The 54,181-nt window shown below is 47.9% G+C and overlaps 2 protein-coding genes across 4 annotated transcripts; both read right to left on the minus strand.

The window, feature by feature from the left end:
* Nucleotides 1-16,411: 16,411 nt before the first annotated feature.
* On the minus strand, nt 16,412-20,696 carry LOC140077176 (ficolin-1-like). Of its 2 annotated transcripts, none has more exons than XM_072124126.1 (8): nt 20,510-20,696; nt 20,262-20,375; nt 19,974-20,027; nt 19,759-19,797; nt 18,399-18,526; nt 17,899-18,028; nt 16,909-17,043; nt 16,412-16,796 (listed from the first exon to the last, which is right to left on the minus strand). In XM_072124126.1, the coding sequence occupies exons 1-8, from the start codon at nt 20,649-20,651 to the stop codon at nt 16,549-16,551; spliced, it is 990 nt and encodes a 329-aa protein (XP_071980227.1). In that variant the 5' UTR covers nt 20,652-20,696; the 3' UTR covers nt 16,412-16,548. The 2 variants fall into 2 exon arrangements, with proteins under 2 accessions (XP_071980227.1, XP_071980228.1); XM_072124127.1 differs by having other exon boundaries at nt 20,251-20,375.
* A 2,728-nt stretch (nt 20,697-23,424) lies between these two features.
* LOC140077175 (ficolin-2-like) lies at nt 23,425-29,796 on the minus strand. 2 transcript variants are annotated; one of them, XM_072124124.1, is made up of 8 exons: nt 29,671-29,796; nt 29,450-29,563; nt 29,102-29,155; nt 27,607-27,645; nt 27,400-27,527; nt 27,132-27,261; nt 25,717-25,851; nt 23,425-25,535 (listed from the first exon to the last, which is right to left on the minus strand). In XM_072124124.1, exons 1-8 carry the CDS (start codon nt 29,738-29,740, stop codon nt 25,288-25,290), a joined length of 918 nt encoding a protein of 305 aa, XP_071980225.1. In that variant the 5' UTR covers nt 29,741-29,796; the 3' UTR covers nt 23,425-25,287. The 2 variants fall into 2 exon arrangements, with proteins under 2 accessions (XP_071980225.1, XP_071980226.1); XM_072124125.1 differs by lacking the exon at nt 29,102-29,155.
* Between the last annotated feature and the right edge of the window lie 24,385 nt (nt 29,797-54,181).

Raw genomic sequence — 54,181 nt, forward strand, 5'->3', positions numbered from 1 at the left:
AGCCTGCTGCCGCTGCCTCTGCATGCCGTCCCCTATAGTGTCAGGGTCAATTATTGGATGTTTTAGATGCTATCTAGCTTCATTCTGTCACTCTGTCATGGCCATGCTGTTGCCCATAATTTTGGCATAATGGTGCGATTAGGCAGCCTCAGAGGCATCCATGCATGCTGCCCCTGCTGTTTCCTGTCCATTTCCGTGGTGTTTCCATCCTTTTCTGAGGTTCCCAGGTGTTTGGCCAAGCTTCCCTGTGCAGAGCCTTGGTCCCCTTGAAAAATGCTCGAGTCTCCCATTGACTTCAATGGGGTTCGTTATTCGAGACGAGCACTCGAGCATCGGGAAAAGTTCGTCTCGAATAACGAGTACCCGAGCATTTTAGTGTTCGCTCATCTCTAATCACTATATATATATAATGATGGAGGAGCTCTCTGTAGCTGACAGCAGGTGGCGCTGTGCTCTTCCTGTGCCTGTGTGGCTCCTCTATGTGTTCACTCTGTGGTGGTCTCCATCTTGATGATGATGATGTTACTGATAATGGAGGCTGCTTGATCCTGAATGAAGTCTCCTGTTTTCTCTCACAATATCTGTCACCCTGCAGTATAGGCAGGATATTCAGTGTAGAAGTGATGGCATCACACACAACTAAGAATAATATAATAGACTAGAAAGAAAAATATAAGGATCTTGAACACCAGGGGGTCCAACAATGTGGAGGTGTCATCGCTAGGGGGACATAAGTAGATGTAATGGGGGTATTAAGCAGATCCAAGCCCTGAAATAATCACAAATACTGGCTTGTAGCTTGCACTTCTGATTATTTTCCCCAATCCGCCACCAGTGGGGTGTGATGGGGAGACACGGCGGGCTGGTTATTCCCGCTCATGTGCACTTGCTGCAGAGCCTGGCGTAGCGATAAACTGCGCAGGACCATACACATGAGTATGATAAATAACCCCCAATATGTAGGTCAACATCTGTAAAGAGTTTGTATGTTCGCTCTGTGTTTGCCTGGGTTTCCTTCGGGTCCTCCGGTTTCCTCCCACACTCCAAAACATACTGTTAGGATGTTTAGATTGTGAGCCCCATTAGGGGACACGGAACAATTTGTCATGCTTTGTGCAGCGCTGCGTAATCTATAGGCGCTATATAAATAAAGAATTATTATTATTATTACAATGTGTATTATATGAGCCTGCATTTTACATGACCTGAAACACCTGCAGGACTAAAGGAACCTGTAATGACCGTTTCTCGCCTATGGGACCCTGATAATAAAGGAAGTACAAGAGGGGGAAACAAAAATACTATATTGATTTTACCACCCCCTGTCTATAACCTACAGATCCTGGACTGTTATGTTAAATCTACTGTGTGCACATTGAACCTCTGCTTATTGCTGATGGAGGGGAATGAATAGGGGGTTGTACAGGCAGCCCCCGGGTTACGTACAAGATAGGGTCCATAGGTTTGTTCTTAAGTTGAATTTGTATGTAAGACGAAACTGTATATTTTAGAATTGTAGTTCTGGACAATTTTTTTTTTTGCCCCAGTGACAATTGGAGTTTCAAAATTTTTTGCTGTAATGGGACCAAGGATTATCAATAAAGCTTCATTACAGACACCTTACAGCTGATCATTGCAGTCTGGGGCTATAGTAATATATCCAGAGAGCTTCAGCAGGGGTCACAGTGGGCAGAAGGGTCCGTCTGTAACTATGGGTTGTCTGTAAGTCGGGTGTCCTTAAGTAGGGGACTGCCTGTATTGCTGTCTATTTACTATAAAGGTAATAGGAATTAGTAAATTTTATGTAGGGGTAGAGGGGGCTGAATACATATGTGTGCCAAACTTGATTTTTTTATTTTTATTTTACCATAGTGTACAAAGCAAGTTTCATTTTCTTTAGAATGCACATGTACTAGATACTTTTGGCAGTTTTATTAAAACGTTTGCACCAGTTTTCTATAGTAAATTGCACCGAAAAGACAGTGCTTGCATGTGCATTTATCAAGTATCTGCACCAGTTTTGTGGTGGGACTGTACTCTGTACACTGCGCCACACAATTCTGCACCTAAAGGGGCGATCAGGTGGCGTGCGCCACATTTATTACAGCGACTTGACAGAAATGTGGCTCATCCCATTAAACTGAGCCCCCCCCCCCCAAAAAAAAAAATACAGGGTGCGCCAGATTATTGAAGGCGAGTATTCACTAATCTGGCGCACTCTGCATATTAGTGAGGCAAACTGCACATATTGCAGTTGGCATCATTATTGCTAAATCTGGCTCTTTGTGTTGCTCTGACATAAAATATCAATAAAATACAATGATAATAATAATAGTTTTTTATATAGCGCCATCATATTCCGTAGCGCTTTACAAATCATAGAGTCATATACAAATATACATTACCGAGTACAAACAGTCATATGGAAGAATAGGCCCTGATCACAAGAGCTTACAGTCTATGAGGATGAGGGGGTGACACAAGAGCTTACAGTCTATGAGGATGAGGGGGTGACACAAGAGCTTACAGTCTATGAGGATGAGGTGACACAAGAGCTTACAGTCTATGAGGATGAGGGGTGACACAAGAGCTTACAGTCTATGAGGATGAGGGGGTGACACAAGAGCTTACATTCTATGAGGATGAGAGGGTGACACAAGAGCTTACAGTCTATGAGGATGAGGGGGTGACACAAGAGCTTACAGTCTATGAGGATGAGGGGTGACACAAGAGCTTACAGTCTATGGGGATGAGGGGGTGACAAGAGCTTACACTATGAGGATGAGGGCGTGACACAAGAGCTTACAGTCTATGAGGATGAGGGGGGTGACACAAGAGCTTACAGTCTATGAGGATGGGGGGTGATACAAGAGCTTACAGTCTGAGGATGAGGAGGTGACACAAGAGCTTACAGTCTATGAGGATGAGGGGGGTGACACAAGAGCTTACAGTCTATGAGGATGGGGGGTGATACAAGAGCTTACAGTCTGAGGATGAGGAGGTGACACAAGAGCTTACAGTCTATGAGGATGAGGGGGGGCACAAGAGCTTACAGTCTATGAGAATGAGGGGGTGACACAAGAGCTTACAGTCTATGAGGATGAGGGGGTGACACAAGAGCTTACAGTCTATGAGGATGAGGGGGTGACACAAGATCTTACAGTCTATGAGGATGAGGGGGTGACACAAGAGCTTACAGTCTATGAGGATGAGGGGGTGACACAAGAGCTTACAGTCTATGAGGATGAGGGGGAACACAAGAGCTTACAGTCTATGAGGATGAGGGGGTGACACAAGAGCTTACAGTCTATGAGGATGAGGGGGTGACACAAGAGCTTACAGTCTATGAGGATGAGGGGGTGACACAAGAGCTTACAGTCTATGAGGATGAGGGGGTGACACAAGAGCTTACAGTCTATGAGGATGAGGGGGTGACACAAGAGCTTACAGTCTATGAGGATGAGGGGGTGACACAAGAGCTTACAGTCTATGAGGATGAGGGGGTGACACAAGAGCTTACAGTCTATGAGGATGAGGGGGTGACACAAGAGCTTACAGTCTATGAGGATGAGGGAGTGACACAAGAGCTTACAGTCTATGAGGATGAGGGGGTGACACAAGAGCTTACAGTCTATGAGGATGAGGGAGTGACACAAGAACTTACAGTCTATGAGGATGAGGGGGTGACACAAGAGCTTACAGTCTATGAGGATGAGGAGGTGACACAAGAGCTTACAGTCTATGAGGATGAGGGAGTGACACAAGAGCTTACAGTCTATGAGGATGAGGGGGTGACACAAGAGCTTACAGTCTATGAGGATGAGGGGGAACACAAGAGCTTACAGTCTATGAGGATGAGGGGGTGACACAAGAACTTTCAGTCTATGAGGATGAGGGGGTGACACAAGAGCTTACAGTCTATGAGGATGAGGGGGTGACACAAGAGCTTACAGTCTATGAGGATGAGGGGGTGACACAAGAAGCATAAGAGCTTGTATAACGGTCCAGCCATTCTTTATAAGGGAACATTATAAAATAATTAAATTTAAAAAAATGTTGCTGCTTGGACCAGCCATCAGCCGCATCTTATATACATATCCAAGGTGAAAGTGACTGCAGAGAAGCCTGGAGCTTGGTATATATCTGCTGTTTGCTGGATAACCGACGCAAGGAGGACATAGGATGGATTATTAAAGAGAGAGTTGACATTTAATGCAGTAAGCTGGTGTAAAAGGCTTGCCTAAAGGGATGGGTTTTAAGAGCACGTTTGAAAATTTGGAGGTTGGGTCTGATGGTCCAGAGAAGGGCATTCCAGAGAATTGGTGCAGCTGGGGAGAAGTCCTGGAGACATGCATGAGAGGGTTGAATTGAGGTAGAGATAGGGAGGTGCAGCATTATGCAGAGCTTTGTGGATGAGGGTTACCAGTGCAGTCATACAAACTAGAGGCATCCGTGTAGCGTTTGGTCTGAAAGACAAGCTTGGCTGCTGCATTGAGTATAGCTTGTAGAGGAGAGAGTTAAGTGAGTAGAAGACTGATTAGTAGGGAGATAAGAAGTCTAGTTGAGAATGAATCTGAGCAACAATTAGCATTTTAGAGGTTTCAATTGTCAAAAATGGTTGGATTCTGGAGATGTTTCTGAGATGCATCCGGCAAGAGCGAGCAAGAGATTGAATATATGGTGAAAAGGAGAGGTCAGAGTCCAGCACAACCCCAAGACAGCGGGCCTGCTGCCTCGGTGCTATAGTGATCCCACAGACCGAGATGGAGAGGTCAGGGTTGGGTTGGTTAGTAGATGGTGGAATTATAAGTCCAGTCTTAGAAAGATTAAGTTTCAAGAAGAGAGAGGACATGATGTTAGAGACAGCAGAGAGACATTCACTAGTGGATTAAGGCAGGGGTGATGTTACGTGCAGAAGTATATAGCTGGGTGTCATCAGCATAGAGATGATACTGGAAACCAAATCTGCTGATGGTTTGTCCAATTGGGGCAGTATAGAGGGAGAAGAGAAGAGGACCCAGGACTGAGCCCTGAAGAACCCCGACACTGAGAGAAGAGGACCTAGGACTGAGCCCTGAGGAACCCCGACACTGAGAGAAGAGGACCTAGGACTGAGCCCTGAGGAACCCCGACACTGAGAGAAGAGGACCTAGGACTGAGCCCTGAAGAACCCCGACACTGAGAGAAGAGGACCTAGGACTGAGCCCTGAGGAACCCCGACACTGAGAGAAGAGGTCCTAGGACTGAGCCCTGAGGAACCCCGACACTGAGAGAAGAGGACCTAGGACTGAGCCCTGAGGAACCCCGACACTGAGAGAAGAGGTCCTAGGACTGAGCCCTGAGGAACCCCGACACTGAGAGAAGAGGACCTAGGACTGAGCCCTGAGGAACCCCGACACTGAGAGAAGAGGACCTAGGACTGAGCCCTGAAGAACCCCGACACTGAGAGAAGAGGACCTAGGACTGAGCCCTGAAGAACCCCGACACTGAGAGAAGAGGACCTAGGACTGAGCCCTGAGGAACCCGACACTGAGAGAAGAGGTCCTAGGACTGAGCCCTGAGAAACCCCGACACTGAGAGAAGAGGACCTAGGACTGAGCCCTGAGGAACCCCGACACTGAGAGAAGAGGACCTAGGACTGAGCCCTGAGGAACCCCGACACTGAGAGAAGAGGACCTAGGACTGAGCCCTGAGGAACCCCGACACTGAGAGAAGAGGACCTAGGACTGAGCCCTGAGGAACCCCGACACTGAGAGAAGAGGACCTAGGACTGAGCCCTGAGGAACCCCGACACTGAGAGAAGAGGACCTAGGACTGAGCCCTGAGGAACCCCGACACTGAGAGAAGAGGTCCTAGGACTGAGCCCTGAGGAACCCCGACACTGAGAGAAGAGGACCTAGGACTGAGCCCAGAGGAACCCCGACACTGAGAGAAGATGAGAAGAGAAAGATCCAGAAAAGGAGACACTGAAAGGAAAACGAAGAGAGTAATAATTAGAATACAGTGTGATTTAGGCCAATGCAGTTTCAGTGGAGAACATAGTAAAAAAAACAGATTGTAGGGGGTGAAGGAGGGAGTCACCTGTGAGATAGCGGTATAGTCTGGAATAAACCAGGCGTTCCAGGAGTTTGGAGATGAAAGGGAGATAAAAACCGGTCAGTAGTTAATAGCACTGGATGGGGTCCAGGGAAGTTTCTTTAGTAATGGGGTAACAACCGCATGCTTGAAAGAAGAGGGGACGACACCAGAAGAGAGAGGTTGAAGATTTTGGTGAGGTGACTGTTTGGGAGAGAGACTGTAGCAGATGTGGGGGGATGGGGTCACTGATACAGGCAGTGGGACGAGCAGTCAAAGCTCACACTGGCTCAAAGAAAGAGCGCGAACAAGGTACCAGAGGGAAGGGGATTACTGGGGTGAGCGGATCGAGAAATTATTTCATAGCAAATGTAATAAATTTTATCTTTAAAATAAGAGGCCAGATCTTCAGCCTCAAGGTCTGTGAGAGGTGGCTGCAACTGTGGTGTTAGCAGAGTATATGGGTGAAATATACATTCAGCAATCAGAGGTATAGACCTGTAGAAGAGAATAAGAGATCATAATATATCCATTCCATGTATAACTGCAGCATACTTGTCAGAATATTATACTCAGCAGAATATTATGCTAAGCAAACATTCAAAGAATGTAAGTTTTTATGTTTAATAATAAGGAAATTTTCAAGGGAAATGAATATACTAAATCGACTACTTCATCAGTTAATATTTGCGGTGTAGTACTGCAATTTAAAAGATTGGGCTCCAATTAAATATTACATTAAAACATATTGGGCCATATCTATTAATCTGGATTTTCCCCTCACCTATGACAGCGCTTTCATGGACAACAGGAAATCTGATGACCAGTAAGATGTTTAGATGACTTTATCGAGAGGATAAATCTGGGTAACATAAGCATGTGGTGATCCAGCCTCCTCCACTCATGCCATTTTCTCATCACATAGTGGAGATATAATGAACTTGAGGAAATCAACAGATTTTGTGTGTCTTAAAAGAAACGTACACTCACCGGCCACTTTATTAGGTACACCATTCTAGTAACGGGTTGGACCCCCTTTTGCCTTCAGAACTGCCTCAATTCTTCGTGGCATAGATTCAACAAAGTGCTGGAAGCTCCTCAGAGATTTTGGTCCATATTGACATGATGGCATCACACAGTTGCCGCAGATTTGTCGGCTGCACATCCATGATGCGAATCTCCCGTTCCACCACATCCCAAAGCACTTTTTATAGATTGTTTTATATTTTTCAAAATGGCAAAAAAGTGCCATTTTCGACTTTGGGGCGCTATTTTCCGTTATGGGGTAAAACGCATTGAAAAACCGTTATCATATTTTGATAGATCGGGCATTTTCGGACGCGTCGATACCTGATGTGTTTATGATTTTTACTGTTTATTTATATTTATGTCAGTTCTAGGGAAAGGGGGGTGATTTGAAATTTTAGGTTTTTTTATTATAATTTTTTTTTTAACTTTTTTTTATTTTTATTTATACTATTTTTCAGACTCCCTAGGGTACTTTAACCCTAGGTTGTCTGATCGATCCTACCATATACTGCCATACTACAGTATGGCAGTATATGGGTATTTTCCTCCTCATTCATTACAATGTGCTATCAGCACATTGTAATGAAGGGGTTAAAACGAAATAGCCTCGGGTCTTCGGAGCTGTTTGTCTTGGGTCCTAGCATATTCGGAGGATGTGCAGTCTTCATGCATGTTGTTAAATGCAAAACCGAAATCTGTGATTCTAATATGGCCCGACTCGGCCACCAGGATTATATAGGGCTTGAGGTCTCTGTGGATGACGCCTTTGGAGTTGAGGAATTGGATGCCACACACGAGCTCAGCGGCATAGAATGTTGCACTGGGGATGGAGGAGATGGTAGAAGTCCCCGGGTAGAATTTTCAGGGGACTTTTCTGCCAGGAGCTCACGACCCTCCAACGGCTGAATCAGGCTTTTTGGGCCACAAAGGGAAAAAAAAGCACTGCTTAACCCCCACCTAACTAAAATAATACAAGTACACAATATATTTTATTGGAATGGTGATGGTCAAAGCTTAATTTAAAAATCAGAAACATTCAATCGGAAAATATGAAAATTGTATTAGCATCAAATCAATAATAACAATTAAAAACATCTTGGGGGCATAGTCCTTGGCAACATCCCTAGGTGGCATAAATTAAGCAACCCTAGGACATCACTATATAATTGTCATAACTTCTAATAATTTTTCAATGTTACAAAACTTGCAGATCACAACTCTAATCCCCTCGCTGCAACCTTCCAGCTGAGTGGAGCAAACCAGGTGTGACCAATCATATGTTTGCTTCCCAGGGTCCTCCCCTTAAAGAAGCCAATATGAAATCTTAGAGCGTCTTGCCACTTATTCCTCCATCTCTCCAAAACCCCATTTCGTAACCCTTCCCAGCCCCGCCTGTCATGACTGCACTCCTCTCCAGCCTGCAGCGGGCACCGTGCTAACATGGCCTGGACTTTCTCTAGTAAGAGTCCTTTCTTGGCCTTTGCTGCCTATATTGTGGCCAGTTTAAATGGTCTGGCACAGTGTTGAGATTTGGATGGCTATAAGGAAAATAAATTGATGAGTAGGATGATCAGAAGGTGACACAGAGGAGGGAGGAACATCTGTCTGTTTACTTACTACAGGGATGAGCGGTTTGGTCATCTAAAAGTGTTCTACAAAGACCCAATCAATATGTTGGAGGAATTGGTGGTTTCTGATGTTCCCATAGACTCCTAAGCGCTTGGTGGGATCTTGATGGAGGAGCTGAAAGAGGGAAATGTAATTATAAATATCTGAGTACAATAACCTTTATAAAATGGCAGTGATATAATTTATAAAATAACTGCGATATACTGACCTCTATGATGATGTCTTTGGCGCCGGAGGACGATGCGTCATAAAGTGCAGGATGATATTTGCACTTGCTGGTAAGCATTTCATGTGAGATGACACCAAATGAATACCAGTCCACTCCGGCGCCATACTCCTCGCCAGCCTCCATCTGCCAAAAAAGAGAGAACAGTTACTTATACCATGGGACTAAGGTTGTGGAGACGGAGGCCTGAGCAGCTAATCATTACTTCAACTGTTTCAGTAAAAATCCGGAAAATTGTCTTTTTCTCACACCAGGAGCCACTTTGCCTTGGGTCCTAGTATATTCAGAGGATGTGTGGTCTTCATGCATGTTGTTAATTGCAAGACCGAAATCTGTGATCCTAATATGGCCCGACTCAGCCACCGGGATGTTCTCGGGCTTGCGGTCTCTGTGGATGACGCCTTTGCTGTTGAGGATGCCACACACAAGCTCAGCGGCATAGAATCTTGCACTGGGGATGGTAAGCCGCCATGTAGCCACAAGGAGATGGTAGAAGTCCCCGGGTAGAAATTTCTGGGGACTCTTCTGCCTGGAGCTCAGGAGGACAGCTTGTTTTAGTGACATTAGAGTTGATGTCACTGCCACTTACTCCGGTGACAGCAGAGAACCCTATGAATATGGCCTGGTATTTCTCTAGTAAGGATCCTTTCTTGGACTTTGCTGCCTTCATTGTGGGCAGTTTGAATGGTCTGGCGCAGTGTTGGGATTTTGATGGCTATAAGGAAAATAGCTTCAAGTGTAGAATGATCAAATGTTGACAAAGAGGTGGGAAGAACATCTGTCTATTTAATTACTATGGGGATGTGTGGTCATCTAAAGGGGTTCCACAAAGACCCAATCAATATTTAAGAAGAATTGGTGGTTTCTGATGTTCCCATAGACTCCTAAGCGCTTTTTTTCGGGATCTTCCTAGAGGAGCTGAAAGAAATAAAAATTTCATTATAAATGAGTGACTACAATAATCTCTAAAATTCGACTTGATATCATTGTATAAAATGCAGTTGTGTGTTGATATCTTTGGCGCTGGAGGACTCCGGTGACAGCGGAGAACCCTCTGAATATGTCCAGATATTTCACTGGTAAGGGTCCTTTCTTGGACTTTGCTGCCTTCATTGTGGCCAGTTTGAATGGTCTGGCACAGTGTTGAGATTTTGATGGCTATAAGGAAAATAAATTGATGAGTAGGATGATCAGAAGGTGACACAGTTGAGGTTAGAACGTCTGTCCATTTACTTACTATAGGGATGTGTGTTGTGCTCATCTAAAGGGGTTCCACAGAGACCCAATCCATATATTGGAAGAATTGGTGATTTCTGATGTTCCCGTAGACTCCTAAGCGCTTGGTGGGATCTTCCTGGAGGAGCTGAAAGAGGGAAATGTCATAAATAAGGGACTACAATAACCGATAAAAATTGTCTTGTCATACTGACCCGTATCATGATGTCTTTGGCGCCGGAGGACGATGCGTCATATGGTGCAGGATGATCTTTGCACTTGCTGGTAAACATTTCATTTAAGATGACACCAAATGAATACCAGTCCTCTGCAGCAGGATACACCTTACCAGTCTCCATCTGCCAAAAAGGAGAGAACAGTTACTACATGGATTATACCATGGGACTAACGCTGTGGAGACAGAGGCCTGAGCAGCTAATCATTACTACAATTGCATCAGTAAAAATACTGAAAATTGTCTTTTTCTCACACCGGGAGCCACTTTGCCTTGGGTCCCAGCATATTTGGAGGATGTGCAGTCTTCATGCATGTTGTCAATTGCAAGACCGAAATCTGTGATCTTTATATGGCCCGACTCAGCCACCAGGATAATATAGGGCTTGAGGTCTCTGTGGATGACGCCTTTGGAGTTGAGGAATTGGATGCCACACACGAGCTCAGCGGCATAGAATGTTGCCATGGGGACGTGAAGCCGCCCCGTCACCTGGAGGAGATGGTAGAAGTCAATAATAAATCTTAGAGCGTCTTGCCACTAATTCCTCCATCTCTCCAAAACCCCATTTCTTAACCCTTCCCAGCCTGCCTGTCATGACTGCACTCCTCTCCAACCTGCAGCGGGCACCGTGCTAACATGGCCTGGACTTTCTCTAGTAAGGATCCTTTCTTGGACTTTGCTGCATTCATTGTGGCCAGGTTGAATGGTCTGGCACAGTGTTGAGATTGGGATGGCTATACAGAAGGTGACACAGAGGAGAGTAGAAAATCTGTCCATTTACTTACTACAGGGATGAGTTGTTTGGTCATCTTAAGGGGTTCCTCAGAGACCCAATCCATATATTGGAAGAATTGGTGGTTTCTGATGTTCCCGTAGACTCCTAAGCGCTTGGTGTGATTTTCCTGGAGGAGCTGAAAGTGGGAAATGTAATTATAAATAAGTGACTACAATAACCTCTAAAAATGGCTGTGATATCATTGTATAAAATACAGTCGTGTCTTATAACCACAACATACTGACCTTTCTGATGATCTCATTGGCACCAGAGGATGATGCGTCATAAAGTGCAGGATGATATTTGCACTTGCTGGTAAGCATTTAAATTAAGATGACACCAAATGAATACCAGTCCACTCCGGCGCCATACTCCTCGCCAGCCTCCATCTGCCAAAAAAGAGAGAACAGTTACTACACAGATTATACCATGGGACCAACATTGTGGAGACTGGAAAAAACAGCATTAATACAACTGCATCAGTAAAAATGTGGAAAACTCTCACCTCAGGAGCCACATAGCCTGCGATCTCAGGATATTCGGTGGCATTGGATGCCACACACAAGCTCAGCGGCATAGAATGTTGCGCTGGGGATGGTAAGCCGCCCCGTCACCTGGAGGAGATGGTGGAAGTCCCCGCAGCTCATTTATCTTGGTCTGGAATGCAAAGTCACTGTGGACAAGGAAGGAGTACAGTGATGTGTGATCCTATATTCTGAGAAAGTCTGGTCTTGGGGTTGCTTGGGGTATGATCAGTGATGAATGTAGGGGGTCTGTTCTTGGTCTGTAATTGTTTATGGAATTTGACGGAGGAGGTGTTATGCATTACCTCAGATCTATATAACTAGGTGGTTCATATATACATTTCAATCCCCCGGTTGTGTCCCTTTTAGTTATATGTTTCCCAATGATAAAATCTGTATTATACATACCTCCCAACCGCCCCGGTTTCAGCGTGACAGTCCCGTTTTTTGGGCTATGTCACGCTGCCACGGGCGGCGGAGAGGATGTCCCGGGCCTTTCCACTTTTCCCGCTTTCTCCCGCCTCCTCCAGACCCCGTAGTTTAGAGCTGCAGAGCAGCCGAGGCATGCGGTCCGGGAGGAGGCGGGACCAGCCCCTGCTACCTCCTCACATGATGTCTGCACCAATCATGTGAGGAGCGAGCTCCGCCCCGGCTGGCCACGCCCCCTCCGTGAGTCATTCAGACTCCAGCCCGGGAGAAGCTGAATGACTGCAGGTAAGAGACTGAGGGGACAGGGGGGGCTGGAGGCTACAGGAGGAGGACAGGGGGGCTGGAGGCTACAGGAGGAGGACAGGGGGGTGCTGGAGGCTACAGGAGGAGGACAGGGGGGGCTGGAGGCTACAGGAGGAGGACAGGGGGGACTGGAGGCTACAGGAGGAGGACAGGGGGGACTGGAGGCTACAGGAGGAGGACAGGGGGGACTGGAGGCTACAGGAGGAGGACAGGGGGGGCTGAAGGCTACAGGGGGGGCTGGAGCACAGGAGGCTGGAGGACAGGAGGAGGAGGCTGGAGGACAGGTGGAGGATGCTGGAGCACAGGAGGCTGGAGCACAGGAGGAGGAGGCTGGAGGACAGTAGGAGGCTGGAGGACAGGTGGAGGATGCTGGAGCACAGGAGGATAGGAGGAGGAGGCTGGAGGACAGTAGGAGGCTGGAGGACAGTAGGAGGAGGCTGGAGGACAGGAGGAGGAGGCTGGAGGACAGTAGCAGGAGCCTGGGGACAGAGTGAGGTCGGACGACAGGAGGATCCTGAAGGGGACCGTGGGACTGAAGGACCGGTGGAAGCTGAGGACAGGAGGCTACATTATGAAGAGGATAGAGAACAGGGTTCACACCATGTGAGGAGGGTGGGGGTACAGATAATATTATGTGTAAGTTTGGGGAGATAAATAAAAGTGGAAAACCAAATGTAAAGGGAGGATAATATTAAAGAGGAGTTTTATATGATGCAGATTTGCATTAGGGGTATTATACGGGTGCATGGGGGGGGGGGGGGGTTGTGGCCAAAGTAAGGGGCATTGTACTATGTGGGTACCGTCAAGGTCGATATCATACTATGCTTGTGGGTGGGACAATGGGCGTGGTTTAGAAAAAGTATGATTATAGACTGATAATATTCTCAGTTTCCCCTTCCTCATGTATTGTACAATGTATACATCCACAAATGAGGTTGTGCGGAGCCAGCGCTATACATTAAAAATGACAAATTAATTTTATTTGTGGCTGTGGCCACCTAGGATTCCTTGGGAAAATGTATAGAATGTATTTCATCTTCTTAGATCTGGAGTTATCATGTGATATGAGATACTAGAGCTATTACCACCAGAGCCAGATCTCTTACATAAACATCTGCTATCTGAAGAAAGCAAAAACCACAGGAGACCCTTGAGATAAGACGAGGTCTGCATTTTATTGGCACCAGGAACTGGGCCTGGTGTTTTATGGCTTTCAGATCTCTAAGAGTTTGCTTTGTCTAAGCCACAGTCTAAGTGCTCTGTAGATAGTAGTAGATAGTCTATACAACTGAAATTGTGCAATATAGACAATAATTAATAGGTGCAATGGTAAACGCCACAGGGACCCCATGTTATGTGGTATCAGTACAAAGAGAGGACCATTTTTATTCGGTTTCTTAGGGCAAAATCGCCAGATGTTGGATTGGGCATCCTAATGTAACGATGAATGAAATGACAATAATCACGAATCACAAATATCAATGTATCAAACCATCAGGAAGGGTTGATACAGACCGGAGCGACCTGTTCAGAACACAAGGAGTACTAAGGTAAATGGTCATAGTGCTAAGGAGAGGGGGCTAGGCTGCCCTGGTGGCAGTCCTGAATGGTTTCCATCCTATGCACACTGATATGACCTATAGACTGTGAAATTGCAGCCAAGTACGCTTTTTGATCAAAGGGAATCTGTCAGTAGTAACGCAGTTCAGCCATTGTACTGAAAATGGAGCTGTTCTTCTGGATACACCGTGGGCCAGTTTGAAAACTACATGCAGTTTGCCTCATTGTTTTGCACCAGATTATTGAAGACTGGCGCATAATCTTTAATAACCTGGCTCAAACTTGCATGTGCCGATAGTGCTTGGACTGATTGCACCTGTTTTTATTTGGTGCACTCCGTTTAACGGGTGTGCGTCACATTTCTGTCGAGTTGCTGTAATAAATGTGGCTCACGGTCCGAATTGGCACCAGAACGTCCCTTTAGGTGCACAATTTTCTGGTGCAGCTGATACAGTGCAGACTGACGCAGACACTTCATAAATACATGTGCAAGCACTTTCCATGTTCTTCTGGCACAGCCAATTTAATAAATGTGGCCCGTTATCTGTCTGGTGGTAGAGGTAACTGGAAATTGCAACAGGGTAGGAAGCTGTAATACATGACATTAGAAGCTGCACTTTTGGAACAGATATATTTATTGATGGTGTAAAGGTCAGGATGTTGGATCGTCTTGATCCCTGATGTCTGCTTGTAATGTTGCAGGGGGGACAACAGACACACGTGTTGAGTTGAACAATAAACTGGTACAGAAAATGTCCATATAATGCAGATAATAACGTGTCAGATAATGGGGTAACTTTAGTCTCTCTTTCTGCAGCTGCACACCTGCGGGATGGGAGACTGCCTCTCTGTCCACGTTGTCCTAAGACCTCACCTCACAACCTGGGTTCTGGGCCCAGTACATTCCTTTTTGAATAGGAGCTATTTCTTGGCCAGGAGCACACAACCTCTCCTGCCTCTTACCAGCTCCTCTGACCTCTCACACTGAGTCACTTCCTCTTCCTGCCCCTTCCAGAATCTCCTCCTCTGTACTCTGGTGCCATCTGCTGGACAAAGATCCAGACTGCAGGCTCTGGTTACACCTCCTCCCCAGGGTTTAAAGGGGTGTTCCCACGAAGCCAAGTTTCTTATATGTACTCATGATAACAAAATAACACATTCTCTAATTCCCTGTTATTAACAAAAATACAGCATCTCACAGTCCTACCTGTCTCTATCAGTCCTGGTGTATACAATTTCAGTTGCCCCTAGACACGACCCAGTAACTTCTGACTTAGGGTCGGGCCGCCATCTTGGAGGAGATTATGAAGATGATATTTCTGTGTCTCTGCTGTATGGCTGTAGCACCACCCCATGCAAGGAGCTCAGACACTCACTGATCACATCCTGTAAGCACATGGTCATAGCTCCCAACCATCCCGGATTGGCCAGGACAGTCCAGTTTTTTTACCTCTGCCCCGCGGTCACGGGCAGCTGTTAGATAGTCCCTGATATTCCCTCCAGGTCCTGCACTGGCTGGGGTTGTCCCGGCTCTGTGTCCCGCCAAGTAAATACTTTCAAAGTCTGAACCTGCGATACTGAATGGCTTCTACAGACATCAGGCAAGGAATCCTTTTGAGAGACCCATTGGGTTAGCGGAGAGCAGGGACCACGTCATCAGGTTCAGATCACCATCTGTCCATATATGGTGTCTATCTCCTAAGGCTTCCCCAGACACAAGGTTCAATTAAATACATTTTTGCCTAGCCCGGGATTCGAACCCAGACCCTCTGCGGTCTAACTGCCATAGAGACTCCATACACTAAACTATGAGCTTAGTGATTATCTCTCTGAGGATTTTTGGTAACTAAGAGCTGTTACCTGCTACTGTTACACTGTGACACAGACTTAATGCACTGATATATAGAGAGGGATCATCTCAGAGATTATGATTGTTATTATTGAGACAATTATTATTATTATAAATTTTATTATTATGGAGACGATTATTAATAATAGTAGTAAAAATAATAATAATCGTCTCCATAATAATAATAAAAATAAAAATAATTGTCTCAATAATAGTAAAAATAATAATAATTACAATAATAATCTCTGAGAAGATCCCTCTCTATGTATCAGTGCATTAAGTCTGTGTCTCCTCTATTAGAATTGCCACATAGGATGGAGTCTCTGCTCCAAATGATGAACATGCTCAGTCCAATGATTGGGCATTTAAGCCGAGTCACTTTAATAACTGAGTTGGCACTGAGCCCTCTCTATAGACCACTTCACGACTGTCTAATGTACATTTATACTTATATATTTATACTACTTTTAGTGCCTTAGTCCTCAGCTGCTTGAAGTACCTGCCCATGCAATTCTCAGTCTATAACTGGATCCAACAAATCACACCAGAGCCCGGACCACATCCAAATTTTTTATGTTTTTAAGATTTAATTGTAACCCTGTCCATAAGATTAAACCATTCATCATTTACAATCTCATTATATAGCTTGCTATCCATCAAAAAGTTGGCAACATTTTGTGACCGTCTCTCTGTCTTTTTCTAAACAGGCCTAATCTTCATCTCCACGTGCTGGAATGAGTAGTGTTGCCCTCTTGCAGAGCTCCAGTTGATGCCATCTGCATATGATGTGTGGGCACCTAGGTGGTATAGTCCATTAAGGTTTGATGAGTGACAACTGGTATACCACCAGCCGCCCTTGTACAGTAGGGAACAGTTGCCCTCATAAGTGTCATTATCGTCATCTTTTGTAGTAAACTTATAAGTGCTTAGACCTCCCATGGAATCCCCTGCAAAATGACAAAGACAAATCACGATGAATACATGTAGCATACAGAGAAGAAGGGGGCACCAACATGGTTTAGCCCAAAGACAAGACATTTTGGCCAAATTGCCCCTCACCTGCTGTTCCTTCCTTAAAGGCTCCAATTGATAATTCATATTTTTGAGTTTCACCAAACACTTTGAAGCTTGTATACTTGGCGAACAACTTTTTGCCTTCAAAGTCTTGTAGATCAACACGTAGCTCCCACGTTCCTTTGGAATGGACATTAGAAGTAAATATTGCATAACTGCCCGATGAGTGTTACTTTAGGCCAACATCTTATCCCATGATCCCATGTGCATGACCCACTTAAGCTATAAATAGTCATCCGCTGGGGGTCATCATTGATTAGAGTTAAGTGGGATTTTTTCAGGCACATTAAAGCAACTTTGGAAGGTCCATCTAGAGTACTAATTAAAAATTAACCCAAAAAATCAGGCTGAGGGGAACCTTATTTGGACCTGCATTTAAAGTCAATCATTTGCCACAGTGGTTTCCTTACAAATATCCTATATGAACTTATGGATGTGAAATACCTTGTATCTACAATTAAGAAGACATAGTATGGCTGGTTAGATGGAGGATGGATCTCAGACGTTTCTGGCCCTAAAAAATTAGATTAAAGAGGACCCATCACCAGTTTTGGGACCCTAAACCAACTATAAGTCCGTATTGATCTGTGGTTTAGGATCTCAAAATGGCCTTTTTTAGCTCTTAAGGTAGCAACAACATAAAAACAACTCCGCCTTCATTGCGCATGCACTGTACCCACGGCACATGCGCAGAGAAGCAGGGATGTGCTACAACGGCTTCATTGCTGCACCGTACAGGTGTCGAGAGCACCGGAGCAGCTAAGTATTAATGTTTGTTTTTTTTACTGCCTCCAACTTGGAACTCATACAGGGCGAACCATAGGTCCATAAGGACCGACTGGTGGCTTAGTGACCCGAATCGACCTAACAGGCTTCCTTTAAAGGGTCTCCCCTTCCTCTATACACAGATGTCCATAGTAAAGTATCTACAATACTGGAACTATCAATGAGCAGAATGGTCAATAAGGAGATTACCTGTTGAAGTTATTTGATGAATATTATCATTCCCCAACCAAAATTCATTCAGCCGACTTCCAAATCCTTTCTTATATTCATCCCAAGTGCGGAAGAAGTCCACTGACCCGTCCCAACGTCTCTGTATGACCTAAGGTATGAGTAGAGGAGATTGTGGAAATAGACCTACCGTATTCTAAATAATATAGTCTTCAAAAAGGCTTCCACATTCTACTAGTCACACAATTGTGTCCCAATTGATCTATAAGTTTTGAAAGAATCCTCTTATAGTGACTATAAGCAACATATTCTATAACATATTTCCATGTTGTAGATTTGTATACAGGAAGATTGGCGTTTAGGCGCACACAGCTATTCAGCTCACAGGATTTTCGTGATATAGAACCATTTTATTAATGTCTCAGTAACACAAAGCGTTTCACGTTTTCATATAAGACACCTTTTTCAAGAGAGAGAGACTGGCCTTTAGCATTAGACTCAGTCATGAAGTAGATACTTACAATCCACCCCCCTCCATCAGTGTCCATATCACACAGGACCTTAAGGGGCTGGTGGCCATCCGGGTATATGGTGTACCAGTCACTGAGCACTGCCCCCTGATTCTGTACTTCTTTGCAGTTCCTGGCAGCTGAGGGACAAAAAAGATTGAATATAATAATTCTCATTTTAGTTATACAATATTCAAATTCTGTTTAGTGAATGTCAAATCAAAAATTAATCATTAAAGGAAACCTACCCACTACGGAACAAATATAAAGATGCCCCTCTCCCCTCTATCTTTTCTTATCTTTAATGAGGGTAATATGCTAATTTTCTAAAGAGGCTACCGGAGTTGAGGCTAAGCCGCGTGGCTGCTCCACGCCCCAGTAGGAGCTTTGCGCACTCATCCGTGAAGCTGGAGTTCTGCGCATGCGCTGAACACAGGCCAGTGGTTGCGGGATCTTGGCTCCAAAGCCAGAGCTAGTGTGCATGCGCAGAACTCCGGCTTCACGGACGAGTGCGCGCAGCTCCTTGTAGCTGCACTCTGAAGATGTCTGGGTAGGATTATCAAAGAGGCTACTGGGGCGTGGAGTAGCCCTGCCATGTAGCCTCAGCTCCGGCTACTCCACGCCCCAGGAGCGTCTTTATAAAATTAGCATATTACCCTGATTAAAGATTAGAAAAGATAGAGTGGTGTAAAGGAATAGCCCTAAAAAGGGCCATCCTTACATTCATTAGGTGCACCTACCACCGGATCTACCTTAATAGGTACATCCATAGTGGTAGGATTTCTTTAAAGAACATAATCTATAAGGCACAGAGAAAGTGGACATACTGGGGGTCATTTACTAAGGGCCCGATTCGCGTTTTCCCGACGTGTTACCCGAATATTTCCGATTAGCGACGATTTCCCCTGAATTGCCCTGGGATTTTGGCGCACGTGATCGGATTGTGGCGCATCGGCGCTGGCATGCATGCGACGGAAATCGGGGGGGGGGGGGGGGGGGTTTCGTGGCCGAACGAAAACCCGACGGATTTGGAAAAACCGCCGCATTTAAAAAACCAAAATGTGTCGCAGAGCTTGCACTTACCTTCACTCAGCCCGGCTCAGTGTAATCCACTGCGTTCCGATGCTCTTCAGCGCAGCAGCCACCTGGTGGACGGTGGAGGAACTGCCTTAGTGAATCCCGGCCTGACCCGAATCCACCGCAGAGAACGCATCGCGAACGGACCGGGTAAGTAAATATGCCCTTCTATTTTGTTTGATGATACTGGTGTAATACTTACTTTCTCCTCTGGAGGTTCTGTAGGGAAACTGAACACTTAGTGATAGATCCCTCACAGATTACAGTTGATCACTGTAGGTTGCTAGTGGCTTACCATATAGCGGCTCAGCAGCAGCGCTTTCTCCTTTCTCCCCTATATGAAAAATAAATTAGATTTCAATTAAGAACAGTGGAAAACTGCTACATTAATAGCAGCCATATAAACGGCTATGGGGGAGCCATAATTTTATATATTTTATGTATATTTTTCTGCTCTTTTCTCCACCTATTTTTCCTTTCCCCATGGTTCTTTCTGAGTGTCTTACTAACCTTTCTGGCCTGGAGGTCCCATCTTTCCTGGTATCCCTACAGATCCCCTTTCTCCTGTAAAAAACTAGCATTAGATTTCTATACATAGGTTATAGGTGCAGTCAGAGAAAAGATTTCCTGGCACCACCATATCGGAATACAGGGTCTTGTATTCCACAGCATCAAAAGATACCATAAAAGACCATAAAAGAGTCTATTACCAATATCCTATAGACATTTATCATTGGATATGTAATAATTTATAGAGACTATCTTATACAACAAAGAAGTTACTCACACTGTACCAACCTTTTTCTCCTGATGTCCCAACTTCTCCTTTTTGCCCTGGAGACCCAGGATGACCAGGACAACCTCGAAGAATTGATAATTTATCTGATTCTCCTATCCCTAAAACTTTCACTTCTGTCAATAAAAATAGGTATAACACAAATGTATGATAGGCATGGAAGTAAGTAAGTAATAAAAAATCTTCTCCCATAGCATACTGTACAAAAACTGTGCTAAAACTATTACAAAATAGGAGTTGTAGTACTCACCTGGACATGACTGATCACCACTGCAGAGCCTAGATACCAATCCAAGTAAGAGCAGCACTGACACTTCCATAGTGGTCTCAGGATATTTAGGTCTGTTCTCCAGACCCCACAAATGTTCTCTATACACAACTGCAGACCTCATCTTTTATATACTGGTACGTTTCATGTGACGCCCCCTACTGCTGGCCCTGAGGGAGCTGGACTTTCCCAACAACAGGCTTGTGAAATATTTCCCAACATACTGAAATCTAATACACAGGCCTCATACTGAAATATAATACACAGGCCTCATACTGAAATATAGTACACGGGTCTCATACTGAAATATAATACACAGGCCTCATACTGAAATCTAATACACAGGCCTCATACTGAAATATAATACACAGGCCTCATACTGAAATCTAATACACAGGCCTCATACTGAAATATAATACACAGGCCTCATACTGAAATATAATACACGGGTCTCATACTGAAATATAATACACAGGCCTCATACTGAAATATAATACACAGGCCTCATACTGAAATATAATACACAGGCCTCATACTGAAATATAATACACAGGCCTCATACTGAAATCTAATACACGGGTCTCATACTGAAATCTAATACACAGGCCTCATACTGAAATATAATACACGGGTCTCATACTGAAATATAATACACAGGCCTCATACTGAAATATAATACACAGGCCTCATACTGAAATCTAATACACAGGCCTCATACTGAAATATAATACACAGGCCTCATACTGAAATCTAATACACAGGCCTCATACTGAAATATAATACACAGGCCTCATACTGAAATATAATACACGGGTCTCATACTGAAATCTAATACACAGGCCTCATACTGAAATCTAATACACAGGCCTCATACTGAAATATAATACACGGGTCTCATACTGAAATCTAATACACAGGCCTCATACTGAAATATAATACACGGGTCTCATACTGAAATCTAATACACAGGCCTCATACTGAAATCTAATACACAGGCCTCATACTGAAATATAATACACGGGTCTCATACTGAAATATAATACACGGGTCTCATACTGAAATCTAATACACAGGCCTCATACTGAAATATAATACACGGGTCTCATACTGAAATCTAATACACAGGCCTCATACTGAAATATAATACACGGGTCTCATACTGAAATCTAATACACAGGCCTCATACTGAAATCTAATACACAGGCCTCATACTGAAATATAATACACGGGTCTCATACTGAAATATAATACACGGGTCTCATACTGAAATATAATACACGGGTCTCATACTGAAATATAATACACGGGTCTCATACTGAAATATAATACACGGGTCTCATACTGAAATCTAATACACCGGCCTCATACTGAAATATAATACACGGGTCTCATACTGAAATATAATACATGGGTCTCAATAGTCTTTAAACAAAATTTAACTCATACACTCCAATAATATTTGTAGATTATGTTGATCATATACTAGAATTGTTATGGTGATCTCTGAGCATAAAATAATGGATTGTTCCATATCCTAAAATTTAGGAATTTCCTAAAGGTCCAGAACTCATAGGGGCTTATTTACTAAGGGTCCGCTGATCGCATTTCAGTGGGACTTCCCGACGTTTTAGTGATTCGCCATAGCAACGATCGCCACCCCCTAAAATTGCTGCGGGGGTGCCGATCATGGGAGGAATTCACCTGCAGGAATTTAAAACCCACAATCAGAGTTGCACAGGGATGTCAGGTGTAAGTGATAGCTGACACCCCGTATTTTCGGATACCGATTCAGCTGTGGTGACTTTCTGAATTGGCATCGGCTCCATGATGTACTATTACTGGAATTACAGTTACAGCAATCGGTGCAATAATAGTACATCATGGAACAATAAAGGATAATTATATACAGCCCCATAATGTTTTAGTATATACAGCCCCCCATGGATTAATTATACTATATTATTAACCCATGGGAAGGGGATGTACATACTAAAACTATGAAGAGCTGTATACAAATTAAATACATACACAGTTTTTATTATTCTATGTGTCCGGCAAATAATGAGAGTTACCTCAGCACCTCGTGCAGGTCCAGGGCTCCTGCGCTCCTGTTACTTTTGGGGCCCGGTACATTCTAGGGCAGAAGTCACTGCTCTGAGTCCTCTCCCATGCAGCATGCGCAGACAGCGCTGCCCACTTCACTGAGAGTCGGCACCACTTGTGTTCCTGAACCCCAGTAATTTCCCCCAGTAGTGTCCCCTAAAGTGACAGTCCCAATGTCCTCACAGCCCCCCCAATGTCCCTCACAGCCCCCAGTAATGCCACTGATAATGTGCTTCCCCTTCACAATGTAAAATTATTTAAAATATATAAAAACAGTAATACTCATCTCTCTCCCACCTGTCTTCCCACCTCCTCTTCTTCTGGAATTGCAGGACGGGTTACAGTGATGTCATCATACCGCGCCTCCTGCTCCCGGCAGCCTTACGGAATTGCATGAAGACATGGTGCAATGACGTCATGGGGGGCAGATCCGTACAAGTGATGGGTGATATGAGCGGCTGCACTAGTCATCCATACATACAGACATTCTGCAATGGCTGGGGGCCCTGGACAATTGCCCACTCTGCCAGGCCATTATGCCGTCCCTGGGCAGAACAGGTCAGTAACCTTTTTTTACTTACTTCTATGTATTTATCAGAATGTGAGCAAAATAGGACTTTCAAAAAGTTTGGATATTCAATAGCGGGCTCCATCATGTGGAGGATTCATCATACAACAAGATACCAGACTGGAGATATTCCCTGTTGTCTATGTACGAGGTAGTGGTAGACACCATGACTGGCCTTCTTATATGCTACAGAGAGAGGGCAGAGACTTATTTTCTTTATTCGTTTATTAGTTAGATTTCAGGTATCTCAATGACCAGTAACAATAACTGAAATGGCAACAAACTGCAAAATAAAAATGGACCCTAATTCACTATTTCTCTGCTTGCTGTACTTTGTTTGTCTTTGTAGTATGCTATACCTTACACATGGATTATTCCTTAATCTCAGCTTCCAAGATTGCTCTTGACTCCAGTATCTTCTACTTTATGAGGCTATAAACCATGACAAGACACGTGATGTACTGCAGGGGTTGTCATCCCAAGGTTAAATGTTATCCCAGCGGGAGTAAAGTACAGAGCTCAGCTATATCCAGCAGTGCCTTAGAGAATGCATTGAATGGTAGGCACATGTTTATTCTGTTGCTCCATCCATTCATAAGAATGAATGTGTCCTTCATCTGGTTGTAGATTTGCAGCAGACGGGGGCCACTTTTTTGCCTGTTGGCGACAGTCAGCAGGACAGATGCAGGAACCCCTCGCTCATGTGGCAAGGCTGCAGCGGGGTTAAACCATAGTGTCCCACGCAGAGATTTTATGATGGTGGGTCCCTCAAGTGGCGGTCTGCTTCTTAGGGTGCCTTACTAGCTCTAGGGTCACAATTGCTAGCAGATTAATCTCACCAATCTCTGTAATCTGAAATACAGTCCTGTATTAAGATCCAAGCCCCAAACTGACACTTAGCTGCACTCCCCTGTCCCTGTGGCAGTGCTCTTTATCTTCTCTGGCCCTGTATATCCAGGTCTAAGCCCCTCTGGCTTCTCTCTGGTCTCCTTGTTGTAGGCCTTGGCTTCTATACTGGGACATTCATCCAGCCGCTCCTGGAGACTGGGTGACTTGGGGATCCTTAGTCTCTCACCTTGGTGATGGGGTTATCTTTCTCTACCTCTGTGAGCTACAGGTGATGGGATTTTGCCTGTGGTCAAGCTCCTGCTGACACTCACACTCACAGACTGAGGACACACTAACTGAGCACATCACTAGGGTGTGTCCCTTCCTTATATGCTCTGCTCTGACACTGATAATCTTAGGTAACACTTGAACTTTAAAGGGAACCTACCACCATGATTCTACCTATGAAGGTAGAATGGGTGGTAAGTGGATGTATGGGAAAAAAGGATAGCCCTTTTTAGAGCTAATCCTCACGTCCTGGCTAGCCTCTTTACTCCTCCTACCCTGACACGTCCGAGAAGCCAGAGTTCTGCTCATGCGCAGTAGCTCCGGCCTTGGAGCTGTGGCCGCGCAGCTGCGGGCCTGTGTTCTGCGCATGCGTAGAACGCTGGCTTCTCGGACAAGGGCTGCGTGCCGAAGATGTCAGGATAGGAGGAGAAAAGAGGCTACTCCACGCCCTAGTAGCCTCTTTAGAAAATTTACATATTAGAGTATTAAAGATTTTAAAAAGATAGCGGGGCTGTGAGGATTAGCTGTAAAAAGGGCTATCCTCACGTCCAATTCATGCACCTAGCACCGGTTCTATCTTTATAGGAAGAATCGTGGTGGTCGGTTCCCTTTAACTCTTTCACTCATGTGGAAGGGCCCAAGATTATGTCCTCTGTCAATTACACAGGGGTTACATTTATCATATGCTGGCGCTAAATGTGGGAGTGTATTTTGGTGCCCCTGTCACTGGCTGATTCGGTAATAAGGCTCCGGCTTCCTGATAGACCCACCTGTTGAGCGATGTCAAGATGGCGCAACCAACGTCCACTTGGCATAGAGGTGATATAAGGGGGGAAATAAGCTCAAGTCCTTGCAGTATGCTGGGAATTGTGCCCCAGAGAGTAACATTAAACCTTTACTGATCATAGATACCCACGCTATATATTTTGGCATTTAGAACTCTTAGATTCCGTGACTGTTCCTCTATCTTTTACTAAACAGGCCTAATCTTCATCTCCGCGTGCTGGAATGAGTAGTTATACTCTCTTGCAGAGTACCAGTTGATGCCATCTGCAAATGACGTGTGGTCTCCTAGGTGGTATAACCCATTAAGGTTTGATGAGTGACAATTGGTATACCACCAGCCGCCCTTGTACATTAGGGAACAGCTGTTCTCAGAAGTGTCATTATCTTCATCTCTAGTAGAAAATTTCACGTTGCTTAGACCTCCCATGGAATCCCCTGCAAAATGATAGAGACATCAGATATCAGAACTGTTTGTCAGCCACTAAGGGTTCACTATCCTGCATAATTACATGTATTAGGTAATTCCACTGAAAACCATTACAGATGCCACATACATAGAAGAGAAGAGGCACCTATGTATCCTGGAGTCAGTAGATTTTGGTTTATCACCGCTCACCTGCAGTTCCTTCCTTAAAGGCTCCGATTTGTAATGTATATTTCTCAGATTCATCCAAGACCTTGAAGCTTGTATACTTGGCAAACACCTTTTTCCCTTCAAAATCTTGTAGATCCACACGTAATTCCCATGTTCCTTTGCAGACAAAGATATGCACAAGGGTTTAGAAAAAAGAAATATAGATATAGGTGACTAGAATGGGCCTTGGAAGGTTATATCTTATTATTTGTGGTCACCATAAGGGTTAGGCCAAAATGTTTTATGCACAGCCAACTTTAGCTGTATTTAGGCATCAGCTAGAATAAGTGGTGGGAGAGGACATGCATTTACTTTCCCGGTCCAGTCGCGATCCAGCGGTGCGTTGTCCGACGAGGATTAGGGTCTGCCGGGATTCACTAAGGTCGTGCGCCCGATATCCAGCAGGTGTCGCTGCTGCGCCGAAGTCCGCCGGAGTTCACCTTCTTCTTCCCGGTGCATGTAAGTGCTGATCTTCCGACACAATTTAGTTTTTTAAATTCTGTGGTTTTTCCGAATCCGTCTGGTTGTCGGACGGCCAGGACCCCCGATTTCTGTTGCGTGAAAGCCGGTGCGCCACAATCCAATTTGGCGCAAAACGGAAATATTCAAAAAACCCAACGAAAGTGCGGCGTTCGGACCCTCAGTAAATAAGCCCATAGTCAAAGGGTCCAAACACCGCTTTTTTTGGCCTGTTTCCAAACTTTTTACTGTTTTGCCCTGAATTGCTCTGGGTTTTTGGCGCACGCAATCAGATTGTGGCGCATCGGCGCCGTCTTGCATGCAACACAAATCGGGGGGCGTGGATGTCGGAAAACCCAACTGATTCGGACAAACCACAGAATTTAATGACCAAATTGTGTTGCAAGATCAGCGCTCACATGCACCGGGAAGAAAAGGTGAACTCTCTGGTCTGAGACATGTCCTGACATAAAAATGGACCCAAATATCCTGTAAATAGGATGATTGGGCCTTGAAGCTTAGTACCTCTGGTAGGCTCTAGGATTCCAGGTCCATTAGTGGGCCACCACAATGTAAAATAATAAAAAATATATAATAAACAGTAATACTCATCCCTTTCCCACCTGTCTTCCCTCCTCCTCCTAAAGCTGCACCAAAAAATGGCGCACACTTCCCGAGCAGCGCAGGGTGCGCCTGTTCAATAACCTTTGTGCAGTTTGCCTCACTTTTAATAAATCTGGGCCAATGCTATAGCTTATCTCAAAAAATGTAAAATCACATTAGTTATCACTACACCAAGTAAAGAAGCAGCAGGTCATCTAATCCAGGACAAGTCAATAACATCTAAGTAAGGTCTGTTCATCATTAAAACCACGAAAATAAGACCAGCAAAGAGCAGCAACGGTAAATAAAGAGATGGTCCTCAGGCTTCCCATTACCTGTTGAAGTTATTTGATGAATATTATCATTCCCCAACCAAAATTCATTCAGCCGACATCCAAATCCTTTCTTATATTCATCCCAAGTGCGGTAGAAGTCCACTGACCCGTCCCAACGTCTCTGTATGACCTAGAGGAGGTTGTGAGAAAAGACCTGGTCTAGAAAATATGGTCTACAAAAATCTACAATATATATATATATAACTAAATATATAAAATTATGTTATAATTAATCGAGAAGACTTATGTCCATGTTGTATATACTTACTATCCACCCCCCTTCATCAGTGTCCATATCACACAGGACCTTAAGGGGCTTTTGGCCATCTGGGTATATGGTGTACCAGTCACTGAGAACTGCCCCCTGATTCTGTACTTCTTTGCAGTTCCTGACAACTAGGAGACAAAGATATTAACAAAATCTCATTACAGTTGTTCAAACAAATAAGTGACCAGATTTAGAAACATAACTTACCGTATAGTGGCTCGGCATTAGCCCTTTCACCTTGCTCACCTGTATGAAAATGATATATATTACAGGAGTTACAGTTCCATATGGCACATCTGATGTAGAATCATACTTCAGCGATACCTTGACAATCTTTATGCTATTGTAGCTTTCTTGTAACCCCAAAAACTGCCATATACTGTGTGTCTAGCTGACATATTTGTGACTGGGATTTTAATTTTGTCACAGATTCTTGATGCAACATCCCTCACCAGGGCCTAGCCTTTTTTGGTGTATCCCAGAGTGGCTGGCGGAGTGCGGCCTAGCGCTTGTCTGCGGTCATGGTGATGGGTACCAGGGAACATAAGCCTTGTCCACAGCCTGGCAGGTCTCTGGCAAGTGCAAGTAGAAGAGGGAGATGCTGAAGGACTCGGATGTATCGCCCTGGGGCAACCCTGATGTATATGTAGGGATCCCTGGTGGTGGTGAATGTGGTGCCCTTGGTGGTAACAGCCTTACACAGGCATCACTTGGAGGCAGACAAGGTCAAGCATTCAACTTACAGTTTATTCGGAACTCAGCAAAGGCGATGGTCTACAGACACGTGTTTTTTTTTTAAATGTGTAGAGTAAAAGAACTCCAAAAGACCTTCTCCAGGACTGATCTCCTGATTTGGAACTTTCCAGCCACAAGGGGGTGAGGTGGCAAGCTCATTATCCAACCAGCATTCTTTTTACATTGAAATAACAAAAGGATATCTGATTGGTTACAGTTTTGATTTTGCAACACTGTGTCGGCAGGGGTGTTGCATTAGTCCTGTATATACTTGAGTATAAGCCTAGGGTGCGAAATGCAGGCGTTCCAGTTTAATAAAATTCCCAATAGTGTTCCCCTTATCAATGAAATGTCCAGCAGCAGAATCCCTTCACTAATAAAAAGTCCAGCAGAGCGCTGCTCAGTATCAAAAAGTCCAGCAGAGCCCCCTCATCAATAAAATGTCCAGCATAACCCCCCTTAGTAATTAAATATCCAGCAGAGCCCCCTCATCAATAAAATGTCCAGCAGAACCCCCCCTTTGTAATTAAATATCCAGCAGAGCCCCCTCATGAATAAAATGTGCAGAAGAGCTCCTCCTCTCCTTGCGTTTCCCAGTTTCTTCTTCTCTTGGCTCCCAGCGTCTTCCTGGCAGTGCGGGCATAGACACCTCTATGTGCCCTGCCGGCGCACACGCTATAATGTCACGCAACAGCAACACCACCGCGTCATAGTTTGTGAGTGGGCAAAGGGCATAAATTTGCCTCTGCCTGCACTGCCACTAACAAGATAAGTTGGGATACACATACAGAGGAGTAGCTGCGGGGACTGCCGGTGGTAAGTACTACCGTATATATTTGAGTATAAGCCGAGTGGGGGCTTTTTCAGCTCAAACATTTTGCAGAAATACTCGGCTTATACTCGAGTATATATGGTGATTCTTATTCCGCTCCATTTCCTGTGGTTTCAATTGTGTTTCCTTACTAACCTTTTTGGCCTGGAGGTCCTGCCTTTCCCATTACTCCCACAGATCCCCTTTCCCCTGTAAAAAATATCATGAAATTAAATGTATTACATATAGAGAATGGATATAGCCAGAGATAATTTTAAAACATTATTCCTGTTTCAGGTTCCACCTAGCAACACCACATCCCAAAGCCACCAGGTGCCCACATAGCAGCCGCATGGACTGTCTCTATCATAGGTATACATTTTTTTTAAAGTGAAGGATCATGAAACATATGGACATATTCTATAGGCACTGATCAGTGGCTCTAATATAGTGACTAGCATATACAACCTAGATGTTTTACAACATCTTATTTGTAAAACCAACCTTTTTCTCCTGGTTTCCCAACTTCTCCCTTTTGACCTGGAGGACCAGGATGACCAGGACAACCTCTGAGAATTGACAATTTGTCCGATTCCCCAATCCCCAAGACTTTCACTTCTGTCAAAAACAAAATTACACTTATTGTGACTATAACAAAAGTAAATCAAGCATATAATAGATGTGAGTCTACACATCTACACAAGTATAATAGTTGTAGCACTCACCAGGACATGTCTGATCACCACCACAGAGCTTAGAAACGAATCCAAGTAAGAGCAATACTGATCCGTACATGATGTTCTCAAGATGTTTCGATCTGTTCTCCAGACCCTACACGTTTGTTGTAACCACAGTTGTTTATAAGACTTTAATATGCTGGTGTGTGCCATGTAACGCCCCTACTTCTGGTTCCAGGGAAGCTGGATTTTCTCAGCAATAGATTTGTGAAGTATTTCCTAACATACTGAAATATAATACACAGGCCTGGATAGTCTACAAAAGAAATTTAACTCATATAATCCATAATTGGCTGTATTTTTGTAGAATTTCTTTATTTTTTTGGCCCATTGGCATCCACCTGGATCAACTGTTGGATTATAGGTTATACTTGATGGACCAGCGTCTTTTTTCACCCTTAGCTACAATGAAGATGACCTTTTGGATAAAAGACAGTCCTGACCAGACCAACCCATTCCTGAGCTCCTTCCCTGGCCACCGCTCCCTCCCCCACTTACCCAAGAGGACACATGTGACACTGTGTGACAGTGGAAAATGTAAGGCCAGTGCAGCCCACCTGTACTCAATCTCATTTAGCATGCAGTGCATTTCTTGGGAGCGTCACTATATGCAGAGTGACCTATACCCCACCACCTTGTTGGCTAAGCTAGTTGCCCACAAAGTCCTAGCCTATCAGTGTTAGATTTACTTCCTCAAAGATCATTTGGCCGGCCTATCCTCACCCACCAAGTGAGAGGGAGCTTTCAGGAAAGCAGTGGCGAGTGGGACTGGTGTGGCAATTAGGCAAGCTGCTAGGCCAGGGGTCAGGGACCTTTTGGCTGAGAGAGCCATGAATGCCACATATTTTACAATGTTATTTTGTAAGAGCCCTACAATATACATATGCCTCCTAGTAGATAGATAGCCCCAGCACATACCCCCAGTAGATAGGTAGCCACAGCACATGCCTCCCAGTAGATAGGTAGCCCCAGGACATACCCCCAGTAGATAGGTAGCCACAGCACATGCCTCCCAGTAGATAGGTAGCCCCAGGACATACCCCCAGTAGATAGGTAGCTACAGCACGCCTCCCTGTATTTGGGTAGCCCCAGCACATATTTCCCAGTAGATAGGTAGCCCTAGCACATACCCCCAGTAGATAGGTAGCCCCAGCACATACTCCCAGTAGATAGGTAGCCACAGCACATGCCCCGAAGTAGATAGCTAGCCACAGCACATGCCCCCCCAGTAGAAAGCTAACCAAAGCACATGCCCCCCAGTATATAGGTAGCCATAGCACATGCTCCGCAAAAATAGGTAGTCACAGCAAAAAAAAAAGAATGAATATTTACTTACCTGCGCTCCTTTCAGCCAGCTCCTCATTGCTCCGACGCTCTTCTCTTTGACTCAGGCTTAGACGATGGTGGCAAAGGCGCCTGGGTTGCACAAAAGACGTAGGCAGTAGTAACATCGCTGCCTGTGTCCAGTGATTAGTCTATGACACACACAGCAGCCATCACTATTTATTAAAGATCTGCCCGAGAGCCAGAGACAGCCAACAAAAGAGTCATATCTGGCTCCCGAGCCATAGGTTTCCTACCCCTGTGCTAGGCTAACGCCACGGCCAATGTGCCAGCTAGGATAACATTTAAGTAGAAGAAAGTTTAGAATAATAATGAAAGTTTAGAGGAGTAATGTGTACCCCTGTCTGGGCTGCAGTCTCTGGGGCCCCCACTAGTTCCACAGAGGGAGATATTCCTGAAACAGCTCTCCATTACAGATTATAAACTGAAGCAGAAATGATTTGGATAATGGGGCACATTTACTTACCCGGCCCATTCGCGATCCAGCGGCGCGTTCTCTGCACAGGATTCGGGTCCGGCTGGGATTTAAGATGGTAGTTCCTCCGCCGTCCACCAGGTGGCGCTGCAGCGCCGAAAATAATCTTAACGCCCCGGAATGCACCATCCCATAGAAGGTGAAGGTGAGCGCTCCCCAAGCGACACATTTTCGGTTTTTAAATGCGGCGGTTTTTCCGAATACGTCGGGTTTTCGTTCGGCCACGCCCCCCGATTTCTGTCGCGCGCATGCCGGCCCCGATGCGCCACAATCCGATCGCGTGCGCCAAAAACCCGGGGCAATTCATGTACAAGCGGCGCAAATCGGAAATATTCGGGTAACACGTCGGGAAAACGCGAATCGGGCCCTTAGTAAATGACCCCCAATGTCTCCAGCTGCAGCATATTTCTCTTTCTATTTCTTAGAGAATTATGTTCTGACATTGTTTCGTAATGTTCTGTCAGACATTATCCATGTAACAAAAAGCAGATGGCACAGAGGATGATGTACTGAGGAGAAATGCAGCTCGCTGTCGCCAGTCAAGTAGTACTGATGAAAAAGGTGACTTATCCTGGGGCCCAGTATTAGGGCCACAGAGGAGCTGAAAAGCTACGAAAAAAGTTGCTGTCGGGAATAGAAGAGAGCACCAAACTGAGAAAGGACCTTGCCAAGAAGTGCCTCCAAGTGGAGATGACCTAGCGAGGGGATGTGACCGCAGGATACCATATATCATAAATAGATGATAGATGCAGGATTCCAGGGCCGCAACTGCCATGGGGTGGGGTGAAGTGTGGATCGCCGCCAGTAGTATGGACTCGCCAATGGCTGGCAAGTCCATACTACCTGAAAAGTCAATTAGACTACATTTTTAACTTGATAGGCAGAGCGCTGCAGCACCCTGCACCTGTGTGCACCGCTCTGCAGAACACAGGCTGGCGTCCGTGATGAGGTCATAGCGCATGCCAACTTGTGTGACTATACAGTCAATGCAACTGCCGGTGGGAGAACAGGGAGGAGCTGTGGGGGAGCGCTGTGGCTGGAGCCCGAAGGTAAGTGCAAGATTTGGGGGGGGGAGTCATAGCTATGTATACAGGGGGTGAGGCTGTGTATACTAAGGGAGAGACTGTGTATACTGGGGTGGAGAGGATGTGTATACTGAGGGGAGAGGCTGTGTATACTGAGGGGAGAAGCTGTGTATACTGAGGGGAGAGGCTGTGTATACTGAGGGAAGAAGCTGTGTATACTGGGGGAGAGGCTGTGTATACTGAGGGGAGAGGCTGTGTATACTGAGGGGAGAGGCTGTGTATACTGAGGGGAGAAGCTGTGTATACTGGGGGAGAGGCTGTGTATACTGAGGGGAGAGACTGTGTATACTGAGGGGAGAGGCTGTGTTTCCTAAAGGGAGAGGCTGTGTATACTAGGGGAGAAGCTGTGTATACTGGTGGAGAGGCTGTGTATACTAGGGGGGGAGGCTGTGTATACTGGGGGGAGAGGATGTGTATACTGAGGGGAGAGGCTGTGTATACTGGGGGAGAGGCTGTGTATACTAGGGTAGAGACTGTATACTAGGGTAGAGACTGTGTATACTGGTGGAGAAGCTGTGTATACTGGGGGACAGGCTGTGTATACTGAGGGGAGAGACTTGTGTATACTGGGGGGAGAGGCTGTGTATACTGAGGGGAGAGACTTGTGTATACTGGGGGGAGAGGCTGTGTATACTGGGGGGAGGCTGTGTATACTGGGGGAGAGGCTGTGTATACTGGGGGAGAGGCTGTGTATACTGAGGGGAGAGACTTGTGTATACTGGGGGGAGAGGCTGTGTATACTGGGGGGAGGCTGTGTATACTGGGGGAGAGGCTGTGTATACTGAGGGGAGAGACTGTATACTGAGGGGAGAGGCTGTATATACTGAAGGGAGAGGCTGTGTATACTGACGGCAGAGGCTGTGTATACTGAGGGGAGAGGCTGTGTATACTGGAGCAGAGGCTGTGTATACTGGGGAAAGGCTGTGTATACTGGGGCAGAGGCTGTGTATACTGGGGAAAGTCTGTGTATACTAGGGCAGAGGCTGTGTATACTGAGGGGAGAGGCTGTGTATACTAGGGGGAGAGGCTGTGTATACTGGGGGAGAGGCTGTGTATGCTGGGGGAGAGGCTGTGTATACTAGGGGAGAGACTGTATACTGGTGGAGAAGCTAAGTATACTGAGGGAGAGGTTGTGTATACTAGGCAAAAGACTGTATACTGGGGGAGAGACTGTATACTGGGGGAGAGGCTGTGTATACTGGGGGAGAGGCTGTGTATACTGAGGGAAGAGGCTGTGTATACTGGGGGAGAGGCTGTGTATACTGAGGGAGAGGCTGTGTATACTGGGGAAGGGCTGTGTATACTGGGGGAGAGGCTGTGTATACTGGGGCAGAGGCTGTGTAAACTGAGGGGAGAGGCTGTGTATACTAGGGGGAGAGGCTGTGTATACTGAGGGAGAGGTTGTGTATACTGGGCAGAGGCTGTGTATACTGGGGGAGAGGCTGTGTATACTGGGGGAGAGGCTGTGTATACTGGGGAAAGGCTGTGTATACTGTAGGAGAGGCTGTGTATACTGGTGGAGAGGCTATGTATACTGGGGAAGAGGCTGTGTATACTGGGGAAAGGCTGTGTATACTGGGGGGAGAGGCTGTGTATACTGGGGGAGAGGCTGGGTATACTAGGGAGAGGCTATGTATACTGGGGGAGGCTGTGTATACTGGGGAGAGGCTGTGTATACTGGGGAGAGGCTGTGTATACTGAGGGGAGAGGCTGTGTATACTGGGGAAAGGCTGTGTATACTGGGACAGAGGCTGTGTATACTGGGGGAGAGGCTGTGTATACTGGTGGAGAGGCTATGTATACTGAGGGAGAGGCTGTGTATACTGGGGAAAGGCTGTGTATACTGGGGCAGAGGCTGTGTGTACTGAGGGGAGAGGCTGTGTATACTGAGGGAGAGGTTGTGTATACTGGGGAGAGGCTGTGTATCCTGAGGGGAGAGGCTGTGTATACTGAGGGGAGAGGCTGTGTATACTGGGGAAAGGCTGTGTATACTGGGGCAGAGGCTGTGTATACTGAGGGAGAGGTTGTGTATACTGAGGGGAGAGGCTGTGTATACTGAGGGGAGAGGCTGTGTATACTGAGGGAGAGGTTGTGTATACTGGGGAGAGGCTGTGTATACTGGGGAAAGGCTGTGTATACTGAGGGGAGAGGCTGTGTATACTGAGGGAGAGGTTGTGTATACTGGGGAGAGGCTGTGTATACTGGGGAGAGGCTGTGTATCCTGAGGGGAGAAGCTGTGCATACTAGGGGGGGGGGAGGCTGTGTATACTGGGGGGAGAGGATGTGTATACTGAGGGGAGAGGCTGTGTATACTGGGGGAGAGGCTGTGTATACTAGGGTAGAGACTGTATACTAGGGTAGAGACTGTATACTGGTGGAGAAGCTGTGTATACTAGGGGAGAGGCTGTGTATACTGGGGGAGAGGCTGTGTATACTGAGGGGAGAGGCTGTGTATACTAGGGGGAGGCTGTGTATACTGAGGGAGAGGCTGTGTATACTGAGGGGAGAGACTATACTGAGGGGAGAGGCTGTATATACTGAAGGGAGAGGCTGTGTATACTGAGAGGAGAGGCTGTGTATACTGGGGGAGAAGTTGTGTATACTCAGGGAGAGGCTGTGTATACTGGGGGAGAGGCTGGGTATACTAGGGAGAGGCTATGTATACTGGAGCAGAGGCTGTGTATACTGGGGAAAGGATGTGTATACTGGGGCAGAGGCTGTGTATACTGAGGGGAGAGGCTGTGTATACTAGGGGGAGAGGCTGTGTATACTGGGGGAGAGGCTGTGTATACTGGTGGAGAGGCTGTGTATACTAGGGGAGCGACTGTATACTGGTGGAGAAGCTAAGTATACTGAGGGAGAGGTTGTGTATACTAGGGAAGAGACTGTATACTGGGGAGAGACTGTATACTGGGGGAGAGGCTGTGTATACTGGGGGAGAGGCTGTGTATACTGGGGGAGAGGCTGTGTATACTGAGGGAGAGGTTGTGTATACTAGGGAAGAGACTGTATACTGGGGAGAGACTGTATACTGGGGGAGAGGCTGTGTATACTGGGGGAGAGGCTGTGTATACTGGGGGAGAGGCTGTGTAAACTGAGGGGAGAGGCTGTGTATACTAGGGGGAGAGGCTGTGTATACTAGGGGGAAGAGGCTGTGTATACTGAGGGAGAGGTTGTGTATACTGGGGAGAGGCTGTGTATACTGGGGGAGAGGCTGTGTATACTGGGGAGAGGCTGTGTATACTGGGGGAGAGGCTGTGTATACTGGGGAAAGGCTGTGTATACTGGGGGAAGGCTGTGTATACTGGGGAAAGGCTGTGTATACTGTGGGAGAGGCTGTGTATACTGGTGGAGAGGCTATGTATACTGGGGAAGAGGCTGTGTATACTGGGGAAAGGCTGTGTATACTGGGGAGAGAGGCTGTGTATACTGGGGGAGAGGCTGGGTATACTAGGGAGAGGCTATGTATACTGGGGGAGGCTGTGTATACTGGGGAAAGGCTGTGTATACTGGGGAGAGGCTGTGTATACTGAGGGGAGAGGCTGTGTATACTGGGGAAAGGCTGTGTATACTGGGACAGAGGCTGTGTATACTGGGGGAGAGGCTGTGTATACTGGTGGAGAGGCTATGTATACTGGGGCAGAGGCTGTGTATACTGGGGAAAGGCTGTGTATACTGGGGCAGAGGCTGTGTATACTGAGGGGAGAGGCTGTGTATACTGGGGAAAGGCTGTGTATACTGGGACAGAGGCTGTGTATACTGGGGCAGAGGCTGTGTATACTGAGGGGAGAGGCTGTGTATACTGGGGAAAGGCTGTGTATACTGGGACAGAGGCTGTGTATACTGGGGGAGAGGCTGTGTATACTGGTGGAGAGGCTATGTATATTGGGGGAGAGGCTGTGTATACTGGGGAAAGGCTGTGTATACTGGGGCAGAGGCTGTGTATACTGAGGGGAGAGGCTGTGTATACTGAGGGAGAGGTTGTGTATACTGGGGAGAGGCTGTGTATCCTGAGGGGAGAGGCTGTGTATACTGGGGGAGAGGCTGTGTATCCTGAGGGGAGAGGCTGTGTATACTGGGGGAGAGGCTGTGTATACTGGGGAGAGGCTATGTATACTGGGGCAGAGGCTGTGTATACTGAGGGGAGAGGCTGTGTATACTGAGGGAGAGGTTGTGTATACTGGGGAGAGGCTGTGTATCCTGAGGGGAGAGGCTGTGTATAGTGAGGGGAGAGGCTATGTATACTGGGGGAGAGGCTGTGTATACTGGGGGAGAGGCTGTGTATACTGGGGAGAGGCTATGTATACTGGGGGTGGCTGTGTATACTGGGGAAAGGCTGTGTATACTGGGGCAGAGGCTGTGTATACTGTGGGAGAGGTTGTGTATACTGAGGGGAGAGGCTGTGTATACTGAGGGGAGATGCTGTGTATACTGAGGGAGAGGTTGTGTATACTGGGGAGAGGCTGTGTATACTGGGGGAAGGCTGTGTATCCTGAGGGGAGAAGCTGTGTATACTAGGGGGGGAGGCTGTGTATACTGGGGGGAGAGGATGTGTATACTGAGGGGAGAGGCTGTGTATACTGGGGGAGAGGCTGTGTATAGTAGGGTAGAGACTGTATACTAGGGTAGAGACTGTATACTGGTGGAGAAGCTGTGTATACTGGGGGAGAGGCTGTGTATACTAGGGGAGAGGCTGTGTATACTGGGGGAGAGGCTGTGTATACTGAGGGGAGAGGCTGTGTATACTGGGGGGAGGCTGTGTATACTGAGGGAGAGGCTGTGTATACTGAGGGGAGAGACTATATACTGAGGGGAGAGGCTGTATATACTGAAGGGAGAGGCTGTGTATACTGAAGGGAGAGGCTGTGTATACTGGGGGAGAGGCTGTGTATACTGGGGAGAGGCTATGTATACTGGGGCAGAGGCTGTGTATACTGAGGGGAGAGGCTGTGTATACTGAGGGAGAGGTTGTGTATACTGGGGAGAGGCTGTGTATCCTGAGGGGAGAGGCTGTGTATAGTGAGGGGAGAGGCTATGTATACTGGGGGAGAGGCTGTGTATACTGGGGGAGAGGCTGTGTATACTGGGGGAGAGGCTGTGTATACTGGGGAGAGGCTATGTATACTGGGGGTGGCTGTGTATACTGGGGAAAGGCTGTGTATACTGGGGCAGAGGCTGTGTATACTGAGGGAGAGGTTGTGTATACTGAGGGGAGAGGCTGTGTATACTGAGGGGAGAGGCTGTGTATACTGAGGGAGAGGTTGTGTATACTGGGGAGTGGCTGTGTATACTGGGGGAAGGCTGTGTATCCTGAGGGGAGAAGCTGTGTATACTAGGGGGGGAGGCTGTGTATACTGGGATGAGAGGATGTGTAAACTGAGGGGAGAGGCTGTGTATACTGGGGGAGATGCTGTGTATAGTAGGGTAGAGACTGTATACTAGGGTAGAGACTGTATACTGGTGGAGAAGCTGTGTATACTGGGGGAGAGGCTGTGTATACTAGGGGAGAGGCTGTGTATACTGGGGGAGAGGCTATGTATACTGAGGGGAGAGGCTGTGTATACTGGGGGGAGGCTGTGTATACTGAGGGAGAGGCTGTGTATACTGAGGGGAGAGACTGTATACTGAGGGGAGAGGCTATATATACTGAAGGGAGAGGCTGTGTATACTGAGGGGAGAGGCTGTGTATACTGGGGGAGAAGTTGTGTATACTCAGGGAGAGGCTGTGTCTACTGGGGGAGAGGCTGGGTATACTAGGGAGAGGCTATGTATACTGGAGCAGAGGCTGTGTATACTGGGGAAAGGCTGTGTATACTGGGGCAGAGGCTGTGTATACTGAGGGGAGAGACTGTGTATGCAAGGGGGAGAGGCTGTGTATACTGGGGGAGAGGCTGTGTATACTGGTGGAGAGGCTATGTATACTGGGGGAGAGGCTGTGTATACTGGGGAAAGGCTGTGTATACTGGGGCAGAGGCTGTGTATACTGAGGGGAGAGGCTGTGTATACTGAGGGAGAGGTTGTGTATACTGGGGAGAGGCTGTGTATCCTGAGGGGAGAGGCTGTGTATCCTGAGGGGAGAGGCTGTGTATACTGGGGGAGAGGCTGTGTATCCTGAGGGGAGAGGCTGTGTATACTGGGGGAGAGGCTGTGTATACTGGGGGAGAGGCTGTGTATACTGGGGAGAGGCTATGTATACTGGGGCAGAGGCTGTGTATACTGAGGGGAGAGGCTGTGTATACTGAGGGAGAGGTTGTGTATACTGGGGAGAGGCTGTGTATCCTGAGGGGAGAGGCTGTGTATAGTGAGGGGAGAGGCTATGTATACTGGGGGAGAGGCTGTGTATACTGGGGGAGAGGCTGTGTATACCGGGGGAGAGGCTGTGTATACTGGGGAGAGGCTATGTATACTGGGGGTGGCTGTGTATACTGGGGAAAGGCTGTGTATACTGGGGCAGAGGCTGTGTATACTGAGGGAGAGGTTGTGTATACTGAGGGGAGAGGCTGTGTATACTGAGGGAGAGGTTGTGTATACTGGGGAGAGGCTGTGTATACTGGGGGAAGGCTGTGTATCCTGAGGGGAGAAGCTGTGTATACTAGGGGGGGGAGGCTGTGTATACTGGGGGGAGAGGATGTGCATACTGAGGGGAGAGGCTGTGTATACTGGGGGAGAGGCTGTGTATACTAGGGTAGAGACTGTATACTAGGGTAGAGACTGTATACTGGTGGAGAAGCTGTGTATACTGGGGGAGAGGCTGTGTATACTAGGGGAGAGGCTGTGTATACTGGGGGAGAGGCTGTGTATACTGAGGGGAGAGGCTGTGTATACTGGGGGGAGGCTGTGTATACTGAGGGAGAGGCTGTGTATACTGAGGGGAGAGATTGTATACTGAGGGGAGAGGCTGTATATACTGAAGGGAGAGGCTGTGTATACTGAGGGGAGAGGCTGTGTATACTGGGGGAGAAGTTGTGTATACTCAGGGAGAGGCTGTGTGTACTGGGGGAGAGGCTGGGTATACTAGGGAGAGGCTATGTATACTGGAGCAGAGGCTGTGTATACTGGGGAAAGGCTGTGTATACTGGGGCAGAGGCTGTGTATACTGAGGGGAGAGGCTGTGTATACTAGGGGGAGAGGCTGTGTATACTGGGGGAGAGGCTGTGTATACTGAGGGGAGAGGCTGTGTATACTGGGGAAGAGGCTGTGTATACTGGGGGAGAAGTTGTGTATACTCAGGGAGAGGCTGTGTATACTGGGGGAGAGGCTGGGTATACTAGGGAGAGGCTATGTATACTGGAGCAGAGGCTGTGTATACTGGGGAAAGGCTGTGTATACTGGGGTAGAGGCTGTGTATACTGAGGGGAGAGGCTGTGTATACTGGGGGAGAGGCTGTGTATACTAGGGGAGAAACTGTATACTGGTGGAGAAGCTAAGTATACTGAGGGAGAGGTTGTGTATACTAGGGAGAGGCTATGTATACTGGGGGAGGCTGTGTATACTGGGGAAAGGCTGTGTATACTGGGGCAGAGGCTGTGTATACTGAGGGGAGAGGCTGTGTATACTGAGGGGAGAGGCTGTGTATACTGAGGGAGAGGTTGTGTATACTGGGGAGAGGCTGTGTATACTGAGGGGAGAGGCTGTGTATACTGAGGGGAGAGGCTGTGTATACTGAGGGAGAGGTTGTGTATACTGGGGAGAGGCTGTGTATACTGGGGAGAGGCTATGTATCCTGAGGGGAGAGGCTGTGTATACTGAGGGGAGAGGCTGTGTATACTGAGGGGAGAGGCTGTGTATACTGAGGGAGAGGTTGTGTATACTGGGGAGAGGCTGTGTATCCTGAGGGGAGAGGCTGTGTATACTGGGGGAGAGGCTGTGTATCCTGAGGGGAGAGGCTGTGTATACTGGGGGAGAGGCTGTGTATACTGGGGGAGAGGCTGTGTATACTGGGGAGAGGCTATGTATACTGGGGCAGAGGCTGTGTATACTGAGGGGAGAGGCTGTGTATACTGAGGGAGAGGTTGTGTATACTGGGGAGAGGCTGTGTATCCTGAGGGGAGAGGCTGTGTATACTGAGGGGAGAGGCTGTGTATACTGGGGGAGAGGCTGTGTATACTGGGGGAGAGGCTGTGTATACTGGGGAGAGGCTATGTATACTGGGGGTGGCTGTGTATACTGGGGAAAGGCTGTGTATACTGGGGCAGAGGCTGTGTATACTGAGGGAGAGGTTGTGTATACTGAGGGGAGAGGCTGTGTATACTGAGGGGAGAGGCTGTGTATACTGAGGGAGAGGTTGTGTATACTGGGGAGAGGCTGTGTATACTGGGGAAAGGCTGTGTATCCTGAGGGGAGAAGCTGTGTATACTAGGGGGGGAGGCTGTGTATACTGGGGGGAGAGGATGTGTATACTGAGGGGAGAGGCTGTGTTTACTGGGGGAGAGGCTGTGTATACTAGGGTAGAGACTGTATACTAGGGTAGAGACTGTATACTGGTGGAGAAGCTGTGTATACTGGGGGAGAGGCTGTGTATACTAGGGGAGAGGCTGTGTATACTGGGGGAGAGGCTGTGTATACTGAGGGGAGAGGCTGTGTATACTGGGGGGAGGCTGTGTATACTGAGGGAGAGGCTGTGTATACTGAGGGGAGAGACTGTATACTGAGGGGAGAGGCTGTATATACTGAAGGGAGAGGCTGTGTATACTGAGGGGAGAGGCTGTGTATACTGGGGGAGAGGCTGTGTATACTAGGGGGAGAGGCTGTGTATACTGGGGGAGAGGCTGTGTATACTGAGGGGAGAGGCTGTGTATACTGGGGGAGAGGCTGTGTATACTGGGGGAGAAGTTGTGTATACTCAGGGAGAGGCTGTGTATACTGGGGGAGAGGCTGGGTATACTATGGAGAGGCTATGTATACTGGAGCAGAGGCTGTGTATACTGGGGAAAGGCTGTGTATACTGGGGTAGAGGCTGTGTATACTGAGGGGAGAGGCTGTGTATACTGGGGGAGAGGCTGTGTATACTAGGGGAGAGGCTGTGTATACTAGGGGAGAAACTATACTGGTGGAGAAGCTAAGTATACTGAGGGAGAGGTTGTGTATACTAGGGAAGAGACTGTATACTGGGGAGAGACTGTATACTGGGGGAGGGGCTGTGTATACTGGGGGAGAGGCTGTGTATACTGAGGGGAGAGGCTGTGTATACTGGGGGAGAGGCTGTGTATACTGGGGGAGAAGTTGTGTATACTCAGGGAGAGGCTGTGTATACTGGGGGAGAGGCTGTGTATACTAGGGAGAGGCTATGTATACTGGAGCAGAGGCTGTGTATACTGGGGAAAGGCTGTGTATACTGGGGCAGAGGCTGTGTATACTGAGGGGAGAGGCTGTGTATACTAGGGGAAGAGGCTGTGTATACTGGGGGAGAGGCTGTGTATACTAGGGGAGAGACTAAACTGGTGGAGAAGCTAAGTATACTGAGGGAGAGGTTGTGTATACTAGGGAAGAGACTGTATACTGGGGAGAGACTGTATACTGGGGGAGAGGCTGTGTATACTGGGGGAGAGGCTGTGTATACTGAGGGGAGAGGCTGTGTATACTGGGGGAGAGGCTATGTATACTGGGGGAGAAGTTGTGTATACTCAGGGAGAGGCTGTGTATACTGGGGGAGAGGCTGTGTATACTAGGGAGAGGCTATGTATACTGGAGCAGAGGCTGTGTATACTGGGGAAAGGCTGTGTATACTGGGGCAGAGGCTGTGTATACTGAGGGGAGAGGCTGTGTATACTAGGGGGAGAGGCTGTGTATACTGGGGGAGAGGCTGTGTATACTAGGGGAGAGACTATACTGGTGGAGAAGCTAAGTATACTGAGGGAGAGGTTGTGTATACTAGGGAAGAGACTGTATACTGGGGAGAGACTGTATACTGGGGGAGAGGCTGTGTATACTGGGGGGGAGGCTGTGTATACTGAGGGAGAGGCTGTGTATACTGGGGAAGGGCTGTGTATACTGGGGGAGAGGCTGTGTATACGGGGGCAGAGGCTGTGTAAACTGAGGGGAGAGGCTGTGTATACTAGGGGGAGAGGCTGTGTATACTAGGGGGAAGAGGCTGTGTATACTGAGAGAGAGGTTGTGTATACTGGGGAGAGGCTGTGTTTACTGGGACAGAGGCTGTGTATACTGGGGGAGAGGCTGTGTATACTGGTGGAGAGGCTATGTATACTGGGGGAGAGGCTGTGTATACTGGGGAAAGGCTGTGTATACTGGGGGGAAAGGCTGTGTATACTGGGGGCAGAGGCTGTGTATACTGGGGGAGAGGCTGGGTATACTAGGGAGAGGCTATGTATACTGGGGGAGGCTGTGTATACTGGGGAAAGGCTGTGTATACTGGGGCAGAGGCTGTGTATACTGAGGGGAGAGGCTGTGTATACTGAGGGGAGAGGCTGTGTATATTGAGGGAGAGGTTGTGTATACTGGGGAGAGGCTGTGTATACTGAGGGGAGAGGCTGTGTATACTGAGGGGAGAGGCTGTGTATCCTGAGGGAGAGGTTGTGTATACTGGGGAGAGGCTGTGTATACTGGGGAGAGGCTGTGTATCCTGAGGGGAGAGGCTGTGTATACTGAGGGGAGAGGCTGTGTATACTGAGGGGAGAGGCTGTGTATACTGAGGGAGAGGTTGTGTATACTGGGGAGAGGCTGTGTATACTGGGGGAGAGGCTGTGTATACTGGTGGAGAGGCTATGTATACTGGGGGAGAGGCTGTGTATACTGGGGAAGAGGCTGTGTATACTGGGGAGAGGCTATGTATACTGGGGGTGGCTGTGTATACTGGGGAAAGGCTGTGTATACTGGGGCAGAGGCTTTGTATACTGAGGGGAGAGGCTGTGTATACTGGGGGAGAGGCTGTGTATACTGGGGGAGAGGCTGTGTATACTGGGGAGAGGCTATGTATACTGGGGGTGGCTGTGTATTCTGGGGAAAGGCTGTGTATACTGGGGCAGAGGCTGTGTATACTGAGGGAGAGGTTGTGTATACTGAGGGGAGAGGCTGTGTATACTGAGGGGAGAGGCTGTGTATACTGAGGGAGAGGTTGTGTATACTGGGGAGAGGCTGTGTATACTGGGGAAAGGCTGTGTATCCTGAGGGGAGAAGCTGTGTATACTAGGGGGGGAGGCTGTGTATACTGGGGGGAGAGGATGTGTATACTGAGGGGAGAGGCTGTGTATACTGGGGGAGAGGCTGTGTATACTAGGGTAGAGACTGTATACTAGGGTAGAGACTGTATACTGGTGGAGAAGCTGTGTATACTGGGGGAGAGGCTGTGTATACTAGGGGAGAGGCTGTGTATACTGAGGGGAGAGGCTGTGTATACTGGGGGGAGGCTGTGTATACTGAGGGAGAGGCTGTGTATACTGAGGGGAGAGACTGTATACTGAGGGGAGAGGCTGTATATACTGAAGGGAGAGGCTGTGTATACTGAGGGGAGAGGCTGTGTATACTGGGGGAGAAGTTGTGTATACTCAGTGAGAGGCTGTGTGTACTGGGGGAGAGGCTGGGTATACTAGGGAGAGGCTATGTATACTGGAGCAGAGGCTGTGTATACTGGGGAAAGGCTGTGTATACTGGGGCAGAGGCTGTGTATACTGAGGGGAGAGGCTGTGTATACTAGGGGGAGAGGCTGTGTATACTGGGGGAGAGGCTGTGTATACTGAGGGGAGAGGCTGTGTATACTGGGGGAGAGGCTGTGTATACTGGGGGAGAAGTTGTGTATACTCAGGGAGAGGCTGTGTATACTGGGGGAGAGGCTGGGTATACTAGGGGAGAGACTATACTGGTGGAGAAGCTAAGTATACTGAGGGAGAGGTTGTGTATACTAGGGAAGAGACTGTATACTGGGGAGAGACTGTATACTAGGGAGAGGCTATGTATACTGGAGCAGAGGCTGTGTATACTGGGGAAAGGCTGTGTATACTGGGGCAGAGGCTGGGTATACTGAGGGGAGAGGCTGTGTATACTAGGGGAAGAGGCTGTGTATACTGGGGGAGAGGCTGTGTATACTAGGGGAGAGACTATACTGGTGGAGAAGCTAAGTATACTGAGGGAGAGGTTGTGTATACTAGGGAAGAGACTGTATACTGGGGAGAGACTGTATACTGGGGGAGAGGCTGTGTATACTGGGGGAGAGGCTGTGTATACTGAGGGGAGAGGCTGTGTATACTGGGGGAGAGGCTATGTATACTGGGGGAGAAGTTGTGTATACTCAGGGAGAGGCTGTGTATACTGGGGGAGAGGCTGTGTATACTAGGGAGAGGCTATGTATACTGGAGCAGAGGCTGTGTATACTGGGGAAAGGCTGTGTATACTGGGGCAGAGGCTGTGTATACTGAGGGGAGAGGCTGTGTATACTAGGGGGAGAGGCTGTGTATACTGGGGGAGAGGCTGTGTATACTAGGGGAGAGACTATACTGGTGGAGAAGCTAAGTATACTGAGGGAGAGGTTGTGTATACTAGGGAAGAGACTGTATACTGGGGAGAGACTGTATACTGGGGGAGAGGCTGTGTATACTGGGGGGGAGGCTGTGTATACTGAGGGAGAGGCTGTGTATACTGGGGAAGGGCTGTGTATACTGGGGGAGAGGCTGTGTATACGGGGGCAGAGGCTGTGTAAACTGAGGGGAGAGGCTGTGTATACTAGGGGGAGAGGCTGTGTATACTAGGGGGAAGAGGCTGTGTATACTGAGAGAGAGGTTGTGTATACTGGGGAGAGGCTGTGTTTACTGGGACAGAGGCTGTGTATACTGGGGGAGAGGCTGTGTATACTGGTGGAGAGGCTATGTATACTGGGGGAGAGGCTGTGTATACTGGGGAAAGGCTGTGTATACTGGGGGGAAAGGCTGTGTATACTGGGGGCAGAGGCTGTGTATACTGGGGGAGAGGCTGGGTATACTAGGGAGAGGCTATGTATACTGGGGGAGGCTGTGTATACTGGGGAAAGGCTGTGTATACTGGGGCAGAGGCTGTGTATACTGAGGGGAGAGGCTGTGTATACTGAGGGGAGAGGCTGTGTATATTGAGGGAGAGGTTGTGTATACTGGGGAGAGGCTGTGTATACTGAGGGGAGAGGCTGTGTATACTGAGGGGAGAGGCTGTGTATACTGAGGGAGAGGTTGTGTATACTGGGGAGAGGCTGTGTATACTGGGGAGAGGCTGTGTATCCTGAGGGGAGAGGCTGTGTATACTGAGGGGAGAGGCTGTGTATACTGAGGGGAGAGGCTGTGTATACTGAGGGAGAGGTTGTGTATACTGGGGAGAGGCTGTGTATACTGGGGGAGAGGCTGTGTATACTGGTGGAGAGGCTATGTATACTGGGGGAGAGGCTGTGTATACTGGGGAAGAGGCTGTGTATACTGGGGAGAGGCTATGTATACTGGGGGTGGCTGTGTATACTGGGGAAAGGCTGTGTATACTGGGGCAGAGGCTGTGTATACTGAGGGGAGAGGCTGTGTATACTGGGGGAGAGGCTGTGTATACTGGGGGAGAGGCTGTGTATACTGGGGAGAGGCTATGTATACTGGGGGTGGCTGTGTATACTGGGGAAAGGCTGTGTATACTGGGGCAGAGGCTGTGTATACTGAGGGAGAGGTTGTGTATACTGAGGGGAGAGGCTGTGTATACTGAGGGGAGAGGCTGTGTATACTGAGGGAGAGGTTGTGTATACTGGGGAGAGGCTGTGTATACTGGGGAAAGGCTGTGTATCCTGAGGGGAGAAGCTGTGTATACTAGGGGGGGAGGCTGTGTATACTGGGGGGAGAGGATGTGTATACTGAGGGGAGAGGCTGTGTATACTGGGGGAGAGGCTGTGTATACTAGGGTAGAGACTGTATACTAGGGTAGAGACTGTATACTGGTGGAGAAGCTGTGTATACTGGGGGAGAGGCTGTGTATACTAGGGGAGAGGCTGTGTATACTGGGGGAGAGGCTGTGTATACTGAGGGGAGAGGCTGTGTATACTGGGGGGAGGCTGTGTATACTGAGGGAGAGGCTGTGTATACTGAGGGGAGAGACTGTATACTGAGGGGAGAGGCTGTATATACTGAAGGGAGAGGCTGTGTATACTGAGGGGAGAGGCTGTGTATACTGGGGGAGAAGTTGTGTATACTCAGTGAGAGGCTGTGTGTACTGGGGGAGAGGCTGGGTATACTAGGGAGAGGCTATGTATACTGGAGCAGAGGCTGTGTATACTGGGGAAAGGCTGTGTATACTGGGGCAGAGGCTGTGTATACTGAGGGGAGAGGCTGTGTATACTAGGGGGAGAGGCTGTGTATACTGGGGGAGAGGCTGTGTATACTGAGGGGAGAGGCTGTGTATACTGGGGGAGAGGCTGTGTATACTGGGGGAGAAGTTGTGTATACTCAGGGAGAGGCTGTGTATACTGGGGGAGAGGCTGGGTATACTAGGGAGAGGCTATGTATACTGGAGCAGAGGCTGTGTATACTGGGGAAAGGCTGTGTATACTGGGGTAGAGGCTGTGTATACTGAGGGGAGAGGCTGTGTATACTGGGGGAGAGGCTGTGTATACTGGGGGAGAGGTTGTGTATACTAGGGAAGAGACTGTATACTGGGGAGAGACTGTATACTGGGGGAGAGGCTGTGTATACTGGGGGAGAGGCTGTGTATACTGAGGGGAGAGGCTGTGTATACTGGGGGAGAGGCTGTGTATACTGGGGGAGAAGTTGTGTATACCCAGGGAGAGGCTGTGTATACTGGGGGAGAGGCTGTGTATACTAGGGAGAGGCTATGTATACTGGAGCAGAGGCTGTGTATACTGGGGAAAGGCTGTGTATACTGGGGCAGAGGCTGTGTATACTGAGGGGAGAGGCTGTGTATACTAGGGGGAGAGGCTGTGTATACTGGGGGAGAGGCTGTGTATACTAGGGGAGAGACTATACTGGTGGAGAAGCTAAGTATACTGAGGGAGAGGTTGTGTATACTAGGGAAGAGACTGTATACTGGGGAGAGACTGTATACTGGGGGAGAGGCTGTGTATACTGGGGGAGAGGCTGTGTATACTGAGGGGAGAGGCTGTGTATACTGAGGGAGAGGCTGTGTATACTGGGGAAGGGCTGTGTATACTGGGGGAGAGGCTGTGTATACTGGGGCAGAGGCTGTGTAAACTGAGGGGAGAGGCTGTGTATACAAGGGGGAGAGGCCGTGTATACTAGGGGGAAGAGGCTGTGTATACTGAGGGAGAGGTTGTGTATACTGGGGAGAGGCTGTGTATACTGGGACAGAGGCTGTGTATACTGGGGGAGAGGCTGTGTATACTGGTGGAGAGGCTATGTATACTGGGGGAGAGGCTGTGTATACTGGGGAAAGGCTGTGTATACTGGGGGGAAAGGCTGTGTATACTGGGGGCAGAGGCTGTGTATACTGGGGGAGAGGCTGGGTATACTAGGGAGAGGCTATGTATACTGGGGGAGGCTGTGTATACTGGGGAAAGGCTGTGTTTACTGGGGCAGAGGCTGTGTATACTGAGGGGAGAGGCTGTGTATACTGAGGGGAGAGGCTGTGTATACTGAGGGAGAGGTTGTGTATACTGAGGGGAGAAGCTGTGTATACTGGGGAGAGGCTGTGTATCCTGAGGGGAGAGGCTGTGTATACTGAGGGGAGAGGCTGTGTATACTGAGGGGAGAGGCTGTGTATACTGAGGGAGAGGTTGTGTATACTGGGGAGAGGCTGTGTATACTGGGACAGAGGCTGTGTATACTGAGGGGAGAGGCTGTGTATACTGAGGGAGAGGTTGTGTATACTGAGGGGAGAAGCTGTGTATACTGGGGAGAGGCTGTGTATCCTGAGGGGAGAGGCTGTGTATACTGAGGGGAGAGGCTGTGTATACTGAGGGGAGAGGCTGTGTATACTGAGAGAGAGGTTGTGTATACTGGGGAGAGGCTGTGTTTACTGGGACAGAGGCTGTGTATACTGGGGGAGAGGCTGTGTATACTGGTGGAGAGGCTATGTATACTGGGGGAGAGGCTGTGTATACTGGGGAAAGGCTGTGTATACTGGGGGGAAAGGCTGTGTATACTGGGGGCAGAGGCTGTGTATACTGGGGGAGAGGCTGGGTATACTAGGGAGAGGCTATGTATACTGGGGGAGGCTGTGTATACTGGGGAAAGGCTGTGTATACTGGGGCAGAGGCTGTGTATACTGAGGGGAGAGGCTGTGTATACTGAGGGGAGAGGCTGTGTATATTGAGGGAGAGGTTGTGTATACTGGGGAGAGGCTGTGTATACTGAGGGGAGAGGCTGTGTATACTGAGGGGAGAGGCTGTGTATACTGAGGGAGAGGTTGTGTATACTGGGGAGAGGCTGTGTATACTGGGGAGAGGCTGTGTATCCTGAGGGGAGAGGCTGTGTATACTGAGGGGAGAGGCTGTGTATACTGAGGGGAGAGGCTGTGTATACTGAGGGAGAGGTTGTGTATACTGGGGAGAGGCTGTGTATACTGGGGGAGAGGCTGTGTATACTGGTGGAGAGGCTATGTATACTGGGGGAGAGGCTGTGTATACTGGGGAAGAGGCTGTGTATACTGGGGAGAGGCTATGTATACTGGGGGTGGCTGTGTATACTGGGGAAAGGCTGTGTATACTGGGGCAGAGGCTGTGTATACTGAGGGGAGAGGCTGTGTATACTGGGGGAGAGGCTGTGTATACTGGGGGAGAGGCTGTGTATACTGGGGAGAGGCTATGTATACTGGGGGTGGCTGTGTATACTGGGGAAAGGCTGTGTATACTGGGGCAGAGGCTGTGTATACTGAGGGAGAGGTTGTGTATACTGAGGGGAGAGGCTGTGTATACTGAGGGGAGAGGCTGTGTATACTGAGGGAGAGGTTGTGTATACTGGGGAGAGGCTGTGTATACTGGGGAAAGGCTGTGTATCCTGAGGGGAGAAGCTGTGTATACTAGGGGGGGAGGCTGTGTATACTGGGGGGAGAGGATGTGTATACTGAGGGGAGAGGCTGTGTATACTGGGGGAGAGGCTGTGTATACTAGGGTAGAGACTGTATACTAGGGTAGAGACTGTATACTGGTGGAGAAGCTGTGTATACTGGGGGAGAGGCTGTGTATACTAGGGGAGAGGCTGTGTATACTGGGGGAGAGGCTGTGTATACTGAGGGGAGAGGCTGTGTATACTGGTGGGAGGCTGTGTATACTGAGGGAGAGGCTGTGTATACTGAGGGGAGAGACTGTATACTGAGGGGAGAGGCTGTATATACTGAAGGGAGAGGCTGTGTATACTGAGGGGAGAGGCTGTGTATACTGGGGGAGAAGTTGTGTATACTCAGTGAGAGGCTGTGTGTACTGGGGGAGAGGCTGGGTATACTAGGGAGAGGCTATGTATACTGGAGCAGAGGCTGTGTATACTGGGGAAAGGCTGTGTATACTGGGGCAGAGGCTGTGTATACTGAGGGGAGAGGCTGTGTATACTAGGGGGAGAGGCTGTGTATACTGGGGGAGAGGCTGTGTATACTGAGGGAAGAGGCTGTGTATACTGGGGGAGAGGCTGTGTATACTGGGGGAGAAGTTGTGTATACTCAGGGAGAGGCTGTGTATACTGGGGGAGAGGCTGGGTATACTAGGGAGAGGCTATGAATACTGGAGCAGAGGCTGTGTATACTGGGGAAAGGCTGTGTATACTGGGGTAGAGCCTGTGTATACTGAGGGGAGAGGCTGTGTATACTGGGGGAGAGGCTGTGTATACTGGGGGAGAGGTTGTGTATACTAGGGAAGAGACTGTATACTGGGGAGAGACTGTATACTGGGGGAGAGGCTGTGTATACTGGGGGAGAGGCTGTGTATACTGAGGGGAGAGGCTGTGTATACTGGGGGAGAGGCTGTGTATACTGGGGGAGAAGTTGTGTATACCCAGGGAGAGGCTGTGTATACTGGGGGAGAGGCTGTGTATACTAGGGAGAGGCTATGTATACTGGAGCAGAGGCTGTGTATACTGGGGAAAGGCTGTGTATACTGGGGCAGAGGCTGTGTATACTGAGGGGAGAGGCTGTGTATACTAGGGGGAGAGGCTGTGTATACTGGGGGAGAGGCTGTGTATACTAGGGGAGAGACTATACTGGTGGAGAAGCTAAGTATACGGAGGGAGAGGTTGTGTATACTAGGGAAGAGACTGTATACTGGGGAGAGACTGTATACTGGGGGAGAGGCTGTGTATACTGGGGGAGAGGCTGTGTATACTGAGGGGAGAGGCTGTGTATACTGAGGGAGAGGCTGTGTATACTGGGGAAGGGCTGTGTATACTGGGGGAGAGGCTGTGTATACTGGGGCAGAGGCTGTGTAAACTGAGGGGAGAGGCTGTGTATACTAGGGGGAGAGGCCGTGTATACTAGGGGGAAGAGGCTGTGTATACTGAGGGAGAGGTTGTGTATACTGGGGAGAGGCTGTGTATACTGGGACAGAGGCTGTGTATACTGGGGGAGAGGCTGTGTATACTGGTGGAGAGGCTATGTATACTGGGGGAGAGGCTGTGTATACTGGGGAAAGGCTGTGTATACTGGGGGGAAAGGCTGTGTATACTGGGGGCAGAGGCTGTGTATACTGGGGGAGAGGCTGGGTATACTAGGGAGAGGCTATGTATACTGGGGGAGAGGCTGTGTATACTGGGGAAAGGCTGTGTTTACTGGGGCAGAGGCTGTGTATACTGAGGGGAGAGGCTGTGTATACTGAGGGGAGAGGCTGTGTATACTGAGGGAGAGGTTGTGTATACTGAGGGGAGAAGCTGTGTATACTGGGGAGAGGCTGTGTATACTGAGGGGAGAGGCTGTGTATACTGAGGGGAGAGGCTGTGTATACTGAGGGAGAGGTTGTGTATACTGGGGAGAGGCTGTGTATACTGGGACAGAGGCTGTGTATACTGAGGGGAGAGGCTGTGTATACTGAGGGGAGAAGCTGTGTATACTGAGGGGAGAAGCTGTGTATACTGGGGAGAGGCTGTGTATCCTGAGGGGAGAGGCTGTGTATACTGAGGGGAGAGGCTGTGTATACTGAGGGGAGAGGCTGTGTATACTGAGGGAGAGGTTGTGTATACTGGGGAGAGGCTGTGTATACTGAGGGGAGAGGCTGTGTATACTGAGGGGAGAGGCTGTGTATACTGAGGGAGAGGTTGTGTATACTGGGGAGAGGCTGTGTATACTGGGGAGAGGCTGTGTATCCTGAGGGGAGAGGCTGTGTATACTGAGGGGAGAGGCTGTGTATACTGAGGGGAGAGGCTGTGTATACTGAGGGAGAGGTTGTGTATACTGGGGAGAGGCTGTGTATACTGGGACAGAGGCTGTGTATACTGGGGGAGAGGCTGTGTATACTGGTGGAGAGGCTATGTATACTGGGGGAGAGGCTGTGTATACTGGGGAAAGGCTGTGTATACTGGGGGGAAAGGCTGTGTATACTGGGGGCAGAGGCTGTGTTTATTGGGGGAGAGGCTGGGTATACTAGGGAGAGGCTGTGTATACTGAGGGGAGAGGCTGTGTATACTGGGGGAGGCTGTGTATACTGGGGAAAGGCTGTGTATACTGGGGCAGAGGCTGTGTATACTGAGGGGAGAGGCTGTGTATACTGAGGGGAGAGGCTGTGTATACTGAGGGAGAGGTTGTGTATACTGGGGAGAGGCTGTGTATACTGAGGGGAGAGGCTGTGTATACTGAGGGGAGAGGCTGTATATACTGAGGGAGAGGTTGTGTATACTGGGGAGAGGCTGTGTATCCTGAGGGGAGAGGCTGTGTATACTGAGGGGAGAGGCTGTGTATACTGAGGGAGAGGTTGTGTATACTGGGGAGAGGCTGTGTATCCTGAGGGGAGAGGCTAAATAATTACGTTAATAATGTACATGAGGAAACCCCCTCATCTGAAAACTGTAAGCAGCAAACTTGCCTCCTTATAAATTTGGCCCTCCAGATACATTTGAGTCCATCCGCCATCTTTTCACTGCATTGACCTCAGGAATTGGTTTTACCACAAAACCGCAGGCATGACAGAAATGAGGAGTCAACTACTATGAAGGTGCATGAATGTAGCTTAGAAAAATAGTGCAGACTGTAGACTTTTATTACATTCATCCATGTTGTTTTCACTTGAATAGAGAGTAAAGCTTTCCATTGACACATGGGTAGTTCAGATGGAAGGTATTAGATACTAGAATTAGATTATACGAGTGGAGCTGTAGGGGTTGTAGAGGTCGCAGTCACAACCGGGCCACAGTGTGAGGGGATTATAATCTGGTATCTAGGAGGGATAAGTATTCTTAATAGCACATAGATGGTGTAGGACAGCTCTATCCTCTGTATAGTGGCCATACAAGGTTACTACAGATCAGCTTCCATTTATCTGAATGATAGCTAAGCTGCAGTGACTCTATACGGCCACTACACTGAGAACGGTGCTGTCTACTTCCTGTTTCATTCTTTGCTGATTTATAGGAATGTTAGGTATCAGGCCCCAACAATATGACATTAGGACATGTCTTAAGAAATGTCATCAATTAGGTGTTGCCTGGAAAACCCCTAAATCTGAACAACATGTTTAGTTTGGAAAACCCCTTAAAGAGCAGAGAACTAGACAATTTTCGCTGTGCTATATATACCAGATAGCAAGGGCACTCAATAAAGGTTAACCCTTCATTGCCATTCTGGCTGTGGGCACCATCACTATAGGGGAATTTAACATGTGGGGCACATTTACTAAGGGCCCGCACGGCGCATTTTCGTCGGGTTTCCCGTCTATTTCCGATTTTGTGCCGCATTTAAGTTTTTGGCGCACGCGATCAGATTTTGGCGCAATCACGCCGACTTGCATGTGACACAAATCGGGGGGCGTGGCCAACGGACAACCCGACTGTTTTGGACTAAGCACGGGATTTACAATTCAAATTGTATCACAAGACAATGCACTCACATACACCGGGAAGAAGAAGAAGGTGAACTCCGTCGGACCTCAGCGGGGAAGCGACACATGCAGGAAAATGGACGCACGATCTTGAAGAATCGTGCCAGACTTCATCCTCATCGGAGAACGCACCTCGGGGATCGCGACAGGACCTGGTAAGTAAATCTGCCCCAGTGTCTCAGGTTCCGCCAGTTTCTACCTGGAAAACACTTGTCTTTCGTAGCGGCAGATTTATTACTGTGATGATGAATTCCGGTGCAGCACAATACTGTCGGTTCCTACTTTAGACCTACTTTTAGTTGGTCTAAACTGCACGGCAGAATTTTGGGTGCAAGGACGATTTCCTGCAATCCCCGTCCCTTTCTCACACATTCACGCCCATCTCCCGAATGCACCCAGCACAGGCTATAGGGCAATTGTGTGGCAAGAAGGACTTGGAATAGCTTATATCTGGTGCGATTTGCACTGCGGGGTAAACTTCAAGAACTGGTACACGATGGCCAAGGTTTTCATAAATTCATAAAGCGTTAAACACAATGGGGCAAATTTACTTACCTGGTCCAGTCGTGATCTCCGATTCGGACGGTCTGACGAGGATGAAGTCCGGCGCGATTCATGAAGATCTTGCGCCCGAGTTCCTGCAGGTGTCGCTTCCCCGCCGAG

Source organism: Engystomops pustulosus, chromosome 9 (genome assembly GCF_040894005.1).
Source record: "Engystomops pustulosus chromosome 9, aEngPut4.maternal, whole genome shotgun sequence".
NCBI lineage: Eukaryota > Metazoa > Chordata > Amphibia > Anura > Leptodactylidae > Engystomops > Engystomops pustulosus.

Excerpts from the sequence above, each read along its gene's own strand:
- LOC140077176 (XM_072124126.1), bottom strand. The coding sequence starts at position 20,651 with ATGAGGTCTGCAGTTGTGTATAGAGAACATTTGTGGGGTCTGGAGAAC. Across the intron at positions 18,029-18,398 it reads CTGATGGAGGGGGGTGGATT|GTCATACAGAGACGTTGGGA; the intron begins GTAAGTATCTAC and ends CTCATACCTTAG. Across the intron at positions 16,797-16,908 it reads CTTTAAGGAAGGAACAGCAG|GGGATTCCATGGGAGGTCTA; the intron begins GTGAGGGGCAAT and ends GTCATTTTGCAG.
- LOC140077175 (XM_072124124.1), bottom strand. The coding sequence starts at position 29,740 with ATGTACGGATCAGTATTGCTCTTACTTGGATTCGTTTCTAAGCTCTGT. Across the intron at positions 27,646-29,101 it reads AGGACCTCCAGGCCAAAAAG|GTGAGCAAGGTGAAAGGGCT; the intron begins GTTAGTAAGGAA and ends ATTTTCATACAG. Across the intron at positions 27,262-27,399 it reads CTGATGAAGGGGGGTGGATA|GTCATACAGAGACGTTGGGA; the intron begins GTAAGTATATAC and ends AACCTCCTCTAG.